The sequence below is a fragment of the Nicotiana attenuata genome, unplaced genomic scaffold, assembly GCF_001879085.1.
Source record: "Nicotiana attenuata strain UT unplaced genomic scaffold, NIATTr2, whole genome shotgun sequence".
Taxonomy (NCBI): Eukaryota; Viridiplantae; Streptophyta; class Magnoliopsida; order Solanales; family Solanaceae; genus Nicotiana; species Nicotiana attenuata.
The window spans coordinates 132754-204842 of record NW_017671931.1 but is presented as its reverse complement, the minus strand read 5'-3'; the positions used below and the strand labels follow the sequence as shown (position 1 = coordinate 204842).

General features: G+C 38.5%; 2 protein-coding genes and 1 long non-coding RNA gene across 3 annotated transcripts; all 3 read right to left on the bottom strand.

Moving 5' to 3' along the window:
- Positions 1-31315: 31315 nt before the first annotated feature.
- Positions 31316-38304, bottom strand: LOC109210927 (MADS-box protein CMB1-like). The gene is made up of 8 exons (XM_019374411.1): positions 37941-38304; positions 36341-36419; positions 35011-35072; positions 34822-34921; positions 33854-33895; positions 33715-33756; positions 33484-33617; positions 31316-31672 (listed from the first exon to the last, which is right to left on the bottom strand). Exons 1-8 carry the CDS (start codon positions 38123-38125, stop codon positions 31588-31590), a joined length of 729 nt encoding a protein of 242 aa, XP_019229956.1. The 5' UTR covers positions 38126-38304; the 3' UTR covers positions 31316-31587.
- An 18151-nt stretch (positions 38305-56455) lies between these two features.
- LOC109210926 lies at positions 56456-63235 on the bottom strand. Its single transcript, XR_002065629.1, has 3 exons — positions 61968-63235; positions 57096-57289; positions 56456-56874 (listed from the first exon to the last, which is right to left on the bottom strand). It is a non-coding gene; the product is annotated as an uncharacterized LOC109210926 (long non-coding RNA).
- A 2703-nt stretch (positions 63236-65938) lies between these two features.
- On the bottom strand, positions 65939-67417 carry LOC109210925 (histone H1-like). Its single transcript, XM_019374410.1, has 2 exons — positions 67088-67417; positions 65939-66974 (listed from the first exon to the last, which is right to left on the bottom strand). The coding sequence occupies exons 1-2, from the start codon at positions 67271-67273 to the stop codon at positions 66225-66227; spliced, it is 936 nt and encodes a 311-aa protein (XP_019229955.1). The 5' UTR covers positions 67274-67417; the 3' UTR covers positions 65939-66224.
- Between the last annotated feature and the right edge of the window lie 4672 nt (positions 67418-72089).

The window sequence follows — 72089 nt, the reverse complement described above, 5'->3', positions numbered from 1 at the left end:
TGTATTTTATTCTAAGACTAATTAATACTAAAATTGTGAAATTAAATCCCTAAATGCTAATGCATATTTTTGGTATTTTTTATGGATTAAATGCATAAAATGAATGCAACAATTACCAAAGAATGCCACAAAATTCACACAAAATTATAAAATATTAGAAAAAATTATTTTGCTTGAAATTTGGGAATTACTGCTTAGGGCAAAAATCACATGCTCACAACGCTTACTCGGGCTTAACCAGATCCTTATGGAAGAAGAAGATCAGGAAAAGACCACGTTCATCACACACAGATAAACGTATTGCTATAGGGTCAAGCCGTTTGGACTAAAAAACGCGAGGGCTACCTATCAAAGATTGGTAACAAGGATGTTCAAAGACCAGCTTGGCAAAACAATGGAGGTATATATAGATGACATGATGGTCAAGTCCAAAAAGGCAGAGGATCGCATCGATCATTTGAAAGAAACTTTTGACATACTCAAACGATACAGAATGAAGCTAAACCCGGAGAAATGCGCGTTTGGCATAGCCTCGGGAAAATGCTTGGGTTTCCTGGTGTCGCACCAAGGGATCGAGGTAAACCCCGACCAAATCAAAGCTATGGAGGGGAAACCAGAACTCTTAACCACAAAAAAGCAAGTCCAAAGGTTGATCGGTCGTATCGTCGCTCAATCAAGGTTCATTTCGTGGTTGTCGGATAGATGCCACAAATTTTTTGGCGTACTCTAGAAGGAAACGGCCTCGAATGGACTTTTGAGTGCGTCCAGGCCCTGCGATAACTGAAGGCATACCTATCGTCAGCACCCCTGCTCTCAAAACCCGAACCTGGGGAGCAACTCCTCGTCTATCTAGCTGTATCCGAGGTAGCGGTAAGCGCAGTCTTGATCCGCGAAAACAAAGGTATGCAATCTCCCATATATTACTTTAGAAAAACACTCGTGGAGGCCAAGACAAGGTACCTAGACCTCAAAACTTTAGCTCTAGCCTTGGTCGTAGCTTCACGAAAGCTTAGACCCTATTTTCAATGCCACCCCATCTCGGTCAGAACAATTTTTCCCCTGAGGAGCATTTTGCATAAACCCAAGCTATCGGGGAGGCTGGCCAAATAGGCCATCGAGCTCAATGAGCACGACATCACAGACCAGCCGCAAACTGCGATAAAGTCACAAGTGCTCGCCGATTTTGTCGCTGACTTCAGTATAAAAATAATGCCCGAGGTAGAAAGGGAGGCCATCCAAGCTTCCGTCCAAACACCTATAGGTCCTATACATCGATGGCGCATCCAACGCATCAAGGTCTGGATTGGGACTCGTAGTCGAGGTCCCAACAAGCAAAGTGATTCGCCAGTCCATAATGTGCCCGGATATGACTAATAATGAGGCTGAGTATGAAGCCACAATTGCAGGTTTAAGGCTAGCATTAAAATTGGATCGAAACAGTTGAAACTGTAGTGTGATTCCCAGCTCGTAGTCAACCAAGTCACAGGGACTTTCTAAATCAAGGAATAGAGATTGCAAAAATACTAGACCAAAATCTGCAAGCTACTGCCTGAGTTTGACGAATGTCAGCTCAATCAAATCCTACAAGCACAAAATGCCAAGGTAGATGGCCTCGCCAAACTAGCCGCAGCTACCAAAAGCATCACGATCGGAGACAAAAACGTGGTCCATCTCCTCAACTCATCACTAGACCAAGTCGAGGTAAGAACCATAAACTTAACTTGGGAATAGGCGCAATCGTATTGTCACAAACTTGCAGGACGGCACGCTCCCTAGCAACAAAAAAAGGCCTAGAAACTAAGAATGCAAGTGGCAACGTACAATATCCTCCACAACGATCCATACAAGAGGACCTATGGCGGCCCTCTGGCGATGTGCTTGTGCTCGAACCAAACTCAGCTCATCCTCGAAGAAGTCCATGAAGGCCATTATAGGGCTCACTCAGGCAATCGGGCACTGGTCACATGCCTCATACGGGCGGGATCTTACTGACCACCATATAAAAGGATGCTGTAGACTTTGTGAGGAGATGCGAGCAGTGCCAAAAGTACACCCCAATGATTCACCAAACAGGAAAACATCTCCACTTGGTCACCTCCCCTTGCCCGTTCATCAAATGAGGAATGGACATTGTGGGCCCCCTCCCAGTAGGGCGAGGTAATGTACGATTCCTTTTGATTTTAACCGACTATTTCTCTAAGTGGGTGGAAGCAGGAGCATTCTCCCAAATACGGAAACATGAGGTAGTCACCTTTATATGGAAAAACATCATATGTCGGTTCGGCCTACCCAAAGAAATTAGCTATGACAACGGACCCAGTTCACAAGAAAGAAAACCGTCAAATTCTTTGAGAAATGGCATATCAAGAGGATACTCTCGACCCCATATCACCCCGTGGGTAACGGGAAAGTAGAGTCCTCCAATAAATCAATACTAAACATCATGCAGAAGAAGCTTGAAGACGCCAAAAGGCTATGGCCGGAAATACTACCAGAAGTATTATGGGCCTACCCAACAACTCCGAAAATGAGCACAAGAGAGACGCCCAAATCTCTAGTCTACGAGACCAAGGGAATAATACCAGTCGAGGTTGAAACCCAGCCTAAGGTACTCCATGATAGCGGCACGAGTAACGACGAGAGCAGAAGGCAGGAACTCGACGAAATCGACGAACAAAGAGATATGGCCTACATAAGAATGGTCACCCAAAAACAGCAAGCAGAATGCTATTACAACAAAAAAGCGAAGGTCAAGCTGCTCAAAGTCGGGGACTACGTACTGATAGTTAAAACTAAAGCAAGCAAAGATCCCAGGGAAGGCAAGATGGAAACAAATTGGGATGGTCCGTATAAAATCACAGCCGAAGTAAACAAGGGTTCATTCAAATTAGAGATAATGGAAGGAAAGCTGCTACCAAACAATTGGAATATTAGCCACCTCAAATACTTCAACTTCTGAGAGAAAAAGCGTCCCCCAAGCCGTACTCTTTTTTCCCTCACTTGAGTTTTGTCCCATTTGGGTTTTCTCAAGGAGGTTTTTAACGAGGCGGCGAAGGAAATGCTTTAAGACAAAGTACATGAAGGTAGGGACATGGTTAATAATTCATTGCTCGACCTCTCAATACTCTCCTAATCGACAAATAAATGGACTAGATAGACTGGGACCGGGACTTGAACGCCAGCCAAAACCCAAAAATATGTAAGTCTCCAAGTATTTAATAAAAGCAACAATGTCAAAGCAATACGAAACTTCACGCTTATCAGTGCACCTTTTTTGCATTAAGGTTATGTTTGATTACGATCGAACAAACACCTACCGTCCCTCGACCGCGGTTTGATGAAAGGTTATGTTCGACCCCGCTCGAACAAACACTTACCGGCACTCGGCCGCGATTTAATTAAAGGTTATGTTTGACCTTGATCGAACAAACACCTATCGGCCTATCGGCCGCGATTTAATAAAAGGTTACATTCGACCCCGCTCGAACAAACACCTACCGGCCCTCGGCCGTGATCTAACAAAAGGTTATATTCGGCCTCACTCGAACAAATACTTATCAGCCCTCGACCGCAATCTAATGAAAGGTTATGTTCGACCTCGCTCGAACAAATACCTACCGGCCCTTGGCCACGATTTAATGAAAGGTTATGTTTGATCCCGCTCGAACAAATACCTACCGGCCCTCGACCGTGATTTAATAAAAGGTTATGTTCGACCCCGCTCGAACAAACACCTACCGGCCTATTGGCCGCGATTTAATGAAAGGCTACGCTCGACCCCACTCGAACAAACACCTACCGGCCCTCGGCCGCGATCTAACGAAGGGTTATGTTTGACCTCGCTCGGACAAACACCTAATGCCTATCGGCCACAATCTAACAAAAGGTTACGTTCGATGTCGTTCAAACAAACACCTATCAGCCCTCGGCCACATCCCAACAAAGAAACAAAAATATACACACGTACAGAAAATAAACCACTGGAAGAGAAGAAAATGCAACGAACAACTCTGATATTTCACACACTTAAAAATTATTTACAATAGGCTCGTGAAGACGCCGACAAAAATATAGAAAAAACCAAAAGAGAAAACTATTGGCCACCACCATCACGACCTTCAACATCCTTGCCGACTTTCCCTCAACAGCGTCGCCTCCCTAACTATCAATACCCTCGCAATCGCTACCTTCGCCCTCAAAATATGCAGCGTCATACTGGGCATTCTCCTCGAGCCGGTCTACACCCTCGTCCCCCTCATCCTTAGGCGTAGCAGGATCATACCCACAACTGACTCGAGCTTCACAGGTCTTAACCCGAGCATCTTTGAGGGCAGCCTGAAAAACGGATACCAGCGCATGCAAATCTCGAAAGACATCTAACTGGGCCTCAGCATGAATCCACTCCTCATACAACTCTTGAGGAACATTAGGAAAATCTAAAGTATGGGAAGAGGATGGTTGCACTAGTAATTGGGCCTTCTCGACCTCAAGAGCAGCAACTCGATCGTAGAGGCCAGAAGTCTCTTTCTCCAACTCTCCAATCCTCTCATCGAGCCGCTCTTCTATAAGCTTTGCTGTTGCTAAGTCATTCTCTCGCTCGGAACGGAGAGTTCAATCACCACTTCAAGAGACTCCACCTTCCTCAAAACCTCCGATCGAGCGGACTCTGCCTTCTCTAGATCCTCTGCCTTCTCGGCCACCTTGCCACTAAGAGCCTCTACCCTGAATTGACACTCCTCAAACTGGGCATGCAGCAAAACCACCTGAGCCTGGAGATTGCTGCACTGGGCTTCGACCCCCTTGGTAAGCTCAAGCTCTTCCTCTTTGCTCCTCAACGTCCCCTCCAGGACGCTGCACTTCCCCACCATCCGCACCAGCTCCTCGTCCCTAGACTTTAAGTCCTTCCTCAGTTGACGCACATCGCCGCCCTCACAAAGCTGACACCGGAGTTCCCGGTACTTCTCAAGGATTCTAAAGTACTTGTCTTTCAACTTCACATAGATATCTTACGCCTCTTCTCCCTACGAGCACTCTCAATTTCTAAGACGACCATTTACAAAACGAACAAATGAAGTTAGAGAATGTGAAAGAACAAAACCAAAGAAAAACAACTAATAGGGAATGTACATACCCGAAGGGCAAGGTCGGCAATGTTATTCGACAGGTTGCTATCATTCATATCCTTGAAGGTCATACCCTCAACTTCATAACTAAGAGGTATAAGGGAAGGGATAATCTTCTCGGTATCCACGAGAAGATTATGATCCATCGGGATCGTAATAGTCGTCGAACCCCCCTCCAACCTCACTTCAAGCTGAGTAAGCCTCTCATAGATCATCCTCAGCTCATCTACATCCATGTCACAATCAAATCCAACATCCTTGTCAGTAGCAGCCTTACTTCTATCATCAGTTGAAGGAGGTACGTCTGCCGTAACACCGAAAGATGAGGCCTCTTTGCGTCTCGGAAGAACAGGGATGTCACGGCCCACCACACCTTCGACCGCAGACCCCTCAGGTCGTATATTCGTATCCTCCAAATAAATGGTCTCGGGACTAGCCTTTGTGCTCTCCCTGATATGCACTGTGGCCATCTCCCGAAGGATAAAACCGCAGTCTCCCACATTGGTGGCCGCGAACTTCTACCTTACGACGTCTATGGCCCTCCTCTTACGAGGCATCAAATCCCCATCACCGGGCAAAGGATCGTCGTCCTCATCAATAAGACGGTACAAGGGAGAAGCAGAGGTTTCTGCGGCCCAAGTCTCCACTGTCAAAGAAAGGACAGATCCAGACGCAGCCATTGGACCAGGGAACAAACAGAAGCAGCCATAGTCGAAGATGGGGCGGGAGCCGATGACGTAGTAGATTTTCTCTTTCGGAATGAGGGTGCGGGAGCTTTTGACCTCTTCGAAGAACCCGTGGCGGAAGCAAGGAAAAATACATTGAAAGGGAAAGGTCAGCTAAGGTAAACAAAAAGAAAAAGAACTAAGACACCAATGATAGAAGGAGCTTACCAGTCGAAGGGAGAGTAGGCGCAAACTTCTTGAAGAAACCTGACAACTCACGGATCCCTACGATGTATGGGAGGAGCCGACCAACCTAGTCAGAAATGTCTTCGACCAAAGGAGCATGCGAGGTTTTGGCTACACAAGAAAAGGACAAGAGGTCAAAGCCCACGACCAAGAAAAATTAGATACCTACAAACAAGGAAATCAGGTAATTACGAGCACAATTCCAAGCCTCAGGAAAACTGTCGACGTTCGCCACCACGTACTCGGTTGTGACGAAGAAGAAATTGAACCAGAATTGGTTGTTGGCTTTGTCGTCCATCTTTACCACCAAGAACTTGCCTACTCGGTGGCGAAGATTCAACATCACCCCCTATAAATTCTAGGGATGAACATTTGTATTAAATGTCAAAGTGTGAGTTCGACCTTAGCTAGCTCGGCAAATTTGGAAAGCATCCTTATAAGTTTATAAACTTAGGATGCGAGCTGAGCTAGGCAAATGCCATAATAATGACAAAATTCCTCCGCTAGCAAAAGGAGAGGGAGAGTCTAGCCGACTTGGAAAGGGTAGGCGTAGAAGGCGCAGTACCCAAGATGGTGGACCTGCACCGTGTCCCACACAGACGGGATTAATTCCACATGATTGGGAAGGTCAAACTTAGCCTTAAGATCTTCTAACTCCTTCACGGTCATCATTCACCGAAAGGCTCCAGGGTTAGCTTCAGGTAGTTTAGTGAAATCGGATATGGAATCAAGGTTGGGAGAAATTATCTCCTCAACCAACAAGAAGGCTCCATCCTCGACAGCGGCAGCAACATTCTCCTCGTGAGGAGGAAACACCATTGCCAAAGGGATCACATCGCTTTCCTCACCAGACTCATAAGGCATGTTAGACATATTTAGATAAAAGAAAGAGAGGTATCAAACGAGGAAGAACTAAGAGTAGTACAAATCATTGGAATAGAGAAGAGAGGTTCGAAGCGAGAAAAGAGCAAGAGAGTAATATAAGATTTCTAAACAACAGAAAACTTAAACCTCAAAATCGCAGCCAAATACCTCTATTTATAAGGGTCTTGGCGTCAGGACCGAAAACGGTTCATCATTACTGGCACCAAAACTGAAGCGACAGGTTCAATCAGAGGTCACACGCGAAACGAAGCAATGTATCGAGAATATGCGTCATAATGACGCATGACGTCATGATGTCATCCTAACTCGTAGACAGCATAACTCCAATAAGTCGCCCGAGAAAATGGAAGCATTTGAAATGAGCGGCCTGCATATGGCCATGTTGCTAGTTCGCCGTAACCACCACGACCTGCACAACTCGCTCGATTGTTTCGACCACAACGAACAAAATCCGCTCATCGAACCCCGCCTGAAGCCGGCCTTAATAAGCGGAAGGACTAACTGTATGAGTCAAAATTTGTCTTTAGAATATTCAAGCCAAGATAATCTAAGGGAAGAGTTCCCAAATCGTCGTGTCGAAATGACCCAAGAAGCAGCAAAGTCTGTGGTCGAAGAGTCAACAAGAGCCGTAGTCGAGGTGTCAACAAGGGTCGAGGCTGAGGTCGAGTACAGTTGACAAAGCTGTAACGGCTAGTTTTCAAGATAGGATATTAAAGAGAATATTCTAGTGGATATTCTTTGCACTTGTACTACTAGGGTTTCTTAGGAAATCCCATATAAATAGAAAAGGAGACAATGATTGGGGACATATGATATTTATTTTATAAAAAACACACTTTGACTTGAGAAAGAGAATCGGATCTCATTTGCTAAGATACAAACATCACCTTTTCATTGAGATTCTTGTCTACACTTTTTCACTAGATCCTAGAATAACTCAAATAATCAAGGGATTGTCTATCATTCATCATTGTGAGAAAGAACATCCCCTCATTCCATCATTTCTTGGGTGATGCATTCATTTTATTTACTTAAATGTCATTTATTGATGTTTATTGTTATTAAATGCTACATTGTTATTTGTGATTTGTGGAATATTCACTACATATAACTGCCACTGTCCGACCGTACTTGCACAGTACTTATTGCTTCTTTTAAAAAACCCATCTAAGGATATTATTGTTAGCTAAGATTAACCCTTATTTATATAAATTTAATTATTTGAACCAAGGTCTATATTTTTTGGTCAAACATGCTAAACAATATTTTTTTTTCAAAATAAAGAAACTAAATATTTTAAATTATACATCGTACAAGAAATAATACCTTCTAATAATAATCTTCTGCACTATTAAATTAGGGAAAATTTCACATAAGAACAACTGAGCTCTCTACTTTTCAATTTATAGCCCATATTTCAATTTACAGCCAACTAGCCCAAAATAATAGGCTAATACTCAACATTCAACTCCAATAGGTTCTCAAAATTACTATTTAATTTTAAAAAATATTGCTCAAGTTTTTAAGTTAACTTTCGAATCAGTAACAATGACTCAAATATTAGTTCAACAAACCAACCACTTGGGTAGTGAAAATTAGATTTTTAACAAGTTTAAATATGTGGGTTTAAATTCCAAATTTGATTTCGTGAGAATTTTGGAGTGGTTATTATTTAAACTTGTTAGAAATAGTATAAGGAGGTTGTATATAAAATTTGAAGTAATTTAATGGAGATTTGGACTGGTTTTGAACAAGAATTGCAACTGAAAATCGTGGAAGAAGTTCGTCTACAGACGTTTGTATAAAAGTGTATAAGATGTGTTTATACACTCATATACACTATTATACAAGATTATACAAAATTATACAAAAAACTGACTTCGTCTTCTTCCTTGCGTCTTTTCTGAAATCTTGCTCAAATCTACTTCAAATCACTTCAAATTTAAATCTTGAACTCCTTTTGATATTTGAAATCAATGGAACAACACCCAATCCAAACAAGTAACAAACTCAAAAATCATATTTTCGAAAGCAAAGCTTTGAATGGCCTTCAATGGTGGAATTCTACTTTTCAATTTTCTTACATTGCAACCAGGTGACACATGCGGAGAAGCAGAAAATACTCAGCCCCTTGAAGCATATGTAGAAGATGTGATAAGAAGAGAGAGTGAAAGCAATGTTTGTGAGAATACATATTTAACTCCATAGCTTTTAAAAGCAATGATTGTAAGAACACATATTTTGAATTTGTCTGTGCTTTCAAAATATGTACAATATGGGCTAGGTAGGGTAAAACTTAAAAATATGGGCCATTTTTTGTTATGGTGTGAAGTCATGTGTATTTTCTTGTAATTCTTTCATTAATTTATGCATTACAATCTCTATATTACTAATCCACGAATAACTTATCTCTGATCTAGACGATCCCTTAAAAGTTTAAAGCTCAATTAAATAGGTTTGTGGAGGTATTAGGAAGGACTAAGGAGTCTGAATATTTTGACTATGCTTATTTTGAGTATTCGCAGTATATATGGCAATGGGGAGGGGCGGGTGCGGGGCGGGTTTGGCAAAACCCACAGAAATTTCAACCCGCTCCGCATAGTTATTTTTTCAGTTTTCAACCCCCCCCCCCCCCCCGTCCCACCTTTTTTTTTCTTTTTTCTTTAATTTTTTTCTAAAATAAATTAGTTTGACATTTTGTTATTATATAAAATGGAGAGTTTAATAGAATCACATAAACATAAAACTGAGAGAGTAGTACGCTGATCTTCCAAAATAAATGTGTTACTATCATTTCCTATTACTAATACGATATCTTAACTTATGTAATATCATTTTGGTGAGACTTATGCAAATTGGTTAATTATAAATCAAAATAGTATTCGTGCTAATAAAGAAGAATATGAAATTGTAGTTGAAATGATTGCTTTGTTTCAAAAAAGATAAAATTCAAAGTTGCCCCGCATCCCTTCCCGCATCAAAAAATTTTAAACCCCGCCCCGCCACGCATCAAACAAAACCCACCCCGCCCTGCCCCACCCCATTGCCATTCCTAAGTACATTTTAATCTACCCTATACTAGCAGCTAAAATAGCGGGATTTCTCTCTCACTCATCAGTTTAACCCTCCTTAGGCGCGTATCAGAGTGCTAATTGTGCAACAACAACAACAACAATAAAAATCCAGTAAAATCCCACTAGTGGGGTCTGGGGAGGGTAGTGTGTACGCAGCTCTTACCCATACCTCGAAGGAGTAGAGAGGCTGTTTCCGAAAGACCCTCGGCTCAAGAAAAGAAAAAGACAAAAAAGGAGACAATATTAGTATCACTACAGAAATCATATGAAGAATAGGAACAACATGAAATCCAGAAGAAAGATGCCAAGCATAAGCAATAGCTAGTAAATATGTCCTGCACTGAAAAGCAAAATAGTAAATAAAATAGTAAATAAATAAAAAATAAAAACCTACTAGACCAGTCTCGCAAAGATACGAAGGCAAGACTCAACTACCTCCTAACCTATAACCCTAATACTCCACCTCCACCTCCACCTCCTGCTAATTGTGCAATGATGATATATTTTCTTCGATTTTTCCTAATTACATACAACAAGCAACGACGTTAATTTCTAATCATTATTTTTTCTCAAACTAGTTAGATAAATATATATTTGCTCTCCCTGTATTTTAATTCTATGCAGTGCTCTTTTTACTTTGGTATGTTTCAAATTGTTTAACAACAAAATTTATACTAACTAATTAACCATAATTTTAATTTTATCTTTCTTTATCGATCACTAATTTAACATTTTATTATAGGTCAAGTATTACACAAACTCATAAAATTGATACAGGAGAAATAAAAACCGTAAAGTGTATATATACACATCACGGTAGTATAATAGCTAGTGTCAGAGTTGCAGCTAGGAATTAAAAGAGCGAGTATATGAGAGCAATGATGATTAGACTATATTTTCTTCTTAGTTTCTCAAAGTACTAAATATTTTAAATACGTTAACCCTCCACCTCTGGTTTCATCATGTATGATATATTTTAATTTTATATACCGAATGAAAAATTGACCTGGAATTTGTGATATTCCTTCTCTACCAAGAAAAACGTTTTAGCTTTAATTCTTTTGATTAGCATTTTCATACTTTTGTCAGTCAAATCATTATCTGAATCCGAAGAAATATCACCAACATCCCATTAAGCTTGTACGGATCAGACTTGGAAGAAAGTTGAGAACAAAACTTCCTCTAATCTTTGTCATCATAGAGTCTTATGATACCCGTTTTATGGGAACTGCCATGACCGACGGAAAACATTCCATTACCATCAACCTTGTCACTATCAATTAAACTTCTTTTCTTCTTGGAAAATGAAGTAGAGAATTCCTCTATAATCTTTCTTTTATCTACTTAGAAAATGTTAAAATTCCTGCCTACACCATCACTATTTGAAGCACATGTCATTGCATTCTCATCATCATTGTCGCTAACGAGAACAACAATTGATCAAAAGACACACCCTGTCAGCTACTGTATCCAAGTTATTCTCTGTATCCAAGTTCATCCCGAGGATAATCACCAAAGCCACCAGACAGCTTTATGATGCCAATGAAGCAAGATCATGAGCTATTCAATAAAACTCGTATTGTAAAGAAGAAGAAAGAGACTGATTCAGAAAGGTGGGTCGAGGATCGAGCCTCGACTATACATGTACGTTTTTTACTTTTCATTAAGTATTTTTATTTACTTTTATATAAATTTTAAAATACTAATTTAATATAATTTTTCTTATAGGTTCGCTTCACACCCGATGTGGAGGAATTCACACGCAGTCAGTCACCTAATGAGTCGGGGAGGCAATCCAACATTCGGACGAGGATGTTGAAAGAACACTCCTTGAGTACTTTATATACTTTGAACTAGACAATAGAACTAGCTTTCGAATGGGCTTGTAATAAGCGTTAACTTAGTTTTGTTAGCTTAATGTGTTAGTTCTATTGAACTTTATACTTCATTGGTTTTAATGTTGTTGTTGTTGTTATTGTTGTTGTGTTGTTGTTGGTATTGTTGTTGTTGTTGCTTGTAATAGGGATTTGGTATACTGGCAGGTGGTGTAGCTGCCAAAACAGGCAGTTTCTCCCAAAATAATACCCAGAAAAGCGACCAACTTTGGTCTCTTTTTGGTCGCTTGTCATTTAAAAAAAATAATTTGACGGGCAATAGCGACCAAAGTTGGTCTCTTTTTACCCAGATTTCTTAAAAAGCGACCAACCTTGGTCGCTATTCCATTAAAAAAATTAATTCTTGACATTAGCGACCCACTTTTGGTCGCTTATTTTTAAAAAAAAATAAAAAAATAGCGACCAACCTTGGTCTCCATTTTCCAGATTTTAAAATATAATATTTGGATTAGAGACCAAAGTTGGTCGCTGTTTTATGAATAATAATAAATCAATAAATAATATATTTTACATTTAGAGACCAACTTTGGTCGTCAAAATTTATATTATTAAAATAATAAAGCGACCAAAGATGGTCGCTATAGTCAATACCCGGAATATTTGGTCATTTTACCTTAGAGACCAAAGTTGGTCGCTAATTAGCGACCAACTTTGGTCCCTAAAGTGAAGGGNTTTTTCGAAAAAAGTTTTCCACTCACCAACCAAACAAGGAAAAATAAGTGATAAAACCACTCATTTTCCATGAAAAACAATTTCCTTCATACCAAACATACCTTATATATTTACTAGGAATGATATCCCAATAGGACATCTAATTTATTGTATAGGTCCAAATTCGGCAACCACGACCACTACCGAGTACAACGCATCTCTTCATCATTTGATTCCTCCGTTGCTTGAACGTACCGTGTGCTTGGTTCTCCTATCTCTACTGGAATCAAAGCCTCCGCACCATAAACCATTAAAAACTGGGGTTTCTCCCGTGCTTGTTTTTGTCGTTGTACGATAAGCCCATAATACCCCAGGTAATACCTCGGGCCAATTACCTTTCGAATCCTGCAACCTTTTTTTCAAGTTGTTGATGATAACTTTATTCGTGGATTCCGCTTGTCCATTCCCCACTGGATGATATGGTGTGGATGTTATCCTTTTAATTTGCCAACTTTGAAAAAATTATGTGATTTGGGCTCCTATGAACTGTGGTCCATTATCACACACGATTTCCTTTGGTACCCCAAAACGGCATATTATGTTTCTCCAAATGAAGTCTTTAACTTCTTTCTCCCGCATATTACTATCTGTAAGCACAAGTAGAAACTTTACCTGACCTTTTGCTTGTGGCAAGGGACCTACGATATCCATTCCCCATTTCATAAAGGGCCACGGAGCTATGACAGGGTGGAGTAACTCAGCTGGTCTATGCATATTATTACCGTACCTTTGACATTTATCACATTTAGACACAAAATCATTAGCTTCTTCTTCCATATTGGGCCAATAATATCCTGCTCGAATCAATGTTTTTACTAGCGACCTCCCACCAGTGTGACTTCCGTAATGTCCTTCATGTATTTCCCTCATCACATATTCTGTTTGAGAAGGTCCGAGACACCTTGCTAATGGGCCACCGAACATCTTTCGATACAGATTCCCTTGATGCAAACAATAACGAGCAGCTTTCTTGCGAAGTGCATGAGCCTTTGTTTTGTCAATAGGCACGGTTCCATGCTGTAAAAAAGCAACAATCTCGTTTCTCCAATCCCATGTTAAATGATTAAAATTTACCTCATTCTTATCAGGTTCGAGAACGGAATGAAATAGATGTACGACTGAAGCATTTGCATCATTTGCTACGTCTGCTGCAGACGCGAGGTTAGACAAAGCATCTGCTTCTGCATTCTCATCTCTTGGGATCTGCATCACCTTCCAAGTTTGGAATTGTTTTATTAGCTCCCGTACCTTTTCAAGATATTCTTGCATTCGAGTTTTCCTGGCTGTATAAGTCCCCAGTATTTGATTGACCACAAGTTGAGAATCGCTCTTGATTATAATCTGTGATATGCCAAGTTCCCGTGCCAGTTCTAAACCTGCAATGACAGCTTCGTACTCTGCTTCATTGTTAGTTATCGAATGACACTTTATAGCTTGTCTAATAGTTTCACCCGTGGGTGGTACGAGAACTATTCCTAAGCCTGCGCCTTTTACGTTAGATGAACCGTCAGTGAATAAAACCCAAGTCCCCGGGTTTGCACCATTAAAAACTTGTAATTCTTTTTCAGCTTCTAACTGCATCCCCTGACTGAAATCAGCTAATACTTGAGATTTTATAGCGGTCCTAGGTTGATAAGTGATATCATATTCACTTAATTCTATAGCCCATTTCGCTAATCTACCTGATAATTCATGTTTATGCAAAATGTTCGTAAGGAAAAGCAGTAACCACAGCAACGGGATGACATTGAAAGTAAGGTCTTAATTTTCTAGATGCCACAATCAAAGCAAGTGCTAATTTTTCTAGTTGCGGGTACCGTGTTTCTGCATCTAGCAAGGACTTGCTTACATAATAGATGGGAGATTGCTTACCTTGATCCTCCCGGACAAAAATAGCACTTACCGCCACTTCTGACACAGCAAGATAGATGAGTAACTTCTCTCCTACCTTTGGTTTCGCCAACAACGGTGGTTTTGATAAATATACTTTCAGATTCTTAAGTGCTTGCTGACAATCTTCGTTCCATTCAAAATGATCCTGTTTCTTCAAAGCTGAGAAAAATTTGAAGCATTTTTCTGAAGACTTGGAAATGAATCTCCCCAGAGCTGCAATTCNAAGTTGGTCGCTGTTTTATGAATAATAATAAATCAATAAATAATATATTTTACATGTAGAGACCAACTTTGGTCGCCAAATTTATATTATTAAAATAATAAAGCGATCAAAGATGGTCGCTATAGTCAATACCCGGAATATTTGGTCATTTTACCTTAGAGACCAAAGTTGGTCGCTAATTAGCGACCAACTTTGGTCCCTAAAGTGAAGGGACCAGCAATATAGCGACCAGGCATGTTTGGTCGCTTTTGGGCCTATAAACGACCAACTTTGATTGCTTTTTGTGGTCGTTTTTTACCGGATTTCTAGTAGTGTGCCTCGTTTCAGTTCTAGCTTTGGACAACGTAGTACGAGCTAAACAAAGGCATTGTCTTTATTATTGCTATTTTTAGTATATATATATTTTTAATTACAGCTACTTGTCGAGCAATATAGATATTTGCTCTTAATTGACCTCAGAAGTGAATATAGCTTTCGCAATACTAATGAAGTAAAAATATTTTATATCATGTAAAATTGAAATGGGATGAAATTGCTTTAAGTGTTATAGTCGTCAAACTGCCAACAAAGACATCAATTTGTCTTTTTCTCAGATGGAATCTTCAACGACAAATAGGGCTGCTATCATAGTATTTCTCGTCAGTTATTTCACCAAAATAGCGTCGTAACATACCTTATAGTACTCAATACTAAGCACCAACGCTTTTTCCTTTTTCTAGGAATTTAAGTAGTCCCAGAATACATTGATGATATTCAAAGATTTAGAAGCATATTAAAAAATCTAAATCATGTATATATGGTTTGCACATAAATATTCTTTGCACCTAACTAGAGGTTGTCTTAGTTTTTATCTTGCTCAGTTCAGTAGTTGCTCTAATATTTTATATTAGTGACTAATAATCACTCTTAGAGAAATGAATACCATGAGTTAACGAACTTCATTCCATGTCTTATATTTAATAATCAAAATAGTTAATAACTAATATTGCATGAGAAAATGTTTTTACATTATTAGCTACTAGAGAAGTTCAAATGTGGTTTTCATACACTATATATAAATAATCATGATAATTTCTCTAACCGTTCGTGGCTTAGAAAACTTTATGTTAGAAGAAAAAAAAACAATGATAGAAACAAACGGGTTTATATTATAAAAATTACTTTGTGTATACTTTAATTGTTCAAGAATTAATGTAGTCCATAAATGAGTGCCTAATAATAAGTGTGACATACAATTATTGGGGGGTTTGGCTCTGCTCCAGTGAGCTTTGCTCCAGTAAATGTCAATAGTTGTTTTGATTATGGACACGTGTCCTTCTTAATTCCAAAGGTTAAGATTTGTTTACAGTTGATTGATATTAATGGCAATAATTGAAAAAGATATTTAAAAAAAATCTACTTTTAGTTATTGAGCAACATCGGAACTGTCAATTTATCTCTCTTTTGAATGTCTTTATTATCATATGTTAAACTTACTAAAACATGATTATTTTCTGTTTCTTTAAACAACCATCTTTTTTATTTTATTTTTCCTTTTTGGTCTGACTTTTACAATTCGACGTTTTTATCATAATAATTGTTTAACCAAAAAATAGAATTTCGGTTAAAACTAGAATTTAAGAGAAAAAATCGGGTTACTGATAATCAGGAGACGAAAAGAATAAGAAATTTTTTGTGGATAATAAATGCAGTAAATAAGTTTGTATTCCAATGTAATCAAAATGATATTTCGTGTCCTTACAGATGATGAGACCTCCTCCTTTTATAGTTGTTTTTCCTAGGAAAAGGTATAACACCTTAGCCTTATAGAGACAATTATGAGCATTAAATGACATTNATGCTACAACTTTGACAAGTTTTTATTCATGAACTTGAACAAACTTTTGAGTATTACATGTATTAAAGTACATCTATAACTTCCTCACAACTGTTTTTCTTGTAACAGATTTATATAAAAGAAGAACAATAAATACTAGGTTTTTCTTTATAACCCGTTTTAGTACATAGTCTTGACCCCATCTTCATGTATTAGGAAGGGTTTGAGAGGTGACTCTATTGTTCTCATGGTAAAGAATACTATGATGTATGCTTATGCTTGGATTCCATAACCTCTGCTCGACACTTGTCTCTTGATTTACGCATCTATTTTCCGCACGTATCTGTTCTGTGTCTATTATACAGTCCCCCAAGTGTTTGAGCGGTGAAGTATGAAGCCTCGAGCACTTGTTTTTCCTCTTAATTTGGTCCTTTTCCTGAAACAGAAAAATTTGCGGGACTCGGAGGTGCGATTAGAGATGAAGACTGCCTAACCCGTGTGTATTTCCATCAGATTAATTGTAACCCTGGGCTGGGAATTTAAGAATATTCCATTTTGCCGTACAGGTCGTGACTCATCATTTGGCACGAGTTAGGGTTTTTGCCTAGCATCTAAAATCGTTAGTAAAATTGTTAATAAAAAAATAAATTTTAACATAGAGATACCTGACCATGGATACTTTTTTCAAAAGTAGTATCTTTTTAGATGGACAGCATTCCAATGTGAGGATAACAGTTTGCCATCCATTGTCTCCAACTCGTATGCTCCTTTTCCTGCAATGTCACGAACTCTGTAGGGTCCTTCCCAAGTTGGACTCAGCTTTCCTGAATTAGCAGCCTTTGCAGATTGGAACACCTTTTTAAGCACGAAGTCCCCAATTTTAAAGAATCTGAGGCGTGCTTTCCTGTTATAATATCGTTCAATTACTTGCTTTTGTGCCGCCATTCTTATTAGCGCAGCTTCTCTTCTTCCTTCTAACAAATCAAGATTCACCCGCATCTCTTCATCATTTGATTCATCCGTTGCTTGAACGTACCGTGTGCTTGGTTCTCCTATCTCTACTGGAATCAAAGCCTCCGCACCATAAACCATTGAAAATGGGGTTTCTCCCGTGCTTGTTTTTGTCGTTGTACGATAAGCCCATAATACCCCAGGTAATACCTCGGGCCAATTACCTTTCGAATCCTGCAACCTTTTTTTCAAGTTGTTGATGATAACTTTATTTGTGGATTCCGCTTGTCCATTCCCCACTGGATGATATGGTGTGGATGTTATCCTTTTAATTTGCCAACTTTGAAAAAATTCTGTGATTTGGGCTCCTATGAACTGTGGTCCATTATCACACACGATTTCCTTTGGTACCCCAAAACGGCATATTATGTTTCTCCAAATGAAGTCTTTAACTTCTTTCTCCCGCACCTGTTTAAATGCCCCTGCTTCTACCCATTTAGTGAAGTAATCTGTAAGCACAAGTAGAAACTTTACCTGACCTTTTGCTTGTGGCAAGGGACCTACGATATCCATTCCCCATTTCATAAAGGGCCACGGAACTATGACATGGTGGAGTAACTCAGCTGGTCTATGCATATTATTACCGTATCTTTGACATTTATCACATTTAGACACAAAATCATTAGCTTCTTCTTCCATCTTGGGCCAATAATATCCTGCTCGAATCAATGTTTTTACTAGCGACCTCCCACCAGTGTGACTTCCGCAATGTCCTTCATGTATTTCCCTCATCACATACTCTGTTTGAGAAGGTCCAAGACACCTTGCTAATGGTCCACCGAACATCTTTCGATAAAGATTCCCTTGATGCAAACAATAACGAGCAGCTTTCTTGCGAAGTGCATGAGCCTTTGTTTTGTCAATAGGCACGGTTCCATGCTGTAAAAAAGCAACAATCTCGTTTCTCCAATCCCATGTTAAATGATTAAAATTTACCTCATTCTTATTAGGTTCGAGAACGGAATGAAATAGATGTACGACTGAAGCATTTGCATCATTTGCTACGTCTGCTGCAGACGCGAGGTTAGACAAAGCATCTGCTTCTGCATTCTCATCTCTTGGGATCTGCATCACCTTCCAAGTTTGGAATTATTTTATTAGCTCCCGTACCTTTTCAAGATATTCTTGCATTCGAGTTTCCCTAGCTGTATAAGTCCCCAGTATTTGATTGACCACAAGTTGAGAATCGCTCTTGATTATAATCTGTGATATGCCAAGTTCCCGTGCCAGTTCTAAACCTGCAATGACAGCTTCGTACTCTGCTTCATTGTTAGTTATCGAATGATACTTTATAGCTTGTCTAATAGTTTCACCTGTGGGTGGTACGAGAACTATTCCTAAGCCTGCGCCTTTTACGTTAGATGAACCGTCAGTGAATAAAACCCAAGTCCCCGGGTTTGCATCATTAAAAATTTGTAATTCTTTTTCAGCTTCTAACTGCATCCCCTGACTGAAATCAGCTATGAAATCAGCTAATACTTGAGATTTTATAGCGGTCCTAGGTTGATAAGTGATATCATATTCACTTAATTTTATAGCCTATTTCGCTATATGCAAAATGTTTCGTAAGGGAAAAGCAGTAACCACAGCAACGGGATGACATTGAAAGTAAGGTCTTAATTTTCTAGATGCCACAATCAAAGCAAGTGCTAATTTTTCTAGTTGCGGGTACCGTGTTTCTGCATCTAGCAAAGACTTGCTTACATAATAGATGGGATATTGCTTACCTTGATCCTCCCGGACTAAAACAACACTTACCGCAACTTCTGACACGGCAAGATAGATGAGTAACTTCTCTCCTACCTTTGGTTTCGCCAACAACGGTGGTTTTGATAAATATACTTTCAGATTCTTAAGTGCTTGCTGACAATCTTCGTTCCATTCAAAATGATCCTGTTTCTTCAAAGCTGAGAAAAATTTGAAGCATTTTTCTGAAGACTTGGAAATGAATCTCCCCAGAGCTGCAATTCTTCCAGTTAGCCTTTGAACTTCTTTTTTACTTGTAAGTACATCTGGAATTTCTTCGATGGCCTTAATCTGTGCAGGATTTACTTCAATTCCACGGTTAGAAACAAGAAAACCTAAAAAATTTCCTGATGCCACTCCAAATGCACATTTCTCTGGATTCAACTTCATATTATATTTTCGTAAAATTTTAAACGTATCAGATAAGTGCGATATATGATCTTCTGAATGTTGAGTTTTAACTAGCATATCATCTATATATACTTCCATGGTTTTACCTAAATGTTCTTGAAACATTTGGGTGACTAACCTTTGATACGTTGCACCTGCATTCTTAAGACCGAAAGGCATTACCTTGTAACAGTAAGTCCCCCTGTCTGTTATAAAAGAAGTTTTTTCTTCATCACCTGGATCCATCTTGATTTGATTATAGCCTGAATATGCATCTAAAAAACTTAATAGCTCATGCCCTGCAGTAGCATCAATTAACTGGTCTATGTGCGGTAAAGGAAAGGAATCTTTTGGACAGGCTTTATTAAGGTCTGTGTAATCTACACAGACTCGCCACTTACCGTTCTTCTTAGGAACCACAACAGTATTAGCTAACCAGTTAGGATATTTTACCTCACGAATTGAACCAATATTTAGTAGCTTTTGAACTTCCTCTTGAATCACCTTATTTTTGAAAGTTCCTTGCTTTCTTTTCTTTTGCTTGACGGGAGGATATGATGGATCTTCATTCNTCGTGTCCTTACAAATGATGAGACCTCCTCCTTTTATAGTTGTCTTTCCTAGGAAAAGGTATAACACCTTAGCCTTAAAGAGGCAATTATGAGCATTAAATGACATTAAATGAAACGTTACACAATCATTCAGAATCAATATTGATTCTCTAACGTATTTGTCATTTAATACTGAATTTAGACTCTTTTATGCCCTCAGATTCATATCTTCAATTCCTTCTGACCTCCTGACTTTAATTAAGTTAAATAGATACGAGACTCGTATCTTTTGAATAGCTTCTCGTGCCTATTTAACTTTTTTCTCCTCGTATCTGATATCGCCCGTGCCTCTTAACTGACCATCCTGCTTTGACTATTTGACCGATCCACGTGTCATGCCACGTCACCTTAAATATGAATTCAGTTTTTTCCCAATACAATAATAATGTGTAACACATAAATATTACACATCGAAATTGAGTTCTAAGGTATATAAAGAACCGGTATTATAAGACAAAATTAAAATTATTTCTTCTTGCATATTTGCTATAAAAGAAGCTATACTTATTGTATTGGTCCAAATCTGACCACCCCGATCGGGACGACCACGACCACATGGTTGTCATCGTACGAAAAAAGTCAACGAAGTCATTTTGACTCCATCATTACAACATTCGACATAAGTGACAAGGGTAAGTCCTCCCCCCAACTAGGAAGCCCCCATAATTCAGTCGTGACAAGTTGTAGCAAAGGGAAGAAGATTTCTTTCGACTATAAATATGTGGTGAAGAGAATCAAAAAGGGGGAGATCCTCCGGTTGCTCCTTCTTCTCCAACACTCCAATAGGTCAAAGAGGAGAAAGCAGAGCTCTATTCTAAGAAGGGGAAACTCCATCTTGAGAGAAGAACACATCGATTGTAATTCTTTTCCCCTCCAAGGAGGGGTAAGGCAAAACTCTATCATAAATAAGACATTTTGATGCTTCATTTGTTCCATACATGTTTGCCATTTCTTTATCTTTTGGTCCGATATGAATTATGATTAACTATGATTTACCCCTTCATCATTTTGATTGATTTGCTTAAAAAGAGTTAATATCTTTTGAGTCAAACAATTTGGCGCCGTCTGTGAGGATTTCCTAGTGAAAACACCTAGTTCCTTTTTCGGATCGAAGCCAAAGAAACGTGAGAAGAGCATCCAGCTCACATCAGATTTGAAGGCAGCGCGTGGAGAAAAGGAAAATCGAACGGGCCAGTGAGGTCTAGAATTCCCTACCCTACCAGCCCCAAACATTTCGAACAAGGCTAAAGGTGCCGCAACCAAAACCACCGGGCAGGGATAAGGAACATCTCATCCTCATCTCCCGTAGTTCACCAAATCGAACGCCGATGCAGGGATTTCCCGGTCGAAGAACCAAAAATCATCTTAGGGCAACCGAAACCCTCCCGGTCGATGGCGTTTTCAAAATCAATAGCCAGTCGTACGAGAAGCTGTAACATGCGTACCACGCAGGTCCGAACGAAATGTCAGCACCTGGTGTCCGCAGCGTTGAAACCATCGATGCGAGCAATGCCTGCAAATTGGGACTTCGGCCAAGGGCCTTCGCCATCAAAGATTCAGAAGTTCGACCTCGCTCGAACTCAAGACGGGCCGTTATTTCGATAAGTTCGAAATAACGCCCTTAAGGCCAAGGGCCTTCGCCATCAAAGATTCAGAGGTTCGACCTCGCTCGAACTCAAGACGGGTCATTATTTCGATAAGTTCGAAATAACGCCCTTAAGGCCAAGGGCCTTCGCCATCAAAGATTCAGAGGTTCGACCTCGCTTGAACTCAAGACGGGTCGTTATTTCGATAAGTTCGAAATAACGCCCTTAAGGCCAAGGGCCTTCGCCATCAAAGATTCAGAGGTTCGACCTCGCTCGAACTCAAGACGGGTCGTTATTTCGATAAGTTCGAAATGACGCCCTTAAGGCCAAGGGCCTTCGCCATCAAATATTCAGAGGTTCGACCTCGCTCGAACTCAAGACGGGTCGTTATTTCGATAAGTTTGAAATAACGCCCTTAAGGCCAAGGGCCTTCGCCATCAAAGATTCAGAGGTTCCACCTCGCTCGAACTTAAGACGGGTCGTTATTTCGATAAGTTCGAATTAACGCCCTTAAGGCCAAGGGCCTTCGCCATCAAAGACTCAGAGGTTCGACCTCGCTCGAACTCAAGACAGGTTGTTATTTCGGTAAGTTCGAAATAACACCCTTAAGGCCAAGGGCCTTCGCCATCAAAGATTTAGAGGTTCGACCTCGCGCGAACTCAAGGCAGGTTGTTATTTCGATAAGTTCGAAATAGCACACAAGGCCAGGAGCCTTCGTCACAAAAAGGGGAGAGCAAAACTGGGACTCGCCCGACAAACCTCCGCCTTATGACGATCATAAATCACCAGAAAGAGCTGAAACGTAAGGCAAGTGGCGAAAAAGAATTCTTTAATCATGTAGTCATAGGTGCGGGCTATCGCCGCTTACATCCGGCCGAGACCAGTCGGCAAATAAAAAAAAAAAACAAGAAACAAGCAAACTTTAACCGGCGAACGAAATAAAACAATAAAGCACGACTCTCTTCACTTGGTGTCGCCACCGCCGTCTTCATCATCATCTCCATAAGGCTCACCTCCATCACCGTCTGCACCCCATCAACTTCGGGTGTCGCAACATCATACCCACAGTTGGCACGAGCCTCGCGAGCCTTTGCTCGCACTTCCTCGTAAGCAGCCTCGGTCACGGTGCCTGCCTCCCACAAGTTCTTGAATATATCCCGCTGGGCTTCAGCGTAGATCCAGATCTCATGAGCCTGGAGGGGAACGGCAGCATGGGATGGCCCAGTTTGAGCCCTGAGCCTCTGGTTCTTCGTCTCTAAGGCCGCGACCCGATCTGCCAGAGCCGAAGCCTCCTGATCAATCGTGCCGATTCGCTCATCGAGCCTCGCCTCCATTAGGGTCGCTGTTGCCCTCTCCGATTCTTGCTGAGACTGGAGCACGCGAATTGTATCCTCCAGGGCCGCCGCTCTTGTCAAAGCCTCAGACCAGGCTCTCTCAATACGCTCCAGATCGGCAACCTTGCTCTCCATCGCAGTCAACTTCCCTCTTCACTCTGCGCTCATCTCCTCGATTCTAATCCGACTCTGATCCATCTCCAACTGCGTCGATCTCAACTTGCCCTGCAGATACTCACACTCAGCAGCGACCCCTCTACCCAATTCAAGTTCCTCGTCTTTGAGGCGGAGTTTCTCTTCGAGTTCACTTATGCTACGGATCGTCTGCAACAGCTCTTGATCCCTTTTCTCCAATTCCTCGCCCAGAGCCCGGTTACGGGGGTCCGTCCTCAACCGTTCGCGCAAATCGCGGCATCGGTTGCGATAGCAAACGTACTTCTCCAGCAACTGCAAGAAAATCCTCGACCGGATGTTGGCCCTACGGATGCTTTCCACCTCCACCAGATACGTCTGAATAATGGGAAACTCGTTAAACCAGTGATCGTTGGTATAAAAGGGAAAGGTCGAAATAAGAACCGAATACAACGTACCCTCAAATCCATGACGACCACTTCACTCATCAATTTGGCATCAGGGACATGATTCATTTTCGGCTTCCGAACACAGCAAGCTAAGCTGCGACACCAAGTTATCCCCCTGTTTCAAGAGATTCACATCAGAAGGGATATCAAGAACACGAGCCGACCCACCTGCGTGAACCAACGAATGAGTGAGGCCCTCCTCGAACATCCTGACATCATCAGGGTCCAAATCGGATTCAGACTCATATTCGTCAACCATCACACCCTTCCCCTTTTCTGCCGCCGAAAGGGGGATACGACCTGCCGCAGAAGGAGAAGGCATATTCGAAGTCACGACGGCGGCACTAGGGGTCTGGCTCTCTGCTCTGGAAGGACGTTGATCATCACCAGCAGTAGAAACTAAGGGTTGGTTCACTATAATAGCCGAATCTTCCGGGCACTGGCTGCCAGCGCCAGCCTCAACCACTCGCTCCATCTCTAAGGGAGACGCTGCAGCAGCACCATCTCCTAGGCCCGTTGGGGGGGGGGGGGGACTCGTCCAAATTGATCACAGTTGGAGGTGCCGACTCGAATGCCACCCTCCGTCTCTTCGGCGTCCCTTCCTCTTCCCCGGTCGATGGTGATCCATTCGCAGGACGGATAACATCGAATGGAGCTACTTGAGGGGCCGCCCTCGCCGGGGTGGCCAGAATCGCAGATTCGACCGAAGCCGCCCTCGATAAAGGACGAGTAGCAGGTACTGCAACAAGACGAGCAGACCCGGCCGGCCGACGAAAGGCTAGTTGAGGAGCCCTTCTCCACACTCTCCCTGGCAACAACAAACGATGTTCAAAAGATAAGACGAGAAAAGGACAGATTGAAAATAGGGACGTTCTCACCTGCAAGGGGCCTACGTCCAAACCTCTTATGAAAGGTCGACCAAGTGCGAACCCCCGCTGTATGGGGAAGGACGGCCTCAACCCATTCGCGAATCCCCTCCAAAGGCGGCGGGGGCAGTTTCTCGGCTGCGAAACCACAAAGCAGGTCAGTGCATACAGCATAAAAGGCAAAAGAAAAGAGAAAAATCGGGCACTCCACTAATCAGAAGCGTAGACTTACGGGCAAAATTCCACACTTCAGGAAATCCGGTTGGGTCCGCCACGAGATGCTCGGTCCGCACATAGAAAAAGTTCTCATAAAAGCGACGATTGGTCCTGTCGTCCATCTTTACCACTAGGCCATTCGACCCCCGAGGACGCGCATGGATCATCGAGCCCCGAATCAAGTGGGGCGCGAACAGGCTGAGGACGTGACCCAGAGTGACCTCTCGACCGGCGAGCTCCGCATACTTGATAAACATGAGGAGCAGCTTGTACAAATAAAGAGAAAGCTGGGCCAGGCATACCTCATAATAGCGGCAGAAATCTACCACCAGCATAGGAAGCGGGAGCGTGTACCCTACAAGAAAGGGGTAGGCATAGAACATACAAAATCCGGGATGGTCAATTTGAACCCGGTCGTCTCTCCCAGTCGATACCATCTCGACAAAGCTAGGAATGCCCCATCGTTCCGTCAAACCCGCTATCCCTACCTCCCCTATAAGGAGAGGGATATCCTCCGGCTCCGATCCACCGTTAGCACTGAAGTCGACCACATCCTTCCCTGGACGAGGTTAAATTTCATCTACAGACGGAACCTCTTCGTCCTCCACCAACTCCACATCTCCGGCAGCCGGAGCAGGGTCCTTAGTAGCTGGAGGAGCAATAGAAAGATTGTCACGAGAAGAAGCACCGGCCATTTTTAGTAATAAAAAGGAAAAAGAACTCACCGGAAGAAGCGAAAGGACTAAAGATTGCAACAAGCGAGAGAGAGCCTGAAATCGAAATGACAAAAAAGAAAAGATATCCGAGAAATTCTCTCGAGATTAACGATGAAGTGTGAGAAAATAATGGCAGGGTTTCCCTATTTATAAGAGGCATAAATTCCCCAAGCGCGAAACCCAATAGTCGCCATTCAAGTCCGATGGGACGCGAAACGTTTCAGGTCCTCAGTCTGCTTACGCGAAACGACGCCCCATTTACCAACCGGCGTTTCAGTTTCGGAACCATCGTGACGGTACACAAGTACTGAAAAGATATCCTCAAAAAAGAAAAAGAAAAAAGAAATCCTAAAGTTCACAATACGATCAAAGTACAGAATGGGGGTCAGATTCCTTTCGACTACGTTGCATACATGATCCGTCCGTCGGAGTCGTCAAGATATGACCCCGACGAATGGAGGGACTAACTGTATAGGTCAAAATCTGACCACCCCGATCGGGACGACCACGACCACATGGTTGTCATCGTACGAAAAAAGTCAACGAAGTCATTTTGACTCCATCATTACAACATTCGACATAAGTGACGGTAAGTCCCCCCCACCCCCTCCACCCCACCCCAACTAGGAAGCCCCCATAATTCAGTCGTGACAAGCTGTGGCAAAGGGAAGAAGATTTCTTTCGACTATAAATATGTGGTGAAGAGAACCAAAAAGGGGAAGATCCTCCGGTTGCTCCTTCTTCTCCAACACTCCAATAGGTCAAAGAGGAGAAAGCAGAGCTCTATTCTAAGAAGGGAAAACTCCATCTTGAGAGAAGAACACATCAATTGTAATTCTTTTCCCCTCCAGGGAGGGGTAAGGCAAAACTCTATCATAAATAAGACATTTTGATGCTTCATTTGTTCCATACTTATTTGCTATTTCTTTATCTTTTGGTCCGATATGAATTATGATTGACTATGATTTACCGCTTCATCATTTTGATTGATTTGCTTAAAAAGAGTTAATATCTTTTGAGTCAAACACTTTTATCACTGTTAAACTCAAATCCAAATTTAAGCTTAAAAACAAGAAATGACAATTAAAAGACAGCTATACTTTTATCACTGTTAAATTCAAATCCAAATTTGAGCTTAAAAACAAGAAATGACAATTAAAAGATCAAACAAACATATTTACCGGATGAATTTCAAATAAAAAACAATTAATAGTCTCAATATTGACTGCAGAGAATATACATAGAACATAATCATGATTGCTTAAGTTAAATAATAGTACCATACAAAAATATTGTAAATAAAAAGGAAGAAGACGCACTTTGAAAGTCAATGCTAAGCTATTACGGTACTTCTTTCTTGGAAAGAGATAAAATAATGTAACTGATGAAATTTTTATTATATCTTTTTCAGTTATTGTCATTAATATAAACTAACTGTAAATAAATCTTAACCTTTGGAATGAAGGACACATGTCCATAATCTAAATAACTACTGATATTTACTGGAGCAAAGCTCACCGGAGCAGAGTTGAACCCATTATGGGCAGAGGCGGATCCAGGATTTTATGTTTATGGGTTCCTGTTGTAATTTAGAATTAATATACAATAATAACTGGGTTCATAAATAGATATTAATAAATATTTAATAAATTTTTTAACAAAAATACAGGGTCTACGCAAAAGTTACTGGGTTCCCGGGAACACATATATTACACTCTAGATCCGCCCCTGATTGGTTAGTGCTTGTTATGTATTTGATTAGGTCTAGGAAGACAGTGACAACACCACAACCAGGGGCGGATTTAGGGGGGCGCAAGGGTGTTCACCCGAACACCCTTCGCCGAAAAATTACACTGTATATATAAGGCAAAATCTGTTTTTTACCTCTATATATTAAGTTTTGAACACCCTTAACACAATCCAAAAGTGTACTTTAGTGGTCAAGGGGGTTCAAAATCTACACAAGGTCATGGGTTCAATTCCCACTAGCTACAAAAAAAAGTTTTTGAACCCCCTTCGTGGAGATCCTGCCTCCGTCACTGACCACAATAACAACAACGAACCCTCGGGTCAGGATCAAAATGGATAAACAAGAAAAGACAATTCATCAACATAACCATAGAAATAGTGACAACATCCTAAAAATCATAAAATAGATGACTCAAGGAAGACAGTGAATGTAAGCTAAACTTAATAAAACCCGTAATGGGTCCATTAGGTCTCCCTTTAATCTTTTGATAAAACACACCCTTGTCTTCTTTTTCATAGAGTTGTTTTGAGAATAACAAATATCGTATAATAATTCTTTCATCGATACTACCATCTTGATTAAAGGATATAGAGAGAAGAATCTAATTGTACGTCAATCTAACATTGACTCAAACATATATGCCATTTTTCTAATCTGACAATTTATCGTGTAAATTGATACCATCATATTTATGTCATATTAGCCTAAAGAAAAAAAAATTGAACAAAACTAAGTGATGTGTCACATCCCACAAAAGAAAATAGAAAAAGAAAAGGAAAAAAGAGGAGTGCTAAAAGCTTCTCCGTCCACTTGAAAATGGTTAAAGTGCTTATCTATTTCCTTTAGTGTAAACAAATTTGCTGTAAAAAAATATACAGACACGTCAAAAGTGGTAATATAAATGTTACCCCTATTTAATACTATACAAATTGACCGGCAAAATGCAGACACGTGCAAGTGCGCCCTAGTTTCTTTTATGTTATGATATGTAAGCCATCAGTATAAAAGAGAAAGAAGAAAATAGAAAAAGAACAACAATAATGTGGAAACCTCAGTAATATTGTCTACTCTCAAATGGAAGTATTTTACTATGCAACGTAGTAAAAAATCTAAAAGGAGAAAGTGAAAATCGGAAAAAATGAATTTAAGTAAATTTGTTGGTGGTATATTTCCTAAAATAAAGAGGTATCTGGGCTTTCACGTGGGCTGGGGTCCATTGGATTTGGCTCCACATGCAAGTTGCACTAGTGGGCCTTATCCTTTTTTGGGTATCTTTAACTTTGACTAATTTCCTTTGCTTGGCCTAATCAAGTAAGAATGAGAGGCATTTAAGGTAAAAAATGAATGGGGCGTCCTATTTGGTCGCTCTCATTTAATTTATATCCATTTTTTTAAAAGTTTTAACTTGTACCTATTTTTTAAACAATTTCAGCCACCTTTCTCCTCCCCCTTCTCCTCCTTCGTTTTCTTCTTCTTCTTTTTCTTTCTTCTGCTGTTGTTGGTGCTGCTATGAAACTTCAGTTCATGAGATGATTGCCATAAGTATGTTTATCAGATTATTTAAATATAAATTATAAATAACTACGTAAGTTAGTAGACAATAATTTGTGAATATTTTCATGTAATTCTGTTCTTTTCACGTTTATTATTTCCAAAATTTATGATTTAGATATTGTTGGCAATCTGATTATTTTATAATAGTAATACACTATGAAAGAATAAGGTGATTATTTATCTAGTATGCTAAAAATCTTTTTCAAAAACTTCAGCTATTTTAGTGCTGAAGTTTTTACAAATGAACTAAATAACTTCAGCATCTTCTGCTGATGTTTATGAAAAAAAAAATTTATGACAAAACTAATGAATCCAGGACAAAAAAACTTCAGCTATTTTAGTGTTGAAGTTTTTACAAATGAACTAAATAACTTCAGCATCTTATCCAGGACAAAAAAACTTCAGCGTATTGCCTTTGCTACTTCAGGCCCGTCTACTAGAATGCTGAAGTTTTGCGTGATTGCCTTTGCAACTTCAGCCCTGTATGCTGAAGTTATGCGAAAAAGTGGGTACGCTTGCAATTTTTTTTTGCAAAGCGGACGCAAGTTAAAACATGACCCAAAAAGCGGGTATAGATGCAAATCCCCGCATTTAAGATACTCTAAACATGGTAACCATATTCCTCCCTTTTTCTCATCCAACCACCATGCTTTTCTTTGTTTCTTCTTTACTATCTATTTATTTAATGGGATTATCAGTTTCTGCTGGAAGAAAATCTTAGAAATTGCAATTGTCTTTGTTATTTTCATCGATAGAATACCATTAGCCGATTGCATATAAAACATATATAGGGAATATGTATGTCAAAAATAATTTTTGTACATATATATTAAATCTTGAACGCCCTTAATATAATTTGTAATTTCGCAAACAATACAAGTCAACTAAAGAAGCCTTGAAAAATTAAATCAACGCAGAAGGATTTTGCAACATAACTTCTTTCGATATTCCAAGCATTTTTCTGTGTAGTTTAAAGCAAAATTCATGGGATTGGACTTATACATATCTTAAAGATTTGAACGTATTCAGATATGATTATCAGAAATCAGAATCTTATTATCTCCTTGTCTATACGATGTTGGAAAAGAGTGGAATACATTAGGGGGGCCCTTTTGGCTTGCAAAGCCCAAACAAGGGAACATTCTTTATTTGTTTTTTCCGTTAGTGGTTTTGACAAAAATTATAAGTCGATTGATTTTAATCTTGAAAGGAGGGATTAATAAGCAGGGGCGGATGTAGAGCAAATGGTACAGGTTCCCTTGAGCCAGTAACTTTTGCATAGATCATGTATTTATACGAAAAAATTTATAAAAAAAATATAAGAGGAACACAATTTTGTTATCCAGTTATCATGTAGATTAATTTGAGATTGTTATAGGAACCCATAAGCTTAAAATTCCGGATCCGCCTCTGACAATAAACTTTGGTATTTTTTATGTACAAGATAAACCTATTTATAGCTATGAAAGCCAATTTATTGAGTCTTATATTGCCACCTTTTTTTTTTGGTAAACAAAGCTACTAAAACATCTTTATTATGGATTGCAGCCTGATATCTATTATATTCTTAACGTAAACGTGCGTCTATAAGCAAAATGTTGGGATTGATTTTGATGCCTTCAAGATTTGATTAGATTTCACCATAATCTCGTTGGAATTATACTTTACCCCTCTAAAGTACCCCTTCCGTTCCAGTGTATGTGAATCTATTTTTTTTTTGGGTCATTCCAAAAAGAATAACCCCTTTCTAAATTTGGAAACAATTTAGCTTGCATTCTCAATCTATCCTTAGTGAGAAACTTTTATAACCACACAAATACTGTGGACTCCTTTTTGAGTTGTTTAGGACCACAAATTTCAAAAGTCTTATTTTTTCTTAAATACCCAGTCAGGTTCACATAAATTGGAACAGAGGAAGTAGTGGTTAAATAGTGGTCTTCTTTAATCTGTCTTACTGATACATCTACTATAAAAGATGAAAAAAATTCTATACAAAAATATCTGGGACGGTTTTATTGCCAATTACAAAATTTCTTTAGGTTTCACACGAGATTTTAATGAAATATATATATATATATATATATATATATATATATATATANATATATATGAGTAAATAAAACAAAGTAGATTCTTTTAGAGTCGTTTTATTCTATTCAAATTGTATTCATATAAGATCATATCTTCTAAATACCTCAAGGTGTCCACATAGACAAGCTTTTCGATTGTGAAACAAATTGTCACAATTATAACTTGGAACCTTGTTCACGCCAATACCCAAATTGTCCATAAATAAGCCAAAGCCCAATTAGCCAATTAGGGACAAGTCATTAGATTTGTCACAACTAACATACTGCATCAGAAAACGAGCATCACTCATCAAAAACATGTAATATGGAAAAGCATATGTGAAATTTATGGCGTACAAAATCAACACAGCTATATGATTCAAAGATACAATTAATAATACAACAATTCCATTAATTACATGGAATACAAGCAGAAGTACATAATGGCCAATCAAGCAGGACCATTCAAATGTTAAAGTAACAACTTATGAATACATATTATTGTCCTTGCCCAATAATACTTAAGAGTTTCTAAATACAAGTTTCAACAAACAAAAAGAAAATGCAATATACTATTATTTTATTTCGTTGAAGCAAGATGGAGCAGCTGTCTTGATTTATCAAATTTACAGCATCCACCCTGGAATAAATCCATTCATATTATGAGCTGATGCTCCTCCATTCACCTCATCCGTACCCACATGATTGTATCTGTATAAAATAACCAGAATAATACTAAATGTAATTACAATAAAGAATGAATACAATGGAGCATTCAAAAACACAAAGATACATTCCAAGATGATACAGTGGAAAACTAAGGATCATTTCCTTAGTAAGGTATGGTATTCTAGCATTCCCTTTAAAATTTCCTTTTTAACTTCGAGATTATGGTTGTCTAAGCTTCCATTTGATGAAGTTATCCTTAACTTTGGAAGACAAATTGTTTCTAGATGTGTATGTTGTACTAACCATGTCAATAAGTCTACGCAACAAATTTTTATGGAAAGTGATGCAACAAGGTATATCTGGAAAGCAATAGGTGCTCCTCTGTCCAGATACCAATTAGAGGGTGGTTAAGTCACTGGTGGCAGCAAAAATTCAACAATGCAGTCCACAAACAAACTCTGCAAATCACTCCTATCATCATATGTTGGAAAATTTGGAAGAATAGATGCTCTTGTAAATATGGAGACCAAAAAAGGTTCAATTTCTATACGATGAAGCAGCAAATTATTTGGAACATTCTAGCAGCGGTTCATAGGGCTTTCCCTAAATGCAAATTGGCATTGCCTTGGGTCAAATACTATGACGATATGGTGAGATTACAACCTATGCCTGAATCCTTTATTGTAACTTGGATGAAGCCACCTCAAGGTTCCTTCAAGTTGAACACAGATGGAAGCTTTATCCATGAAAATGGTAAAGCAGGATTAGGACGCATATTGAGAAATGATCAGGGTGACCTATGTATGGCTTTGTCACCATCAGAAAAATGTAAGAGTAACAATGAAGCAGAAGCTTATGCGGCCTTAGCTGGGATTAAGTGGTGCACACAAAATGGCTACACAGATTTCACAATTGAATTGGACTCCCTGTTGATAACTATTATGATCAGAGAAGGGCATACTGACAACTATAAAATGAAGAGTACTATTGAGGATATCTCATAGTTTATGAGACAAGCCAGTATAACTCCTATGCACTACTAAAGGGAGGGTAATCAGGTGGCGGTCTACTTGGCAAAACTTGCTCCTTAGCCAGTATAACTCCTATGCACTACTAAAGGGAGGGTAATCAGGTGGCGGTCTACTTGGCAAAACTTGCTCCTTCCAACAACTCCCTTCCCTAGGGAAGTCAAAGGACCATTCATTATGGATATTCAAGTACCGAATGTTAGAACAAAATATAATAAGGGTAATCTTTTTGAAAGTTAAAACTTTGTATAGTTCGTATTTTGGACACAAAAGTGTGCTTTGACACCCTTTTGTGGGTTGTGGTAAGGATGAGAATCCTAGTGCTGTAATCTTTGGAGGTAAGGCAATTTCCCCCTCTTTTTTTGGAAGATAATACAATACTCCCAGTTATTCCCGGAAATTTTAAAAAAATAATTACAAATGCTAGTATGGGTCCATTAAATGGAGTTAAAAGGTCGAAATTGTTTACTACCCTAGTCTATATTATGCGTCTTCTAATATTTTTGCACATAGTTTAAGAAAAATCATGTAATAGCCTTAATTATGAGTGTATGTCTAAACTACTCTTCGATCCTTCCAAACCAAATTGGATATTTTAATATACTGTAGACATATATTTTGAACAAAACCAGTCATGGAAAGTGCCCTTTACATTACGGATTCAAGGATACGATATATTATAATTTTAAGTAATAATCAAAAATAGTAAGGGTAGATTTTGAAGGGAAAAAAAGTAACAAAATGGCTCTTGTTATTCAAAAATAACAAATATTTTGAAGCAAATTCAGACTGTGAGAACAACAAATATCGGAGATTAATAGTTACCCAAATTGCGGAGAAGAAGTCAATCCAAGAGGCTGAAAGAAACCCTCAGTTTGAGGGAGACGGTTGACTTGCATTGCTTGAGTTCCATCTTCCCAACACAATCGAAGAGGAATTCCAGCTGCACTTTCTTCCAGCTGATAAACACCATATAATTAAGCACAACATGAATTCAACACTTAGAAAAAACAATAAGAGAGATTTGATTTGATGGATTTCGTTATCTTTTTTTACCTTTCTCCGGAGATGTTTATTAGATTCTGCCAGCATTTGCTCCTGCCAAATTCATAAATTAGAAATAGGTCAATAACTCTCTCTTCCTTTAATTAATGGTAGGAAATTAAGGATTACAACTTATAACCATAATGATTACCCTTTGTTGAAGGTCTGCAAGCTGATCCAGCATGAATTGTGTCTGCAAAGGGCAAAGTAAAGATTAATGCTGTTGGAGAAAACCTCTATTAATTGAAATCTGTTTGCTTTTCAGTAGAATTCTTACATTACTACATTATTTATCGCAACAACAACAATAACAACAAACTCAGTGTTTTACAGTAGTAGTAATGTAAGAATTAATTATGATAATTCTATAACAAACTAGTTAATATTTTGATTACAATTTACGAATCTATAACCAAATGACCCTCGAGTATTGAAAGGAAAACAAACTAGTTTAACTCTCAGTTTTACCTATAATGTTTGAGATGGAGTCGGAGCTCAACAAGATCAGAAGCAACCATATATGTTACTGTAAAAGCTTTTATTATTATAATAGCTTTTCTTTTCTCCTACTTAATTTAGTTTAGTCCTCCCACACCCAAACAATTGTTAGAAAAATGCTTGAAAAAGAACTGGCCCGAAAAATAATCTATCAGACAGAACCTATGGAGCCAGTAATCAAGGCATTACAGTATTAAAAAAAGGGTATTAGAATCATTCATATAAGATCAAATTCATTCTCAAGATAGAGGTAAGGTCTGCGTCCACACTACCCTCCTCAAGGGCGGAGCTAGTATAGAGTTTACGGGTTCAGTTGAACCCAGTAGCTTTGATCAAAACCTTATATTAATTTTAAGAAATCAATTAAATATATACAAATTATTAATTTAGAACACGGTAACTTAAAAGAACTAGAATACCGAACCAATAAGCTTAAGATCTCTTGGCTTCGCCTCTAACCCTCCCCGGTTCTTGCTTGTGGGATTATACTGGATTTTTTGTTGTTGTTGTTGTTGTTGTTGTTGTGTATAAGATCAAACTCGTCATTTACTTCATTTAAAAATTCTCACGCTTGTTTTTGTAGTGAAAATGACCACTGGGTATAAGATTAAAGTAATTTACCTTCCTTGACCTGATTTGCTTTAAGGACGCCTCTAATTGATTCTCAAGCTGCTCGAGGTCCTTGGTACTTAATGTCCCCAAATCTTCCCCAAGAAGGTTTCTGTGTAATAATAATTTGAGTTCGTAAAAGGTAACAAATCAATGGGCATATTACAGAGAGTATAAGATAATTAAGATTTAAGAACTTACCTCTGAGATCGTTGTAGGAGCTCAACTCTAGCTTTTAGCCTCAAATACTCATGGTAGTTGTTCTGTCAATAAATTAATAAATTTTAACTTTTCCGTATTTCACAAAATTAAGGAGTCTAATAAATTATACTTGAAAAATGTAACTAATCCAACCGGCAAAAAAAGTGTTTTCTTTTGTGTAGTATACTACATGAAAAAAAAAAAATACTACATGAAAAAAGTCCAATTCAACCAAGGGCTTGAAGTTGAGATTATAGATTGTGCAGTAACTCAAGAAAACGATAACGAATATGCGATGTGAAATGCTCATCAAACATCATATATAGAATGCTGGAAATTATCACATTCCAACTTTATTTTCATAACTAGGTCTATTTGCATGATAAATTAAGTGCCCTTGGACTGTAGGATTTGATGTTCCTTATTTTAAGGCCAAATTGTGCCCTTGGACTTTAGGCTCCCTATTTAAAAATAATCATGATTATTGCTTCCAAATATAACCAATGTTAAGTTCTACAAAGTAGAACCAAGTTAAGAAGATGGTATTGCATTTCTGTTTTTCCATGGATAATAATTACTCTCTCCGATCCACCAATTTGCTTTTTTGTTTTTGTCCAAAATAAGTATCCATTTATATAATCAAGAAAAAATTTAATTTGTTTTTTCAAAATTATCCTTATGTACGTATCTCCAAAAAGTCATTTACTCCTCACATTTGAGAAGAGAAGTAAGTGCTACTATACTTGCTGCAATATTTAATTAAAGGTAGTTGAGTCACACTAACAATTTTTGTCTAGAATTTAGGTATTTCTTTAATGGATGTGCCCAAATCAAATTGGTCACTTATTGTGGAGCGGAGGGAGTAATAAGTATGTTTCATGTTGGATTAATAACTTACCTATTACAACATCTACAACAAGAAGAATGGTAGGCAAATTTAAAATATTGACTTGTATATTACATTCGTGATTATTGAGAAAAGAACACTAAATGAGCAACGACTGAAATGAAAAAGAGTATCAAGGAATGAAGGGCCGGTCATGGAGACCTCAAGATTAACAAGAACCATTTTCAATGAAGAGGAAAGCAACCTTCTAAAACTTCAAACTAGTTTTTGCCAAAAAGAAAAAAATTATTATTGCAAAACAATGTTTCAACCAAAGAAAACTGTAAAAACTCAAAGCCTTTTTTTTGAGTTTGGTTGCAACACAGTTTCTATAAATAACCATTAGCTATCATCTTATAAAATAACTTTGTTTTCCCATAAAGAATCACTTACCGAATAATATAATTGCAGCTATGATAATGAAAAGAGTGCATGAATACATACCTGAGTATCAGTAGCTGATTGGCTGGCTTCCAAAGTAGCATAGCTGCAACGTTGATACTTTTCAATTGTTTTCATCATGCTGTAAGAATGAAAAGAAGAATGACACATTTAGTAATTTCCAGCGACTATCTCCTATTATTAATTAGAAATTCTTTTATCATTTTGCATAAGATATCTGCTCTTCAGATTAAAAGGCAAGATTTGTTCTAAATTCTTCTTTTATGTAATATCATATTTCTCTGGTTGCGAACTTTACATGTTATATATGAATTCTTTCTATCAATTAACCAACAGAAGTCATTGCTCAAAAGAATTTCTCGTTTTAATGATATATTGAAATAAAAGAAGTAACTCGTAGATGTTTTTCAAGCAATTAAATCAATTTACAATCAATGACATGCACAAAAAGAATTTCTTGTTTGTGAATATGATTGGGTCAAATAAAAATAGGCGTTCTTAGTAGATAATCGGTAATTTATAATTTGAAGACGTCTGGGCTTTAAGACTTAAGCTAATAAAGGTGCATAAGTCAAATATGTAACTGGTCTGGATTAACTCATGTTATTTAGATTTATTGGCAAATATTAAACATATAAGTGAAAACGTAATCTATATAACTAAAATATATATTGCTTATAACATGGTTCAAGCCCTCAAGTTACCAATATATATAGACTCCTGGTCACAAATATTGACAATTATCTGGTGGAAATACCCTTTCTACTTTTAAATAATAGAGTACATTTTTACATAATCATTATCAGTGATCTTTACAAAAGGATTTAAAGCTTTGGCAGCTTCGAAACTAACATAAGCAGTCTTAGCTCCGTCTTGGGAATCAAAGAACAAAAGTAGCAGTATTTGAACTGTCAAACATGACACCTCTGCCAATCAAATCTTAACAGTAAAAAATTGTAGTAACGTGGAAAATTGCTTATTAGGTTTTCAGAAATTTTGGTAGTTCCTTTAGCGAGAGGTGTTTAGTGCTCAATAGTTTCATTCAAAAGATGATATTTTTTTTTTAATTAGAAACCAAATTCATAAAAATCTATCTGCAAGTCAAGAATGACTCTAAGGGGAAAGGAAATAAAATTTCAAAAAGATTCAGTTATAATAACTGATATAGCAAAGACTGTCCAGAAAAAATAAAACGAACAACATCAATTTTTACAATTAAAAACAAATACAACAAGATGATAACAGAAAGAAGTAGATCCAACGAAGAATGAAAGAAGAACTAAAATAGTTGATATCCTAAATGAAAAATCAAATCTTGAGTATAGAGAGAGAATTCGATCATATATATATGTGGTAAAAGTACGGCATATTAAGACAAATCAGATCTTGCATAAAAATTGAAGTGAGAGAGGGAATGGAACTCTTTAAACCAAACTTAATGAAGTAAGAATAAATGAAGACATTAAAGACCAGAAATTTGCAATTCTTTTTTTTGAACTTCCACATATAAGGGTTTCGGAAAAAGCAGACCCTAGAAAACATAGAGAAGTAGCCAAAAAAAAGAAACTACAGAAAAAAAGAGGTTATTATATACATAAACTGAAAGAGATTTAGAAGGAAAAATAGGTTATTTTTGTAATACCTTGAAGTGCTGCAGAACTCATAGAGTTTACCACGATTAGAGAAGATGATGAGAGCAACCTCAGCATCGCAGAGAACAGAAAGTTCATAGGCTTTCTTGAGAAGTCCATTTCTTCTCTTAGCAAAAGTAACTTGCCTGTTTATTTTGTTCTCTATTCTCTTCAGTTCTACTCTTCCTCTTCCCATTTTTATTCTCTTTTCTCTTTCTTTCTATCTTTGTAATTTGCCAGAGAGATGATATAAGGGATTATTCCACTCTTGGTTAGCAGCTGGAACTACTTTTAGTAGTGCAAAGATTAAAAAAGGGTACCAAATTAAATGAAATGAAAGAGGGAGAGAAGATGAAAAAAATGGAAACCCTGGGGCTTCTGTATCTTTGGTCCCTTACCTATAACCAGATGGTATATTTCTTATCCCCTAAACCCCCCCCCCCCCTCCACCAATACCCTACTTGAAAAAAAACCCTCCTCTCACTAAAAACAAAAAAGAAAAAGAATTAATAAATCAGGTTAATGATTATGTATTCTCAAACCAACCAAGTCATCAGCATCCTATGGATCTCACCTGAGGAATGTACATTAATATTTTACCCTTAGAGTCAAGTGGTCCTGCATACCCTAAAAAGTGTATCTAATTCCTCTATGTAGAAAAAAAAAACTCACTCTATATAGGTATATACGAAATATATATATATGAGTTAATTATATAGAATTAAATTGTGGGATAAACATTGATTGATAAACTAGTAAAAAATCTTCTTCTTCTTCGTCTTATTCTTCCATTTCTTCTTTTTTCCTTTTTTGCTTGAGCCGAGGGCAGGGGCGAAGCCACATTATTTGAAGAGTGGTTGAAAAATTACACTGTGTATATAGATAAAATATTAGTTTTTAGAGGTGCATAACATATATTGAACTGACCACCCTTAGTTGAAAAATTACATTGTGTATATAGATAAAATATTACTCTCTCTATTCCAGTTTATGTGAACCTATTTCCTTTTTGGCCTGTTCCAAAAAAAAATGACCCCTTTCTAAATTTGGTAACTATTTAGCTTAAACTTACAATTCTACCATTAATGAGAAACTTTTATAACCACACAAATACTCTGGGCCCCTTTTTGTCTTGTTTAGGACCACAAATTCCAAAAGTTTTCATTCTTTCTTAAACTCCGTACCCAGTCAAACAGGTTCACATAAATTGGAACGGAGGGAGTAGGTTTTAGAGGTACACAACATATATTGAACACCCTTTGTTGAGAAATTTTTCACTTCTTTCAAACTTGAACACCTTTGCAAAAATTTCTGACTTCGCCACTGACCGAGGATCTATCGGAAGTAACCTCTCTACCTTCACTAAGTAAGGGTAAAGTCTGCTTGCACTCTATTCTCCCACTCGTTGGATTACTGGGTTTGTTGGTGGGGGTGGGGGTGGTAAAATAGCTAACTCACTGTGATAGTTTAAATTTTACTAGTATTCTTAACAAAAAAAAAAAAAAAAAGAAATTACACCGTTTACTGTGTACGTATAGTACTTATTTTTTAGGTGAATACAAGTATAGCCATTTGAGTGGGGAATGGGGATGAGGGTACATAGAGTTACCCTACTTAGTTACAGTTAGCTATAACTGAGGGGTAGTCTGTATATTACTTATTACTTTCCAGATATTTTGCTTTTTGTAGGTTTTGGGTAAATTAATGTTTCACATCGTAATACCTATTGGACATGAACAACAACCTTAAAAGTGACATTCTCGACCTTTTACTCCCCGCTGCGTGTCGACGCTTCATTGGTCAACTCTCTCCCTACTATCCTGAGTATTTCCCCTTCCCACGTTCTTTTTTAACTTTCTTTTTCTTTCTTTCCATTTACAGATTTACTCATTAATTGTTTTGTCAAGGGCCACGGGCCCACGGCAGCTTGCTCTTTATCTCCGGGAATCAAAAAATAAATAGATAAATAACTTAAACTTTTTCCTTCTAACTACGCTTTTGGCTATGCAAAAAAAAATATGCGGGCTGAGAAGATATTAACTTATCTATTAATACGTGAAATCATAATCACAAATTCTACATTATTTATTTGAATATTCTATTCTAAATCTATTAGCCTCCTCGATGCTTATTGACAACAATCACGAGGTCAAGGAAATTTGAAAGTACCAAACTTGTTTGAAATATTAGCCGTACGAAAGGAAAGTATCATTTTCGCATGTTGTGGCCAAAGTTTCTGAAACAAATTAGGACCAAATATATAATAATGTAATAAATTCTACCAAAAGACATATTCTTATACAAAAATTTTGTTATCCATTAACTCTATCAAATAAAGTCCGTCCTTTATGAATTTGCCGGGGTTGCACCAATTAAAGTAGTTACTACTCCCTCCTTCCCAATTTTTGGATAGTATTTAACTGTGTATAAAGTTTAAGAAAAAAATAAAATTTAAAATTTATTATCTAAATATATCATACAGTAATACTTTTGTGGCTATAAATTATTTTATAAAACATTTTTTTAAAAAAAAGAGAGGAGTACTTCCTCAATAGTACAATTGTATCTTGTCCTTGAGATGCCATTGAATTATCCTCTCCTAGTGAAACTCGCTCCAAAACTCAAGAGAACTTCCATCATTCGCCTCCCATCAGAAGTCTAATTTTAGGTAAATACTTATCCACACCGGGTGTTTACATCAAACTATATTAACTCACTATTATTGATTAATTTAATTAGATGAAAATGTATATAATTTACCATAGTTAAATGATTGAAGTCCATATGCAAGACGCATGTCATATATCTATTGCTTTGGTGTAAATGCCCGATGCGGATAAGTTTTTACACTAATTTTATCCCCGTTTACATTTACGTAGTACGTAATTTCAGAGTTGAAGTAGTAAACTTAAGGAGTTCGAACATCATTTTTAAAGTTAATAATGCAAGACCAGAATTTGTCTTGCCAAATTTAGCTCGAGAACTACAAAGCATGCATAATTCTAAGGAATCAGCAATTGTAGTGTCCAAATAAGAGTCCGGACCAAAATGTGGTTCTTTTGGACTCAAACTACGTAAATAAGTGTAAAAAAAAAAAAAGTTACCAAAGTATATATAACGCCAGAAAACCTGGCGCTATACATTAACGGTAACTGCACCGTTAATGTATAGCGCCAGATTTTTTGGCGTTATATAAAAAAAAATCTGACACACTGATATAGCGCCATAAAAAGTGGCGCTATACCCTTTAAGGAGTGAAACAATTGCTTCCATCTAATTGCTAGTTTGGCAAACAAGATCCAGATTATGTGCTCACTGGATGAGATCAAGATCCATCACGAAATAGTTGAACATTATATGTTTTTTTTTCTTTTTAATGTATATTATGGAAGAATATAATCTAAGTTAATAATGTAAGAATTTTACATTTTTTTGTAAAAGGTTATGTGTTATCTTCTTTTTTGAAGTCATAACCATGCTTATATAGATGACTATGTATAGTTGAATTATCTAAAAAATTATGCCAAAGGTTTTTAGAATCTGTGTATAAATATTGCATGCTAATGAAAAGTATAACATTAGTATATGCTAACATTGCATGTTTATGAAAATGAATGAGTTGGTGCAACACTATTCATCACTCTATATTAGGTTTATTAATATTTTATTCAATCTTTTTATTTGTGTAATTTTAATTTATCATATATTGGATATATAATTAATTTTTATATTAAGATCTTTATAATTTTAATTTTATATCCTATTTTTTGATATATTAATTTTTGTATATAGTATATTTATATATGTATATATAATGCTAGAAAACCTGGCGCTATACATTAACGGTGCAGTTACCCGACATGAAACATGACTTATACTCACAAGTACTAAAAACTATCACAAATACCCAACGGTACCATCATTAATAACATTCATTATCATTATTACAAACCATAGTCCTGAACATAAATAAATTTAGTACAAAATTATTATTTTTATAATAAACTACTTAAGACAATATCAGATGACCGAGAAGACGAAACAACATTATTACAAAATAATAAATGGTAATACAAAAGCTCGATTATAATAAACTACTTAAGACACTCCCATAAATGCTCGATTAATGCATTACGAAGTGCGAAATGCGCAACTTTATCTTTAATTTTTTTGTGTCGAACTAAGAATTGTTCAAATCGGTGATCCTTAATTTTATGTACTTTAATTATAATGTATTTTTATTTTATGTATTGTTAATTTTCTTTTTTAAATTTTAGTTTTCACTTTTCAATTTTAGCAACATTAGATATCTTACATTTGCATTTTTTTATTTTTAAATAATGGTTATATTTCTTTTTATACAATTATAATAATAATAATAACTTATAATTTTATATAAATATAATATATATAAAAATTAATATATCAAAAAAAATAGGATATAAAATTAAAATTATAAAGATCTTAATATAAAAATTAATTATATACCCAATATATGATAAATTAAAATTACACAAATAAAAAGATTGAATAAAATATTAATAAACCTAATATAGAGTGATGAATAATGTTGCACCAACTCATTCATTTTCATAAACATGCAATGTTAGCATATACTAATGTTATACTTTTCATTAGCATGCAATGTTTATACACAGATTCTAAAAACCTTTGGCATAATTTTTTAGATAATTCAACTATTCACAGTCATCTATATAAGCATGGTTATGACTTCAAAAAAGAAGATAACACATAACCTTTTACAGAAAAAATGTATAAGTCTTACATTATTAACTTAGATTATATTCTTCCATAATATACATTAAAAAGAAAAAAATATAAATAATGTTCAACTATTTCGTGATGGATCTTGATCTCATCCAGTGAGCACATAATCTGGATCTTGTTTGCCAAACTAGCAATTAGATGGAAGCAATTGTTTCACTCCTTAAAGGGTATAGCGCCACTTTTTATGGCGCTATATCAGTGTGTCAGATTTTTTTTTATATAACGCCAGAAAATCTGGCGCTATACATTAACAGTGCAGTTACCGTTAATGTATAGCGCCAGGTTTTCTGGCGTTATATATACTTTGGTAACTTTTTTTTTTTACACTTATTTACGTAGTTTGAGTCCAAAAGAACCACATTTTGGTTCAGGACTCGTCCAAATAAGTCCATATTTGTATTGCCAGATACATTAGTAGCATTTTTACCTCGCCTGTCAGAGTAGGCGTTACCATTAAGGATGTTGGTCCTCAATTCTCTTAGAGAAGATCATTCATTAAGTAGCCTAGCCACACTGTCTCAAGGTGTTCAAATTAAGTTGTTGTTCTCGGGTTCGAAGCCTTATAATCTACTACTACCGATTTTGTTTGCCAATCTACAAAATTTTCCACTAACTAACTCTTAAAATTTAAGATTTGCGTAAAAATAAATAACTAATCTTAAAAGTAGTTTTGATTAAAATTAATTTTTTTAAATATTTTTGTAATTTAAAAGTCAAGTTCTATATAAAAAAAAAATATCAACAAAAGCTCTCTACAGAATACAAACGCTCTATGCTCTCTCTTTCCTTTGCTTTTATTCTTACTATTAGCTAAATATTGCATAGTTTGATCAAAAAAATTTTGCACACCCATTCACAAAGAAAAAAAAAATACTCCGTAGTAATTTCACTGAAGTTTGAATACCCTTGGCAATATTGCTGGTTATGCCGCTGCATTCATTAGTTAATCCATGGTTATTGTTGTATGGGTCAGAATCCGATCTCACGGTAATTAACGGAGTTAATCTCGTCTTGAGCTAATCCATAATTAATAAGTGGTATGGCCACTTATTCATAACAGGATTCGACTCTTGTCCGATTTAATCTACGAGGGCACGACCCATTCATTCCCCCATGGGGACGGAACCTCAGCGTGGCCACGGCCATTTATTACCAGCTCACGAAGCTCACATCTATAAATACTAAGAGCGGAAGCCCTAGAAAGGGGGCTGCTTTTTCACCACTATTCACAAAAGAGAGAGAGAAGAGAAAAATATACCCATCTTATGGGAAGAGAAAACATCATTGTAAGGCTCTGAACCTCTTCATGGAGAGGCAAACCAAACCAATATTGTCAATAAAAGCTGTTAAGATTTCTTCTCCTAACCTTGAGTACTTATTTTCATGTTCTTCGCTTGGTCCAATGGATTATTATGATTTGCTATGATTTTCTCGTAACTTATTTGTATTGTTTTGCACTCATAAAGCACGATAACTTTTGAGCAAACAATTATCTCTTCTATAATAAACAGTCTCATCAAACAAAAAGAATACTTGACTTTTTGGAATATTAATAACTTTCAAGCATTATAAAATAAGAGGATTTGGTAAAAGTTCACCAGAGTAATAATCTTACTCTGTATATTCCATTGGTTCTCATAAGTCATTAGATCCTTTTATTTTAAGTCTTGCTTCCGAAAAAATAAAAAGGGATCATGGTGGAAAATGGAAAGAATGAATTACAGATACTTGGTATTTACTATTCACAAGAGACAAGACCAAATCAGTATAAAAAAGGTAGATCAGAGCATCGAGTTATCTGATGTACAGTACTTAACAGTTAATCACTTTTGGACTTTTTCCTCTTGTTGTTTCGGGTAAATTAATGTAACTGACATCTTAATATCTTTTGGATATGAACAATCACCCTCCGCACTGACATTTTCACTTCAGTATCAGTAACGTTTCAATGTCTCGTTGGTTGATCTTCTGCTAATTAACTTAATTACGACTCCATTTCCATTCCCCAAGCACTGTTCTCCTTTTTTTTAAATTCAATTCTTCTGCTTATTGATCACGCGCAACTATGCCTTATAAAAAGGACACGCGGACATTGCAAATATAATCTGAGTATTTAGCCCAGAGTCGAACTCACAAGGAATTAACCTATCAATTACCCTCGTTAGACTTACTAAATTCCACGGAATCAACTTCACAAACGTTGTAAATAACAATTGATGGTATTTCTACTAACTACGAATGAAAGTAAATAAGCAGCTAAAAACTAACTATGATTAAGTTATAAGCAATTAAGAGAAGGTTCTAAGGTTGTGATTTCCCCTATTGATGGAATCCCTTCCGGTTATTTTTCACATAGAATTGCCTAATCATCTCTATCAATCATGAGCATTCTTATTACCGTAAATCTCTCCCGAGTAATCACAATAATTTACTAGACGCACTCTCCCGAGTTACGCTAGCTGGCTTTGTTTATTACAGCTCACTTTAGATTGCACCCAAGGCTTCGTTATCCCTAATCCCGTCTTTAAGCCCTCGGTTATTGATCCCTCATATACTTTGGGAGTGGTGTTGTTCAACAATTAACCTAAATATGCACTCTCTTCCGAGTTATGCACACTAATAGGCACAACTTATTGAGGATCCTATCAATTAACTACAATAAGAACATAGTTGAACAAATAGAGATTAAACCGGGAAACTATATTAGCATAACAAGAAGTTCATCCTTCAATAGGTTCCATCAAAACCCTAGACTAAGAAATTAGCTACTCATAACAAAACAAGATAAAACTACTAAATTATTCATAATGGGTAATAGAAATAATCAAAAGAAGATAGAAGAATTCTAATGTTTTGTTACTCTTGTCACACTTGTTCTTCCTCAAAAGTAGTCTAAAAACAAGCTTAAAAACAATCTTGGGCGAGTTCCTAAAGCTTATAAGGGTTTGGCACAAGTTTTCCCGAATTTACACTTTGGTCCCCAAGTTCCTGGCGCGTGAACAGTTCACCGCGGTCGCGGCAAGACCGCGGCTCGACCGCGGTGAACGCTAAACATTCTGCCTCGACACTTGATCTGTCGCGGTTCCACCGCGGTCGCGGTGGAATTCACTCAGTCCATTTTTTTCTTCTTTGTGCTCGGGTACTTCTTGATTTGGGCGTTTTCTTCACATTATTGCCTCCAAAACACTCCTAGTGCTTCCTCACTTAGAATATTCCCTGCGAAACAAAAGAACATCATTTAGAGCATTCAGTTATCACTTTGCCTATAAAACAATAATAAAGCATGACAATATTAAGGTGTAAATATCATCTATATAGCCTAATATCAACACCCCACACTTAAATCATTGCTAGTCCTCTAGCAATCCACCACACTCTATCAAAGTTCTTTCCCTAAGCTTTTCCCTTAACGAATCACACCTTGAATAATTTACCAAAGTTGCACCTAGTAGTGAACAACCTTTGCCTCAAGAGTCGAATCTCTCGTACCACGCAACATTCGCACTTACTCAAACTACTCTATACAAGAGTCAAGACTTACCTTTCCTTTGTGAATCAAGTGCCCTCACAAGCAAAAGAGAGTAGTTCCACACAATAAAATTCAAGAACACTTAGGAACTCAAGATAGAAAGAATTCACTCACTCTCAGAAATAATATTCATATGCCACAAAGATGCACCATAGGCTTGCCCATAGTGTAATACTCTACTAATCGAGCCTATCCAGTCCAAGATCAACTAGGACTTCACTTGGTTGTAATGTAGGCTAAGGGATGGGTAGGATATATGTGGATATAGTGACTAGCCTCCCTAAGCACTTTTAATATATAACACATTAACATTTCATATCATTCTTGTGTCAACCAGACATTCCCCACAATTCATTTATGACATCCCATTCCTTTAGGTGCATTTGCATCAAGCTACCACTTATCAACCACTATATTTATTTACAAACACATTCTTCTTCTTTTTTTTTCCGTGATGCTTCTTCTTTTATTCTTAAAAACTCTGCACCTTTTCTCTATTTCAATGGTTCCACTCAAAACCAAACCACCACCCCACAATTTTGCTTTTGCATAATTTCAATACCATTCAAGTGCTTATGGGAGGAAAAATGGTTCAAACAGAAGGCTATTCAAACAATTGGGTAAGGTTCGCAATGTGGTTACCAAAGAAACAGGCTTATAGGCTCAACGGGGTTAACTAAGATGTATTGCATTCAGGTGGGTTTACATTATATCTATCTGGCTTAACAAAGAAATGCCTATATCACTTCTTAGACTGAATGAAGCTACTATTTTGCTTTGCACACACACCGGGCAAGTTCTAGGCATCAAATGTAAAGCATAAAATACAGTATAGCTCACACACACATGGCACATGACTCACTCTGGATTAATTTATCAAGACATTCTCTTTTGAGTGTTCAAGTTAGCTACAAACATACAATTTTAAGGTAATTTAGCAAGATTCAACCATTGAGACTAGGCATTACACTCTAGTGTCGATTATGTTCAGGTGTACTAACGCCAAGGGATTCTCTTGCTATTTAAGCTCTTAGCCCATCGATGCTAACTAAAACTAAAAAAAAACAAAATAAACAAAAATTACCTACACCCGGTTCAACCTAAACCCTTGGAAAAGAACCGTGGCCCAAAGAAAAACCAAGGGGGAGTTACTACACTACCTAAAAATACAAAATCTTTTTGGTCTTTTCTCTAGACTTACTTCCCTCAAGAAAATTATCTAAAGGATCCGTCATCAGGAAGAGTCTCCATATTCCTTTTTTTTTCGACTTAGTCCCTCAAGAACCCCGCCGAAAGAGATCCGTCGTCGGGATAAGTCACTTACCTACTTTAACTTACCTAATGAAACTATGGCTCAAAACACCAAAAACAATCAAAGCAAAACAAAAGCAAAATCCAACAGTCAATTATTACAATTACATACATACATACATTTAAGTATCCCCCACCCCACACTTAAAATGTAGACATGTCCTCATGGAATAAAAAAATTAAAGAACAGTGAGGTAAAGGAACTTCCCTGAAAGATCACTACTGATCGGAGACGGTGTCTGGGTTCACATTGCAAGCACGACCCAGAGCTCTAAGCCAGCCTAAGAATTTCTTCTCCGACTTCACCTGTCGGTCAGCCACCGCGTCTACACGGGCACCCAAATCAGTGACTGAGGTACGCAACCCAGCCATCTCCTGCTCCAAAGCTGTCATGCGGGTGCTCCGGCGGGGCTGTGATGGGCCTGCCTCTTCCACTCTCGTAGGTGGTGGGACCTCATCTGCCTCAACGTCTTCATCATCAGCGTCATCATCCGAGTCATCAACATTCACCACCAGCTCCATCCCAAATCTGATTTTTCTTGCCAGGAACGGGGCTTTCAGTGGTAATTTCCCATCAACTCTAATGTCTTCAGGGACTCTAGCAAGACGGCACAGCCTGGTGACTAGAGAAGGGAAGTAGAAGACCTTGAGTAACTCAGGTGATCTAATGAGCATCTCGTCATGCAGTAGCCTGGCCACATCAAAATCCCTGTGTGCCATGAAACAGTAGATTGCTGACGCCCGTGGTAGATTGACATCGGTCGTGTTGCTGGAGGGCAACAGCCGACTGTTGATAATGATGAGCCAACACTTAGCCTCCCAATTGAGATATTGGGAGTTAAGTGTGATCCTGGGCTTTATCCATATGTATTCTCTATCTGGCACACAGATAGTCTCAAGAAGAGTCTCCCACAAGGCACGTGTTGAGCTAAAAGTACGATAATCATCAGATTCCCCCCTGAATACTGGCAGCCGGTACACCCTGCGGATGGCCTCGACGGACGCATTTACCCGTGTATTACGAACAGTAACAACTCCATTCTCATGTTCCGGGCAGTTCGCATAGAACTCCCTGACCATCCGAACATTGGCCTCCTCCGGTACCTCGAAGAAGATGTCCAGCTGACACCTCCTCAACTCATTGAAGATATTCGGGCATTCCACCTCTATGGCTTGTCGGTCAATATGCACCTCATGTAGCAATTTCTTAGCTGCCTTTGCATTGTACCTGTCCTCCGCCGGTCTGGAGACAAACCTAGTACTGTCAAACTGGGGCGCACTGGCATGGCCCCTAGCTCTCGAGGAGCTTCTCGGTCCACTAGCGGAGGACCCGGTGTTGCGTCTCTTCCTAGAGGAACTCATTTTACCTGTCAAATAGAGAAGCGCCTATTAGTGAGTGTGTGAAATGTATGACTATGGGTGGTTACTCAGACTTCACCACAACCATGTCACATTAGCCCTTATAACTCCATTGGAGAAATTTCCCAAACACCTTGTGGGCAAGGCACTACTCGGGTAACTACGATATAGCCTCATGGGTACATCAATACCTCCCCGAAATCAAAGAGTCTCCTACACCATCACACCCCACAAAATTGCATTCAACACCCACCAACATACACCTTTTCACCATATTATACACACAGCCCCTTCACCAATCAGTCCCAAAACGCATTCACAGAAACATAAGAACTACACAATCACTAAAATCACTNCAGCCCCTTCACCAATCAGTCCCAAAAACGACATTCACAAGAAAACAATAAGAAACTAACAACAATCAACTAAAAATCACTACGCAATTACAACACTAGGCTAGTATATAACTACATACAACACAAAAAGAAAAAGAAAGGGGGGGAGGTGAGTAGCATACCTTAATGGAGGAAGGGTTGAGAGGAATGGAGATGGGGAGGATTAGGATGAGTGAAGAAGAAGAAGGAGAAGAGAGGGATTTGGGGATTTAGGGTTTAGAGAGAGAGAGAGAGATTGAGAAATAGGAGTATGGGGCGGGAGTTTGTGGCATTTTATTAAGGGGGCGGGTTTTGATTAAGGGTAAAGTAAAAGAAGAAGAAAAGAAATAAAAAAAATAATAACAAAAAAAAAATGTACCTGGTGCCCACCGCGGTCCTACCGCGGCCGTGGTGGGTTAATTAATTTGAGGCAGAAAGTTTAACTCTCACCGCGGTTCTACCGCGGTCCCACCGCGGTCGCGGTGGGTTAGACGACGTCACCGCGGTTCCACAGCGGTTTCACCGCGATCGCGGTGAGCTGCACAGTGTCGAGGCAGTGTCCTCGCCTCTCACCGCGGTCGCGGTGGTTTGCCCAATTTTTTTTTTCATGGTTACATACACTAATGAAATAGAACAGTCGTGGGTTGCCTCCCACGCAGCGCCTGATTTAACGTCGCGGCACGACGCAGATAATCGCATTTACAGTTCGCTCGACCTCTGAGGTTCTGTCAGGTTGATCTCTATCACTTCTTTTGGTTCACTCATACCTACATATAGCTTCAATCGCTGCCCATTGACTCTAAATGTGTGAGATTCTTTCTCTGAGGAAATTTCCACAGCCCCTGAAGGGAATACTTCGACCACTCGAAATGGACCAGACCATCGTGACTTAAGCTTACCAGGGAACAGCCATAATCATGAGTTTTAGAGCAATACCATGTCCCCGGGTTTGAAATGTCGCTCAACAATGTTCTGGTTGTGCAACCTCTTCATTCTTTCCTTGTACAATCTTGTGCTCTCAAAAGCAAGATGTCTGAACTCGTCAAGCTCATGCAATTCCGTGATTCTCGTTGTGCCCGCAGCCTCAATGTCTAGGTTCAGCTGTTTCAGTGCCCACCAAGCTTCGTGTTCAAGTTCCACTGGCAAATGGCAAGCCTTCCCAAATACCAACTTGTATGGTGACATACCAATTGGTGTTTTAAAAGCAGTTCTATAAGCCCAGAGTGCATCATCTAGCTTTTTCGCCCAATCAGTTCTTGTGGCGATTACAGTCTTGGTCAATACACTTTTTATCTCTCTGTTAGACACCTCCACCTGTCCACTTGTCTGCGGATGATACGGTGTTGCCACCCTGTGACGCACATCATACTTTGCTAGCAACTTCTCAAAAGCTCGTTTACAGAAGTGGGTGCCTCCATCACTGATTATAGCTCTCGGTGTCCCAAAACGGGTGAATATGTTCTTCTTCAAAAACCCCACCACTACTCTTGCATCATTAGTGGGAAGTACTGCAGCTTCTACCCATTTGGACACATAGTCTACAGCAACAAGTATGTACTTATTGCCAAAGGAGCTGACGAAGGGACCCATGAAGTCAATTCCCCAAACATCAAACACTTCCACCTCTTGAATCGGGTTCATGGGCATCTCATGTCGCCGGGAAATGTTCCCGGTTCGCTGGCATTCATTGCAGCCCTTCACCCATTGGTGCGCATCTTTGAACACTGTTGGCCAAAAGAAACCGGCCTCTAGCACTTTCGCAGCTGTCCTAACTCCTCCGAAATGCCGTCCATAAGCTGATGCATGACATGCCTGCAAAACAGAAGATTATTCTATCTCGGGGACACACTTCCGGATCATATTATCTACACATATTCGAAACAGGTAAGGTTCATCCCAATAATACATGCGGCAGTCACGATAAAACTTTTTCTTTTGTACCGAGGACAGATCATAAGGAACTATGCCACATGCCAGGTAGTTTGCAAAGTCTGCATACCATGGCACTTCCTCAAGATTGGTCGCGAGTAGTTGCTCGTCTGGAAAGGTTTCCAGAATGTCCTCAACCTCAGTTGAATTTTCAGCTCCCTCAAGTCGTGATAGATGATCAGCAACTTGATTTTCTGTGCCCTTACGGTCACGAATTTCGAGGTCAAACTCTTGGAGTAACAGCACCCAACGAATTAGGCGTGGTTTAGATTCCTTCTTCTCAATTAAGTACCTGAGAGCTGCATGGTCAGTGTATACAATTACCTTAGAGCCAATCAGGTATGATCTAAATTTATCGAAGGCAAACACCACCGCCAACATCTCCTTCTCCGTCACAGTGTAGTTCAGCTGGGCTCCACTCAGCATTCTACTTGCATAGTAGATTGTATGCATTAGTTTGTCTTTTCGCTGTCCCAGCACTGCCCCCAATGCGTAGTCACTGGCATCACACATGAGTTCAAATGGCTGCTCCCAGTCGGGGGCAACAATGATTGGTGCTGTGACCAGCCGCTTTTTCAGCTCCTCGAATGCTACCCTGCATCATCAGAAAACAAGAAGGGGTGATCTTTTTCTAACAACTTACATAGAGGGTTGGCACTTTTTGAGAAGTCTCTTATGAATCTCCGGTAAAAACCGACATGCCCGAGGAAGCTCCTGATTGCCCTGACTGAAGTTGGAGGGGGCAGCTTTGCTATCACATCCACTTTAGCACGATCCACCTCAATTCCTTTACTTGACACCCGGTGCCCCAAGACTATGCCCTCTTGTACCATGAAATGGCACTTCTCCCAATTAAGAACCAGGTTAGTCTCAATACATCGTTTCAGCACACGAGACAGATTTATAAGGCACTCATCAAATGAGTTCCCCACCACTGAGAAATCATCCATGAATACCTCCATTATATCCTCTACCATGTCATTGAATATGGCCATCATGCACCTTTGGAATGTGGCGGGTGCATTGCATAAGCCAAAGGGCATCCTCCGAAAGGCATAAATGCCATATGGGCAAGTGAAGGAGGTCTTCTCTCTGTCCTCTGGTGCAATGGAGATCTGATTGTACCCTGAGTACCCATCTAGAAAACAGAAGTGTGACCTCCCTGCCAATCTGTCTAGCATCTGATCAATGAAGGGAAGTGGGAAGTGGTCTTTGCGGGTGGCTAGATTTAACTTTCTGTAGTCCATGCAGATTCTCCAGCCCATGACGGTTCGTGTTGAGATTAGTTCATTTTTATCGTTCTTGATCACCGTCATGCCACCCTTCTTAGGCACACATTGCACTGGGCTAACCCAGCTGCTGTCAGATATTGGGAAAATGATTCCTGCATCTAACCACTTTAATACTTCTTTCTTCACTACTTCCTTCATATTGGGGTTCAGCCTTCTTTGATGTTCCCTGGAAGGTTTGTGTCCCTCTTCCAGCAGAATTTTATGCATACAGTAGGACGGGACTGATCCCCTTAATGTCTGCCATGGCAGTCTTACACTCATTGAGTACCTGTAAGAGTTGTTGTGCCTGCACATCTAACAAACTGGATGAGATAATAACAGGTAATGTGGAGTCAGGTCCAAGGAACTCATACCTGAGATGGGCTGGCAATAGCTTCAATTCCAGCTTTGGTGGTTCTTCAATGGATGGCTTAGCTGGAGGAGTTTCTCTATTTTCTAAGTGTAAGGGCTCAAATTCAAGAGTTCTATCCCAGAACCCTCTGCCCTCTAATGCCAACACCCATTCTGCCAGTTCTTCTCCATTAACCTCATTTAAATTCATCAGACATGCAGCCAGGGGGTCCTCAATTGTCAACATCTCATCATCAGTTTCTACAATTACATCCACGGCATCAATAAGAGAGCAATTGGCGAATTCACTTGGTCGCCTCATAGATTTCTGCACATTGAATGTTATCTCTTCGTCGTTCAGTCTCATCTTGCGCTCCCAGTCTCACAATCAATGAGAGCTCTCCCAGTGGCCAAGAACGGCCTTCCCAAAATTATGGGAATTTCTTCATCCACCTTACAGTCTAAGATCACAAAATCTGCAGGGAACACAAATTTCCCTACCTGAATCAACACATCATCCAGGATACCAGAAGGTCTTTTTACAGTCCTGTCAGCTAGCTGCAACAACATAGAGGTGGGCCTAGCTCTTCCAATCCCCAGCCTCTTATAAATCGCTAGGGGCATAAGATTTATGCTGGCCCCTAGATCACAAAGTGCCTTAGCGAAAGCAAAATTACCAATAGTGCAGGGAATTGTAAAGCTCCCTGGGTCAGATAGCTTCTCCGCAATTGGTCTAGTCACCACTGCACTGCAGGTCTGAGTAAGAGTCACCGTGGCCAAGTCTTGGAAATCGAATTTTCGGGACATTAAGTCTTTCATCATTTTTGCATACCCAGGCATCTCTTTCAAAGCATCTATCAATGGAATATTTACCTGGATTTGTTTCAGCATCTCCAAGAATTTCTTGTACTGCTCCTCTTTTTGGTACTTAGCCAGCCTCTGAGGGAATGGTGCAGGAGGTCTCTTCTTCCCAATGATTTGGGATTGATCTTTATCAGCTACCACCTCAACCACTGGTTCCCGGGCTGTCTCAGCTTCTTTCTCAGTCTCAATCTGAATGTTATTTTCTTCCTGGGCAGGCTGGACTGTCACCTCTGTCAGTTTCGTTGACTCATCCAGCTCAATGGGCACTGGTATGAGTGTCTCAGCCTGTCTGGTTTCTCGAGCCCTCTCTTGCTCTACATCCAAATCTCTGCCATTGCGTAGACTCACTGCCATCAGCTGCTTCGGGCCTTGATCTTTTGGATTTATCTGGGTGTCTGCAGGTAATGTCCCATGAGGACGATTGTTCAGAGACATCGAAATTTGGCCCATCTGCACTTCAATATTCTTGATAGCTGAATCATGTGCATCTACTCTCTCACTAATTTTTGCATTAGACCCAATAACCTGCTGCATCATTGCCTCAAGTCTAGCAAACCCATCTTCCTGCCGTCCACCATGCTGCTGCTGAGGAGGATGATACCCCTGCTGCTGATTCTGATTATTGTATCCCTGTGGCCTTTGGTAAGGTGCCATATTATTAGGAGGTCTCATACCTCCCATGTTTCCATTGTTGAACTGTGGTTGGACTGGCCTGTATGGCTGCTGCTGCTGACCCCAATTTTGACCACCCTGTCTCTGGCCTCCATAATTAGACACATAATTCATGTCTTCAGGGTAGTGATGATGATCATGTTCCGCATTCCACTGGTTACCAATTGGCTGACTAATGCAAGATGTGCACAAGCCCCCATTGGTAGTATCTACAATGTGTACCTGCTGCTTCTGCCCTGATTCTTCCACCTTTTTGGTGAGTATACTCATCTGTGTCAATAAGGTGGCCATATTTTCAGCCATAGAGTTGGATGGATCTAAGGGCACTGAGTGAACCACTGGGGTGATAGGTGCATTCCTGGTTATCCATCCCGAATTCTGTGCCATCTTGTCAAGCAGACTCTGGCCATCTCTCCATGTTTTGCTCAAAAATGCTCCACCAGCTGAAGCATCAACTATGTTCTTCACACTATCTGACAACCCCATGTAAAACCGCTGCCCCAACATCAGATCTGGAATACCATGGTGCGGACATATAACCAGCATCCCTTTGAAGCGTTCCCATGTTTCATGCAGTGTCTCCATTGGTCTCTGTTTAAAACTTAAAATTTCATCAATTTGTTGAGCAGTCTTGTTGGGTGGGTGGAATTTGTTATGGAATTGCTTGACTAACTCCTCCCAAGTTGTTATGAAATTTATAGGGAGTGAGTTTAGCCAGGTCTGGGCAGCTCCTGTCACTGAGAATGGAAACAATAACAGCTTGATTGTTTCCTGAGTTACGTTGGGGTGCCTTTGGGTTTTGCTGATTGACAAGAAATTCTTCAAAGTGCTGTTTGAGGATTCTCTCGACTTGTGACCCCGAAAATAGTCCCTTGTTTTGCAACAAAGTGCAGCATGTTAATTCGAGATTTGGAAATGATATGCAGCAATGTATCTGCGGGACCACATCGTTTGTGCCAAGATTTTCAGCTGTGGGTTTGTGCCATTCATAAGAGTAGCCCTCTGGCACAAGAGGTGTCGGTCGCGCTATAGGTGCAAGTGGGTTTCCTTCGTGATCTCCCATGTTTGGTTCGATTTGTTCAATTGTTTTTGTTGGTGTTTGCTTTTTCGGTTGGCCGATTCAAGGCCTTAAAAACTTTCTCGGGATCAGATAAAGGCTTTGAATACATTCACCATTCTCGTTGAGTTTGCTAGCATGCACCTGTATAACCAAGTCAACAGAACGTTAATTTCAATGTATAGATTGGGTATAGAGGAAAAACTAACTACACTAAGAATTTTGTGTATTTCTTTCAATTGTAATTGATAACACCGTTAATTCCCCGGCAACGGCGCCAAAATTTGATCTCGCCCAACTATGCCTTATAAAAAGGACACGCGGACGTTGCAAATATATCTGAGTATCTTAGCCAGAGTCGAACCCACAAGGGAATTAATCTATCAATTACTTTCGTTAGACTTACTAAATTCCACGGAATCAACTTCCCAAACGTTGAGAATAACAATTGAATATGTTTCTACTAACTAAGAATGAATGTAAATACGCAGCTGAAAACTAAATATGATTAAGTTGTAAACAATTAAGAGAGGGTTCTAAGGTTATGATTTTCCCTATTGATGGAATTCCTTCCGGTTTTATGCTTCACATAGAATTGCCTAATCATCTCTATCAATCATGAGCACTATTATTATCGTAAATCTCTCCCGAGTAATCACAATAATTTACTAGACGCACTCTCCCGAGATACGCTAGCTGGCTTTATTTATTACAGCTCACTTTAGATCACACCCAAGGCTTCGTTATCCCTAATCCCGCCTTTAAACCCTCGGTTATTGATCCCTCATATACTTTGGGAATTACCTAAATATGCACTCTCTCCCGGGTTATGCACACTAAATAGGCACAACTAATTGAGGATCCTGTCAATTAACTACAATAAGAACATAGTTAAACAAATAGAGATTAAACCGGGCAAAATATATTAACATAACAAGAAGTTCATCCTTCAATAGGTTCCATCAAAACCCTAGACTAGGAAATTAGCTACTCATGACAAAACAAGATAAAACTACTAAATTATTCATAATGGGTAATAGAAATAATCAAAAGAAGATAGAAGAATTCTAATGTTTTGTTACTCTTGTCACACTTGTTCTAGCCTCCAAAGTAGTCTAAAAACAAGCTTAAAAACAATCTTGGGCGAGTTCCTAAAGTTTATAAGGGTTTGGCACAAGTTTTCCCGAATTTACACTTTGGTCCCCAAATTCCTGGCGAGTGAACAGTGCACCGCGGTCGCGGCAAGACCGCGGCTCGACCGCGGTGAACGCTAAACATTCTGCCGCGAGTATTTGATCCAGCGCGGTTCCACCGCGGTCGCGGTGGATTTTTACTTACTCCAGTTTTGCTTCTTTGTGCTCGGGTACTTCTTGATTTGGCGTTTTCTTCACATTATTGCCTCCAAAACACTCCGTAGTGCTTCCTCACTTAGAATATTCCCTGCAAAACAAAAGAACACCATTTAGAGCATTTTGTTATCAATTTGCCTATAAAACAATAATAAAGCATGGCAATATTAAGGTGTAAATATCATCTATATAGCCTAATATCATGATCCATGATTGCTCTTTATTGTTCCCTCAGGAGTTTAACCGTCTCTACGACATGTTCATCCTCCACATAATCGGGAGTTTGTTCCCGCACATGCCGAGGATACTAACCTTCACGAACCAGGGTAGTCTCATTCCCTTCGTTGCAGGTCTGGCTGATTGAGTCATCTCGCTGGGATAGTTCTCCCGGTTCAACGCGTGCTTCAACATTGTGTGTGTGGTTGACGTCATTGGCTGCCATAACTGGTTTTTACTACGTCATTGGCTGCCATAACTGGTTTTTACTCCGTCATTGGCTGCCATAACTGGTTTTTACAAAGGAAAGAACCATAACTTGTTAGTAATAAACGAATGGACCAAAGTGATTATGCAGTAGCCTATGCCCCATGGTGGACGCCAAACTGTTTATCCATAAAACGATACAGTTAAATTTATTACATGGTTTATAGACAAGCAAACCAATTTGATCCAAACAATGATAAGAGAATAAAACTAAAATTAAGATTTAACGACTGAAATTAAAGAAGATAACAAGTCTGGTTCCGAACTCGATTCTTCCTAGAGCATAAGTGAAAAATAGTGATAATGCGATGATAAAGCTGTTAAATTGAGATAAAAATAGTAAAGTATAGCTTTTGTGGGTAGAATGTTTCGTGTCCTTACAATGGTTGTTAACCCCGCTATTTATATCCTAGGATCAAGCTCCTTTTTAATGAGAATAAAGGTGTCATTGATGAATATATAACGGCAGGCCTTGAATGCAAATATTCTCTGTAACGGTTGCTAATTTAACGCTAGCAAATATTGCCTCATTGAATGTTGTCTGATGGGGAATCTTCGAACTTCTACTGCCGGCTACGTCCCCTTCGTAATCCATCCGGTACCGGTCACACACGACGTATTCAAGATTAGTTTTTTCCCGATTCGTCATTTGCCTATCTCTGGTTCCACGTATCATTTTACCAGTAGACCACATGTTATCAACCAATTTTACCCCATACATTTACAACTTTAGATCCAATGGACAAAAAAATATCATGAACTATAAAGAAAAAAGGAGCAGAAGTGACTTGTACACAGAAACACTCATAAGTACACCAAGTATGACTACTGAACACCACTGACTCTTTAAGATGACTAACACAATACTACCGGTGCTAGAGCAAGACTCCATAACTACATATCTTCCTGTCACATGATAAATCTGAAAAGCTAAATACACAATAATCTGTGTATGTTAAGCTTGTTGCACATGAACATCAAAATAGATGACAGGCTTAATGAGAGATGCCCATATCTCTAAATTAAAGTTCTGAAGAACCTGACTTACAAGTTGAATATTGAAGTTGTACCCTTCAACAAATCAGTAATAGGCTTGAACAACAATCTGTACCCTCTGATATATCTCCTTTAGCAGCCTGTTACTGTTAGTGCTAGAAATCCCCTAAGCTCATTCACATTTCTAGGTATAGGCCAATTCTTTGTTGCTGCAATCTTCTTGGAATCAGCTAAAGGAGCTTCTACATTGATTACATCATCAAGTACTCCACCTTTTTCCGCCAAATGAGCACTTCTACACAAAAACGCGATAAGATTGCAAGACTGTCAAGGCCTTCTCTAATTTGATGATATCCTGATCTTGGGTCCAACTTAGAGACGAACTGACCCTCTAAATCATCTAAGAACTCATCTATCGCTATGATAGGAAATTCATTCTTAATTTTGTGCTTATTTAATACACATTCTCCATGCGCCATCTTTCTTATTAACACATCACAATTGGGAAAGAATAAGGGCTACTGCTAGGCCTGATCACACATGATTCTGGCATTTCCTGAATTGACTTTTTTTTAAAATAACATTTCATTATAGTGCTAACAAAGTCCTTTAATCTTCTTTCATTCAACTCATAGATAGATAGCATCCTAGTGTTCCTTCCAACAATTCTTGATCCACTTGTTGGATTTGGTAGTACATGCTTGGAGTATATGGAAGAAAGAGAGGTTGTAGGGGCAGAACTACCTCCTAACTAGGGATGGCATCTGAACCTTCTGCAGATCAAGGGACTTTTCAACTAGTTGAGCTAACTATATAAGCCTTCATGAGGGTACGAGGTGCCAACAATCACACTTGAAGAGACTTGATAGAAAACAGTTGATCTGAGTAATCTTCAGACAGCTCCACAGAATTCAAGAGCTCACCGAAATGGTCTAACAAATCTTGCACAGCTATCTTTTGTCTTAAACTCATCAAATCTGCCACAGGGTCTTCATACGTTGCAATTCCAAATCTGTGGTACACTGCTCTTGTGTAATCAGTTCAAGTAGGAAGTTCACTAGAGAGTCCTGACTTGAGATACAAATGATGTTATTGCAGTGCCCTCCCTTTTAAATGAATTGCAGCTAACTTCCATCTCATATACAAGGGAGTACCGTCAATCCCAAAGAACTGCTCGTAAAAATTCACCCATCCATACACATCTTCACCATTATAGTTCGGAAAATCAATTCGAGAAAACCTGGAATGCACCTGATAATGGGAGTTAGCATTATCTATGGACTGGGTATTCTCCCTGTTATTGGATTCCTCCCCAACAGATTGTGGTCTACGATCTTCGTTCACAGCGAGAAACATCTGACAAACTTTTTTCATAGCTAACCGTGCTTTTCATTCATAGCTACAACTTGATCCTTCAACTCATCTACTTCACGACACAATTCCCTGTATCTAGTACCTTCCCACCATTGCCAAGGATTGTGAGCTCTGATACCAAATGTTATAGGCTGAACAAGAGAGCTCAACTCAAAAGACTAGTCTATTAGGTAGGACTTAGGAGACCCTATTTGACCTATAATCCATTACCAATACTCCTTACAATCGATGAGGGACTCAATTGGTTCACAATAAAGAATAACCATAATAGGAAAACCTACTGATTAGAACCTCCCAACTCCCTCTGCCCAATCAAATGGTACTTAGCTTATATGTTTATATCCTTACATTTAGTCCTTGTCAAAGTTAAAATAGAGTGGTAGTCAATGTAATGTTACCTCGATAAAGATCATATAAATCACATATGTGAGCTACTTCAAAACCCATAAAACTCCTACGCTCGAAACGCGTCACACTCAAAAGTCAGCAAGGTGAATCATGTTTGTGCCACTACTTTCATTCGTTGCTTTTACTGTGTATCTATTTAATTCAGCATCTAAGGGTGTTGCCTAGTGGTTAATAAAATGAGTGCGGACTTTAGAAACCAGGGTTCCATTCCCATCATCACAAACAAAAAATAGTAGGCAATTTTTTCCCATCTTTTAAGTCTTGTTGGGCAGAGTTACCCCTGTACCTGTGCTAATGAGAGATAGCAGGTACGCGGCTGAATAGTCGAGATGTGCGCAAGTTGATCCAAATACCACACTTATAAAAAGAGGTATTTTTAATGCAAGATATTTTGTGGGTTTCTGCATAAGGATGAGCTTATGAGAAAATGAACTATTTTCTGGTCTCCCTTATATTCCCACTCCTAAGACTAACTTCAGAATTGCTTGGCAGTGGTACACTTTATCAATCTTTTTTGACCCCTTTCTCTCACTATATGTTTATATAGACACCACTTTGTCAAATTGATTATATTAGACCCCATATAAAACTGTAGTATTGTTATGCATAAAAAAGCAACTGCAAATGGTAATCTAAAAAGCTTAAGTAGCATTCAGCACTTCTTAGGCTATCAATAATAAGTGATAAGCTTATGAGTTATTTAGAGTTAATCTCCATTTCTCTTTCTAAATCTGCTATTTCCAGTTGAACAGCCAACACTTGAGCAAGATTTGACCTCTACTCAACCTAGATAATCAACTATTCCTTGCTGCTTTAATGAATCGAGCCTACAAACCTCTGAATCAGCAATTAACAAAAAAGTGAAGATGAGAAGTTCAGGTTCTGCAAGTGACCACCCAAGAAATATTGACAGTATAAGATTGACCGTCACTCTACCAGGAAAAATTCTTCATGGATTTCCTTGCCATCAATGAAGTTACTAAATTAGCCTCTGAGCATATTGATCATTAATTGTCATTGTGAGACAAACACTAAGTACCATTGGAATGAGATAACTTCAATTTCGACACATTTAAGGTAAGGTTTTTTTAAGTGGAATTCTGCTACTCTTAAAGTGGAGTTCCTGAGCCGAGGGTCTATTGGAAACAGCCTCTCTATCCTCACAAGGTAGGGGTAAGGTCTGCGTACATACTACCCTTCCCGGACCCCACGGTGTAGGATAATACTGGGTATGTTGTTGTTGTTGTTATTGGCTCAAGGGGCAAAGATATCTTTCCTCAGCGATCAACTTGTAAGAGAAATCTGGACTGGACTATTGATGATTCTACGTTAGCTCTAAAGTAAGGAGACCACTTACAAGCCCTCATTGGATAAGAAAAGATGATGAATATGTATGCAATAGTAAACTCAAAACAATGCAGGAGTTCCATATCTCCCATGCGAATCTTCAGTGACCACTTTTTATAGCAAGGAGCTAACACAGGTAATCCTCAAGAGGGAAAAAAGATTCAAAACACAGAGAGAACAAGTGCAACAAAACTACCATATATCAACTATCTTTCCCTTTTCAGTTTTATCCAAAATATGAAGGACATTAAAAAGAATAACAAACATAAAGGGAAACAACAATCATTTCACCACCACTAAATTCTACATATAGGAACAACCATATTTATCCAAAAAACATTTACTAAAGAGGGCCATTCACCCAGATTTTCTTTTAAGTACATGTGTACCACACTAAGAAGAATGTTTTAAGTAATATTTCACTTCACAATTATAACTATCAACTACTTATATCAAATAACTGTAGTATTCACAGTCCCTACTAATCACACTCATGTTCGCCCACCTTAAATGGTATAATCTTATTTAATAGCTGCTCTTATAGAGTGTAAAGGAAAAGTTCATTGATTTAAGTACCTGGGATTGAAGACTAAAAGGATGATATCAGGCTGAACCTTAGGGTAATGGTTACATATCTGCTGAAGAACATGAGACATCTCCTTTGCAGTATTTCCCTCAGTTTTGCATTATTACCTGTGAGGCTGTGACTTGAGGTCCCTTACTTAAATCATACATATATTTAGAAACTTTAGCATAGTACTCTGACATAGTATCTATTAGATGTTGGGAACTGAAAGTGAGAAGTAAAACACATTGGAAAGTGAGATGATTGTTTCAAAATTATAAGAGCTGTCAAAACTTGAAATGAACTCCATAAGTTGATAAAGAAATTAATATATAGAAAGAGAGATGGAGACAGGAACGCTGAGCATAAACAAACATAGCAAGAGTTCCCCAGATAAACAAGTTATTCACCCTCATAAGGTAATAGTACACCATCACCAAATACACGAGCATGATATGCATGAGTTGTGCCGAGATAAGAATATTATCAGGAAATATCAACATAATCATAAGTCATAACCAAATTTGTCAAGATTGAATTAAGAACTAATGGAGCATATTTCTTAAGTGACGCCTCAAGTGGAAGCAGAGTAGCTGTAAATTGTGTCAGTGCTGCAACATCTGAACTGTCAGACAAGAAAAAGATGCTGTGTGGCTATAGTAACTAGTCTACTAAGAGCCTGCTTGATATTCTATTTAGTACTTAAATAGACATATTGAGTGAATTGGCGCAAGACCTGTTAAATAACATTAAACAGGATCACTTAATTGATAAAGTTCCACAGTTAATGCTGTACAAATTTCAAGTTACACAAATTTGACTCATCATTTAACATTGCATGCCCATTAAAGGTAATATCAAGCTATTCTTCAACCATAAATAAAACGACTAGGTAAAAATGGTAATATCAACATAAAAGATTCATCCATACATCTACATCATCTATGAGAACTAGAAATACTATTTCCTTGAGTACATAGTTAGTCACGACAATGATGAATAGAAGTAGGACATGATGAAACGTTCACAAAGCACAACAGTGAGATGTTATTATAGAAATACTCTCCTCAGACTGCGGCTTCTCTAACTTCAATCATTGTACATTCTACCATCAGAAACAATTACAAGAGATATCAAAAGCACTAAGAATGGAGGTGAAGCACATAATTTTGAGGATTGCCTAGATACAGAACACATTTTTGGAAGGTAAATTCTATCATACTGGACAGCTATAACATAGTTCTTGAAAATAAGCTTTTTAAGCAGAAATGTGAGTTTACTGCTTACCAGTCACCACTATGTATAAAGACGATCAATGCACCTTAACCTTGCTCATTAGTCCCACAACATCTCTACGCTTGCTTCTTTGACTACCGAGATGAATAGTTCCATCTTCACCGGAGCGTCCACCTAACTGAAACTATGCTAGATAGATAGATATAAGAAGTAAAATAACCAAATATCAGTTGCAGATCCATCACATTGTCACTGCCTAATTCATCCAAAAATTTAGTATCTTCAACATAGAGAAGGCATCAAGTGAATCCCTAGCACTTCATTAAGAAAAACCTGATATTCCAGCACATTGAGAAGATTGGCAAACAATCATTCACTTCACCATGCTAATCATCTGCAACAGCAGCCAAAGACATTCACGACTTTATAGAAAGTAGTTGTAGAATTGACCAAAGCTTTAGGCAAAAAGTCTCTGGATTGTACGTTGTTGTTCTTGTAGTAATGTAGTTTCAATGAATTCAACTTTTGCAGGATATCTTTTCCAGAGAGAAAAGGTTGAAATTGCACGTTTAGACTCGGCTGCTTACCGCTTTTAGGTTAATTTAACATTTTAATTATTATGCTTCAATCAATTTAGATTAATCTTAAGCGGCAGATATAGAATCTTTTGGCGTAAAAATATTGTCTTAAATGAGCACGTTAAATGAATGTTCACCTCAATAATGCACAAACAAAAGTTCAACATTCTGATAAAGCAATGTGGCGTCATGTTTACTTTACTACACCAAATATTAACAGTATAAAGAATTTTTCAGGACTACATTCCACTTCAAGTAATCACTAATTTGCTATGTGCATTATGGGAACCAAGGCTTGAATATAACTAGCAGTGTTGAACACCAAGGACACAACTAGAAACAAAATACAAATTTATAAACTTCAACAAAAGATAAATCCTTCTAAGCTAGTTATAATCCAGTTTTAAGCAAAGAGGATAACCAAATGAGCGTGCACAACTCAATGCAGAGAAGAGTTTGTTAATTTGTTACGTAGTTATGTAACTACTACACTTTCGTGCAAAAGACGCTGCTTCTACATAACTGGAACTGTCTGTTCACGTTAGCTCAACCCGGCTTTTTCAAAATAATGCACATCTCTCAGGAAAAGAAGAACCCTACTTTTTTTAATGATGTACTGCAAATCACACGACATGACAACGAGAACAAAAATGTACAAGCTATTTCTGAAATCTGCGGGATAGAAATGAACATCAACAAAAGAGATAAGGGCATAAACTCTACTAATGATCCATAAGTCATTACTACAATGACATTTCAGTACAGAGTAGAACTGTTTTAAATTCCTACACAGAATTAAAAAGAGAGAAAAATCTAACACTGTGGAAGAAGGGCTCAAAAAGAAAGAAAAAAACACAATTAAACCCGATTCTCTATAGCTTCCCAAGAAAAACAAAAGCGCGAGCAATGGAAGTAAACCACAAGATTCCAAGGATCGCAAAGAAACAAGACACACTTTAGGAAAGTAAATCCTACCATACTGGAGAACTGTAACATAGTTATTGGAAATAAGCTTAAGCAGACATGTCAGTTTACTGCTCACCACTAGGTATAAACACAACGAATGCACCTTAACCTTGCTCAACAATCCCACAATATCTCTATGCTTTGCTTCTTTGACTAGCAGGACGAACAGTACCATCTCACCACAGCTTGGACTAATTGAAACTATGCTAAGTAGATAGCTTTAGAAAGTAAAATAATCAAATATCAGTTTTAGATCACTACACAATTCATCCAAAACAATTAGTATCTCCCTGGCATATGGTCAGCATATACAAGACATCAAAGTGAATCCCAAACACTTCATTAAGACAAACCTGAGTTTTCAAGCAGCGAATGAGAAGATTGGCAAACAATTACTTGCTTAATCATCTGTAGCAGCAGCCAAAAACATCACCATCTTTCAAAGAGTAGTCACATAAAAGCTTTAGGCGAAGAGCCACATTCACCATTTTACAAAGAGTAGTCTCAGAATTGGCCCAAGCTTTAGGCAAAGAATCTCTTGATTGGACTTTCTTATTCTTATAGTTTTCTCGAATTCAAAATGTGTGCATGATATTTCCCAGAAAGCAAAGAGCGTGATTGCACATTTAGACTTGGCTGCTTACAGCATTCAAGGTTAATTTAACATTTTAACTATTGTGCTTTTAATAAGTCTTAGATTAGCCACATGCCCCAATCAATCTAGATTAGCCATATGCCACAGATATAGAATCTTTTGGCATGAAAATATTGACGTTTGACTATAAATGAGCACCTTGAGTGATTGTTCACCTCAACGAAGCACAAACAAATGCTATTCAAAATTAAATAGTTGCTAATTTGGTATATGCAAAATGGAAACCAAGGTATGAATGTAGAACAATACAAGCTCCTGATTACCAATGCTGAATACCAGGGACAACAAGAAGTAAAATGAACGTCAACAAAAATAGAGCTTCTAAGCTAGTAGTAATAACCCTGGTTTATGCAAAAAGATAGTGACCAAATGCGTGTTCACTACTCTAGGCAAAGAAGAGTTTTGATAAAATTTGTTACGTGATAATGCAACTAAAGCACTTGCGTGCAAAAGACACCGCTTCTACGTTAGTGGAATCGTTGATTCACGTTTTGACCCTTTTTTACATACTCGGGAAAAAAAGAACCCTAAATCAATTCATACGAAATAAGAACGAGAACAATAATTTATAAGCATAAGGCATAAACTCCAACCATCTCATAACTACAAATGACATATCAGTACAGTAGAACTGTTGTTTCAAATGCCTACAGGGAATTAAAAAGAAAAAAGAAATCTAACATTGTAGACGAAGAACCAAAAAAAAAAAGAAGAAAAAATTAAAACCCGATTGTCTATAGCTTCCCAAAGGGCAAAATACCCAAATTACCCACCAAGATTCAGGAAATTTACAGGACTACCCCTACACAAACAAATCCTCCATTCCTGCTCTCTCACTTCCTTCCCCCTCTCCTCGTGGAGGCCTTCGCTGGCGACTTCACGCTTCTAGCAGGTGTCTTCTTCGCTGGCTCCTTTTTGGCTGGCGTCGCCTTAGGTGCTGCTTTCCGACTTGGAGTCGTCCTGGTAGCTGTCCTCGCAACCTTAACTGGCTTCGTCTCCTTAGCCTTTGGCTTAGGCGCCGCCTTTGCCTTCACAGGAGTAGCTTTAGGCTTAGCAGCAACAGTCGCTTTGGGCTTGGGCTTAGCAGCGGGCTTAGCCTTGGCAGCAGGCTTAGGCTTGGCAGCGGGTTTTGCCTTAGCAGCGGGCTTCGCCTTTGCAGCGGGTTTCGTCTTTGCAGCGGGCTTCGCCTTTGCAGCGGGCTTTGCCTTTGCAGCGGGCTTCGCCTTTGCAGCGGGCTTCGCCTTTGCAGCGGGCTTCGCCTTGGGCTTCGCAGCAGCTTTGGGCTTTGCAGAGGGCTTGGCCTTGGCTGCCTTTGACTTAGCAGCTACAGCAGTCTTCTTCTTCGCCGGAGCAGCAGCGGCGGCCGGCTTAGAAGCCGCAGCAGCAGAACGAGCCGATGGAAGCTTGTAGGAGCTCTTGACTTTCACCAGCTTACCAGAAGCAACAAACTTCTTCAATTGATTCAGCAACAGCTTTTTGAAATTCGGTGGAAGATTCTTCTGCTTATCCTCAATGAACTTAGTTATAGCGTACTGGCTTGATCCAGTTCTCTCCTTCAATGTCACAATCGCATCGCTAATCATCTGCAACAACAACAACAAAAAAGTTAACTTCAAAGCATAATTCAACCAAACCAAAAACATACATTAACAAAACTGAAAAATGAAAATAAATGAGAAGCTCCATTATCAATTACCTCAAAGTAAGGAGGATGAGCGGAAGCGGTCTTCTTCCTGGGGGCAGCGGGTTTTTTAGCCTTAGGCTCTTTCTTGGAAGTTTCAGGCTTGGCTGGAGGGTTATTCTCCTCCTCCATGACCGGTTCAGGAGCGGCGGGTTCAACTGCAACCTCGTTTGCAACAACTGGTTCTTCAGTGGAGGCCATTTTCGAAGCAGAGAAATGGGAATGGAGAGAACTAGGGTTAGGGTTTAGCGAAGAATGAAAGGGGAGAAATGAAGAAATGGATCTGCTTGTGTGTAGAATCTACTGGGATTACTCTCTTTGATGTGAGTCTATGATGAAAATGAGAAGATTTATATAGTAAGAGTAAAAGGACTTCATATCCGAAAGCTGAAATCTGATTGGTTGATAGCCTTTTGACGCGGATTCATGCCTTGCGGAAATTTTAAATTTAAGCCGTCGGATGTAATTTTATCAACGGCTTTGACCTGTAGGAGATTAGGACATGGATTGGGATTCAGAATGGGATGCATTTTCAAGTTGGTGGAGGTGTGCTTCTATGCTCAATTAATCTGGGCATAACTTGAGATATACTTAATGGATTTGAGTGAAATTTTTTTCTACTTGTAGGGAATTTCGTAACCTTTCTTTAGAGTATTTATTTTAAATTTTTGGATGAGAAACCTGTGAGATAATTCGTGTGGAACAACAAGGTGTCATTTCAATGATTTTCTTGGAGTGTTTTGTGGTGTTTACTCATTTTAGGGAAAATCTTTGCATAAAACTCCAGTTTTTTTGTATGATTTGATAGTAGACTAACTGAGGAATCCGTAGAATCAAGAATCACAAAAATCCGACCAAATTTGACCATCGAAATATTGGTTCAAATGCCATTGAGGATGAACACATACCAAGAACATATTTGTAGTCTTTCAAATTGCAAGCATAAAGCAAATGTGTATATTTTTTTCACAGATCTCATTAGCTTTTAAGATGTTTGTTCACTCGTGTACTTGTTAATGATTGAATGTAATATAGTGTAAAAGTTAATGTGTTATTTATGAGAATGATACATAAAATTGTTTGTCGTAGTTCTACATGCCACAAATTTTATTGCCCTATTGTTACCTTACGTGATGCCACACTTGGTTAATACATAAGTTTTTAGTATCATGTAAAATTCAATATTGTAATAGAGCATACCTTTATGTCAATTTACATGTAGATTATATTCTTTTGGTGTGGTAAGTTCATTATTGTTATTTTATGTAGTATGACAAGTATGCCTTCCAAATCAACTAACACAAATACATTATGTAGAGCCATAATATTTTTGTGTAGTGCATCTTCAAGTATTACTATCTCGTACATTTCAATTTTCTTCGAATTATCACAATTTAAAGTTAGTATCTATTGTTTGAAATGATAAATATTAAGTAACTTTTGCATTTACTTGTGAAATACTGCATAGACTATCTATATAGGTTTTTTTAATGCCATATCAAACTTCTTCTTAACTTTAACTTTGAGGCCTCGAGTAGGTCCATGTCATATTTTGGAATTTATCGGTATGTTCGGACGGGGTCTCGAGGGGCTCAGGCGAGTTTCAGAGTGGTTTCAAACCTTTTTGTCTCTTGTTGGTATTGCTGGTCTCTGCTAGTTTTGAGTTTTCGGGTGTTCTTTGTTGTGACCCGTTAGGTTATTTTTGAGTACTAGCCCTTATCTTCATGTTTCGAGACCTCTTTTAGCTTCATTTGATGTTTCTCGATTTGTGTGCACAGTCCGTATCTTTTTCCATAAAATATTTACGTAAAATTTTGAAGAATTATGATTTTTGGCTTTAAAAACAACTTGTGTTAACTACAGTCAACATTTTGTGTAAACAATCCTGGATCGGTATTTTGACGATTCCGGTAGGTCGGTATTGTGATTATTTACTAGGCATATGCTAGAAATTGAATTCGGAGGTCCCCAGATTGATTTGACTTATTTTGCCGAAAGCTAGTAATTTGAAAGTTTGGAAATTTTTTAGGTTTGACTGTAGGTTAACTTCATGGCTATCGGGTTCGGATTTTGATTTTTGGACTTGGTATAGGTCCATTTTTCTATGTGAAACTTGTCTGCAAAATTTGGTGCAATTCGGAGTAGTTTGATATGATTCGGATGCTCAATTGTGATTCTAGTTGTTCTTTAGTTTCCCTTTGAAATTTCATTCGTTTTGATGTTCGATTTGTAGTTTAGATGTTATTTTAGTATTTTGAACTTGCAATTGAGTTTGTATGATGTTATTACACATGTGTGCATGTTTTGTTTGGAGCCCGATGGGTCTCAAGTGAGTTTCGAACGCGTTTCAGATGAGTTTAGATAGTGTAAGGACTGTTGATGTGGAGTTAACTTCTGGTGTCCGATGCAGATCTCGCAATTGCGAGCCTCACTTTTGTGAACAAAAGTTCGAATTTGCGAGCAGGGCTATGATCGGTGACCTCGCATTTGCGAGGAATGGGTTTGCTTTTGCGAACTGCCATAGTCGCTTTTACGAAGATATGGGTCACATTTGAGATCACTGGTGACTTGAATCAGCTTCCCATTTGCGAAGCTTTTCACGCATGTGTGAAGCAGGGGGTGGGAGATGATCGCATTTGCGAGATAAATGTCGCATTTGCGACATCTGGGCTTCTGATGCACAGTTCGCATTTGCGACATGTGCTTTGAATTTGCCGTGTTCGCAATTGCGAACAAGACATCGCAATTGTGACATCTACAACTGGGTAAAAGAGGAAAAAATAGGACTTAGCTCATTTTACACCATTTCTCAATCTTAAACATTCTAGAGGCGATTTTTCAAGAATTTATTTTTTCCAAAACCATTGGGAAGCAACTCTAATCCACTTTCTTTCAATTCCCTGTTACTTTTCATGAGATTTCAACATCAAATTAAGGATTTCCATGGTAGAAATTAGGGTTTTGGGTAGAAATTGAAGATTTGTAAAATTGAGATTTAGACCTCAAATTGAGGTCGGATTTCGAAACAATCACATAACGGAGCTCGGGGGTGAACGTGTAATCGGGTTTTGGTCTGAATCTCGGGTTTTGACCAAGCGGGTCTGGGTTTGACTTTTTCAAAAATGATCAAAATTGAACCTCTTTCAATAATGGGTAGTTTTCACAGCTTGTTTTGAATCGTTTGATCGATAATTTGCTAGATTTGGTTGGTTTTGAGGCTTGTTCAAACACACAAGGTCGTGGTTGATTGATTGCTTTATTCGCGGAGTGCGGTAAGTGTTGTGTCTAACCTTGATTTGAGGGAATTAGGAGTTGTTGAATTAATTGTTATGTGAATTACGTGGGGAAATGTAGTATATGCGAGGTGACGCGTGTATGTACGCCGTCATGGGATTTAGCATGCGGGATTTGGATATTTATTTCCATGTTTTCTTTTATTTCATGATATCTTTTGTTATATGCTCTAGTTGTTACTCCCTCCGTTCCAATTTATGCGAACCAGTTTTACTGGACACGAAGTTTAAGAAAAAATAAAAACTTTTGGAATTTGTAATCCTAAACAAGTTAAAAAGTGGTCTAGAGTATTTGTGTGGTTATAAAAGCTTCTCACTAAAGGTAGAATTGTAAGTTTAAGCTAAATTGTTTCCAAATTTAGAAAGGGGTCATTCTTTTTGGAACGGACCAAAAAGAAAATAAGTTCATATAAACTGGAACGGAGGGAGTACATGTTTTTATTTGACTTCTATGTTATATTTGTTACTTATTATTTAATTGCTACTCGTCTTAATTTGTTCATTCTTCATATGATTTCTGCTTATTTGCTACATGTTTCTACTTGCCTTAAATGTATATTTTAATTGTCAGACGTTTTACATGCTTTTATTGTTCTTATATTATTTGAAGCACTCTGCAATGTTGTTTCACTTATGTGAGTTGTTTGATTGTACTGTACTGATGAATTGGTAAGGTTTGAGATTTTGAGATGTTAGATATTCTCCGATTATTTTGTGGTTCTCTACTGTCATGTACATTCACATTCTTTATGTTGATATTTTGTAAATATTGTTGAATTATTTATGTTGATGATTTGAAATTATTTGGGGATCGGGTTGCACTCCGCAATGGAAATTGAATGGTATTAAAATAATATGAAGGAATAAGGACAGATTATGATATGAAAAGATGATGATGTGGTAGGATCGGGTTGCGCGCCACAACGAATTTGATATGTTGTAATTATTTGTGGTTGTTGAGTTATCCTTGGAATTGTGATATGAGACTTTGTTATTTCAGGCTCTCTAGTAATTGACCTTCGGGTCTGTTTATACGAGTTTATTGCTTTATTTCTATTCCTATTTTTCTATTATTATTATTTCGCACAGATTATTTGTAAGTGACTTGACATAGCCTCGTTACTACTTCGTCGAGGTTAGGCTCCGCACTTACAGAGTACATGGGGTAGGTTATACACATACTACAGTTTTGCACTTTTTGTGCAAATATCGGTGTGGGTCCCAGCAGCGCGTAGCGAGACTGCTCGGATTCAGCTACTTTAGGAGACATGAGGTATAGATGCTTGGCGTCCGCAGGCCTAAAGTCCCCTTTCCATTATGTATTACTGTTTATTTAGTTTGAAACAATTGCATTTTGTTCATACTTTATCTGTAATACTCTAGATGCTCGTGTATTCGTGACTCCAAATCCTGGGATATGTTTAGACTTCGTCATTTAGTATTTTATTAGTCTATTTTTAAATGATTACAGTTTATTATTGTTAATGATTTGATTATGAATTTTTCAATCTGGTTAAGTAACTTAGCTAACGTTGGCTTGCCTAGCAGGTAAAATGTTAGGCACCATCACGATCCTGAGGGTGGGATTCAGGGTCGTGACACTCGCGATCGCGAAGAAAAAGCCGTGATCGCATAATGTTATGGGAGCTGGTCTTCTTTGCGTTCCCGTTCGCGATGGTTGGAGCTTTAAGCTTTGTGTTCGCGTCTGTGACTACTCGTTTGCG

Coding starts and splice junctions, on each gene's coding strand:
- LOC109210925 (XM_019374410.1), bottom strand. CDS start 67,273: ATGGCCTCCACTGAAGAACCAGTTGTTGCAAACGAGGTTGCAGTTGAA. Junction 66,975..67,087: donor CTCATCCTCCTTACTTTGAG/GTAATTGATAAT, acceptor TTGTTGTTGCAG/ATGATTAGCGATGCGATTGT.
- LOC109210927 (XM_019374411.1), bottom strand. CDS start 38,125: ATGGGAAGAGGAAGAGTAGAACTGAAGAGAATAGAGAACAAAATAAAC. Junction 33,757..33,853: donor TTGCAGACCTTCAACAAAGG/GTAATCATTATG, acceptor TGAATTTGGCAG/GAGCAAATGCTGGCAGAATC. Junction 33,618..33,714: donor ATAAACATCTCCGGAGAAAG/GTAAAAAAAGAT, acceptor GGTGTTTATCAG/CTGGAAGAAAGTGCAGCTGG.